The sequence below is a fragment of the Uloborus diversus genome, chromosome 9, assembly GCF_026930045.1.
Source record: "Uloborus diversus isolate 005 chromosome 9, Udiv.v.3.1, whole genome shotgun sequence".
Lineage (NCBI taxonomy): Eukaryota > Metazoa > Arthropoda > Arachnida > Araneae > Uloboridae > Uloborus > Uloborus diversus.
In genome coordinates, this window is record NC_072739.1 from 140648493 (window position 1) to 140720581 (window position 72089).

Here is a 72089-nt window from a genome sequence, read left to right on the forward strand (position 1 = left end):
TTCACGTCATAACTCTTCCCCCAAACTTCTCCATTTGCTAGATTTCCATGTTACAGCGGTGGGAGGAGGAGTAATGACGTCAATCTGAAGCGAAATAATACCAGAAAGTCAAGTTCAATAGAAAAACGGCGCCGTTCGGGCTTAACATAAGTCAGCACACAGTATCTTTTAATGTAATGAAAATTTTTAAAATCTGATTTTTTAGTAAAAACAATACAAAAGCGGACTAAACGGACCAAAATGTTAAAAAGCGGTCTAAAGCGGACTTTACCCTAAAAAACGGACTTTGGCGGGAAAAGCGGACCATTTGGGAGCCCTGTGTTGTGTATCAAAAATATACTAAAATAAAAATTATTATCAAAAAATTGTTGGCAGGTTTGAATAGATATATTTTTGATGAAATTAAAAAGCATTGTTAAATGAATTGTTCCTTAAAGTTTTTTCTGTAAAAGACCTGTGACAGAAAAGTTACACTTTTTGAAAAATGACCCTTATACATTATATATGAATCGGTTTGTGTTGAACGAGCAACTTTTTTTTACATTGACTTACAGCCCTTTCAACAAAAACTGATTTATATGCGCAGTACATGTGATGAATATGAGAATTTTGAAAAACAGAAAATTTAACTTCATTCTCACACATAATGTGATGCTACTTATAAAGTTCTAAACTGCTTGCTGTATATTTAATTGAAACTTTTAGGCACAAATATAACATAACTTATTTCTGACAGCTAGCTGCATTGATACATATTAAGATGCTCGTGAAACATATCATACAGGCTTTTTTCTATTAGTATAATATTTATAGAAATACTTTATGCATATTATATATGACTTTTCTAGCTTTACAAGAAAGAACATTGTAGAAATGGCAATATTTCATGTATAGGTACTAAATGTTAATAATAACGATTGTAATAAAACAGTTTTTTGAAACAGGTATCAAGATCATGTGCACTTAATGTTCAACTCTATAGACCAATACTCTGGCTTGCTGCCAGAAGGGTTAACACTGAATTTGATACATGCTCTGAAGTTCAAACAGTGCTTTGTGTTTTCTTTGATTGAGTAAAGTAGCAATGTTGAATAGTAGCATAACATCACCCAAATTTAGTATCTTAATATTAGAAATTGCACAGTCCACAAATTATACGAGTAGTTTCTCAAACTGCCGACATTGATTTTAAAAGGAACACATACACATAGTAGTTTTCAGTCTTAGTCCTCAGATTAATTGCATTGTATTCATCTTTCTCCGAGGCACATTAAATAAAGTGATTGTACAACAACTGAATAATTACAAGTTCTAGTAACAAATTTTATAAAAACATACTTAAGATTTAAAAAATTAAATAAGTTGCATACATTTTTTTTTTTTTTTTTTTTTTTTTTGACATTTTGGAGTGATAACAGAGTTATATACAAAAACAGTATATAGTATTTTTCACGGTTTTGATACTTCAAACTGAAGAGAAACTCTTTGAGGTCTTAAAAAACTGCATGCTGTTAATTTACACATATATGACCAAAATACTTTTAAATATTTAAAATATGGCAATGTTGCACTAGCGACAATTTTTCATTATGAGCTTTGCTCAAAGAGAGTCTTCATGTCGGCCAATGCCTGTTCGATATTCCTCCTGTAACGGTCAGAATCCTGAAACACAATACTATCATTAACTAAATGAACCTTTTAAATATTGAATTTGTTCACAAAATATGGAAAATTTTAATTACATTAAGTGATGTGAGTTTTTAATAAGTATTACACTAGTGGACTTAATTCTGAATACTTTAATTTTTTAGATTCCATCATTTAACATTGTATAATGAATTATTAGATTTATTTGTTTTTCCTAAATCATTTATTTATAACTTCTCTAATATGTATGGATTCATTTCATGTGAGTATTACCTTTATTTTATTCTATTTTTTAATACAAACTAAACAAAAATTGTTTTTAAATGATTTTTTTAAAGATAATTAGCTTTGGCAACAGTCAATATTCTGACATAGATTTTATAACACTAATTATTATTAATAATACTGATTATTAAATATTGTGAAATTGTACTACATCATTGTTATTGTAACAGTTGCTATTGTTTAATAATTAAAAATAAAAATATATATAATATTCACATGAAATGAATACATACATATTAGCGGTTATAAATAAATGATTTAATGAAATACAGTGAAACCTGTGTAAGTTGATCCCACTTGCGGTGCACTACTTAAGTGGTCAAGTTAAACAGGTGGTCAACTTATAGAAGTTGAGTTATATGGTATAGATCTAATTCTGTGCCCGAAAATAGAGGTCAATTTAGACAGGTGGTCCACTTACAAGGGTAGTCAAATTTACAGGTTTTACTGTAAATCTAATAATTCAGTATACAATGTTAAATGATGAAATCTTTTCAAAAAAAAATGAAAAGTGTCTAGAATTAAGTAAAAGAGACTCAAGATTTTTCCATACATCACAGCTGTTAACATTGATAGCAGAAAATAAGGGAGACTTGGTATGCATACATTTAAGTACAAAAATCGGAGTGTGAAAGGGATTTTTAAAATGCAAGGGAATTCTTAAATTAAGTATTTGTATAAGACCACAAATTCGTCCTTCTGAAATCCGGCTGTACCTGAAATTTGGAAATTGAGATAACTATGATGTAGACCACAATTTCGGAATTCCCTAACCTTTTCCCTTAAATATTTTTTTAAATAATTTTTTAAAACCAAAAAGAAAAAAGAATGCTCTTCTTTTTCTTTCAATTTTAAAAGTTCAAAATTGTTAATGTTTGGCAAAAATTGGTTGAAAGCACAGTACTGTCAATTCAGCTTTTTTTCAAATGTTCTTTCGTTGCCACGTGTTATGCGTAAAGAGGCGTTTTGCTGTTATTGTGCAGCAATCTTTTGACATCCACTTTGGGTTAACAATAATTCTTCCTTTCTTCTCAGTAGTATGCAATACAAAGCAAATTTAACAAAAGTACAAAATGATTTGCAGTAAAAAGATGATTTATTTATTGTATCGCTAGGCACATTGTATTAAAAAGCAACATATGCGAATCCATGCCGCTGCAAATTATCTCAGACTTTTGTTTTAGCATAATGATGTATACTTTCATTCAAATTCATTTTAAAAAAAAGAAAGAAATTTAGCGCAAACACTAGCGAAACAAGGAGAAAATGCCACATGACAGGAGAGTTTTCACTAATTTTTGAGTCAGAGTCTAAAATTCGGAAAATTACGAAATCCGGAAAGGTCCCGGTCCTGAGCATTCCAGATTTGGGATATTACTTTTTTGAAGCTAAAAAATTATAATATTTTAGTTTAAAAAAAATATTTTAAAAGAGACTTAAGTCTGTTTTCTCTTATAAATGATAATTCCTTGCAGCAGGTAAAGATTTAGGAAATTATGAGAAAAATCAGGAACCCCTTATGCAGCATTTTTCGGGAAATACAAATTTAAAAAGGAGGAAAAGGAAATGAACATGTATCAAAAGACTTTTTTTCCATACTAATATACATAAAGGTTTCGATTTTGCAATGGTGATCATTCTATTGTAGAGATTTGCCTTGAAATTCTAATTACCAAATAGGGAATTTTGTTGTTTTGATGAAAATGTGAGAGATATTTACTTTATTAGAGATTTTGGGGGAAGGCATCAAAATCAGGGAGTCTCTGGAAATAATTGGGAGAGTTAGCAGCTATAAGTTTTTTCAGCATTTTGGATTGAACATAAAACCAATAAATAAAATTTGGTAAAGATGAAAATGTAACAGCTGAGCATAGCATAGCTGTTATTTATTGTGCCTCATTAGGGAAGGAAAAGATATACATTATAGAGAAAGGTATAAAACCTTCTCTTTTTAGTAATGATTCAGGTATAATTTGAGTATTCTTTATTTGCTTCTCAAGGAATTTTGGCAGATAAAAAGAACACAAAGAATTTTATAATACAATATCAATAGATTCATTTTTCCCTTCAGTTTTTTAATACCATGTGAATCAGTGGTTCTCAACCTTTCCCTTCTGAGGACCACTTGGTACCCTTCCGAATCCTAAGTGTACTATGTGGGACAGAACTGATATTTTCACAACTATTGTATCAGCTGAATCGAGATAAATCCAAAAATTTTCTTTAATAAATTTTATAACTAGAAAAATGATATACATTAATTTTCACAAGCTGTTCCCATACCACACAAAAATTGCTTGCGATCACAGATTGAGAGAAACTGGTGTAAATGTATCACTTTGTAACATTGTGTAATAGTTATTTCCACAAAATGCTAATACAGTGGAAAGGAAAAAATATGCATAAAAAAAGATATTACAGTACCTCTACAAAAAGATTGTATTTTTGAAATTCAGCATATAAAGGAAAGAAAGTCTTACTGTTTCAGGGGATGAAACTTTACTAGATATATGAAAAAATATGATATCTTCTCCAGCAATGATGTATGAGACTCCGTAACCATCATCTGCAACCTACCAAAATAAGAATTTTAAGACAATGCTCTTCATTTGAAATTCTCAGTTTGAAAGTTAAAGGACAGTTTGATGTACTGAATACTAAAAGAATGAAAGTTCTTTATATCTTAATTAAAGAAACTAAAGCATAATAAAATAAAATTTTATTTGGGGAAATTAAAGTAATTAAATTTATTTCAGAAAAATTTAAGGGATTTGAAATATTTTCTCATTACAATTAGAGTATTATTAGCATTGATAAATTATTGATTGAAATACTTGAGCACATAGCCTTCTTAGTGAGTTCATATTTTCAATTTCAGTTCATCAGATTTGTTAATAATCTCACCATAAACAATTCGTTTGGAAAACATTTCGGTATTTATGTATTTATTCCCCCCCCCCTACATGAATAGATAAAATAGGTAGTAAGAGATAAGTGATGAAAATAAGCTACACCCCCCCCCCCCACTTGAAAAAATTTATCCTTACGCTTACAATAAACTTGAATTAGTCTTTTAAGAATTAATCAGTCTTTTAAATAATTACTTTTAAATAAAATTAACAATTCTAATTTTGATAGAAATTAAAGAAAGGTTTCTCATCAGAAAGAGCTTACTTACAGGTCCAAAACCTCCTCCTGCAGATATATGATCAGGATTTTTTCTTAAATCCAACAAATCTGTTTGACCATGTGGAGTCTAAAACATTATCAAAACTTAATAAAATTGAATATATATATATATATATATATATATATATATATATATATATATATATATATATATATATATATATATATATATATATATATATATATATATGTTGTACAAATTAAAAATACTAGATATAAAACAAAATTCAACTACAAAATAACATTTATTTACTTTGTGATATATTTCTATAAACAATATTTTTTAACTCATTCATTTATTGTACTTTTATTTTTAATGTTTAGGAGCTGAATTAAATTAGAATTTTGAGTTCTGTCTTCCCTACCTTCCACAAAGAAAATAACATGTTAAGATTCTTTGTTGTTCCAATTATTTCACTTTCTCCTTTTATTACAAAAAGTTGAACAAATTTTTACCAGAGCAAATTATTAAATTATTTAAGCAAAAATGAAAAATAGCATGGATCTGAGGATGTGATCCAATTACATAGTATATGCGTACTTATAATTTCAGAAACAAATATTTTTGCTTACTTCTGATTTCAGAAACAAATAAATGTTTTTGAGCCATAACTTAGATAAGTCTATCTGCATATAAGTTGCTTATGTTCCTTTATTTATGTGTCACAATTAATACAATAAAGGTTAATGAACTGCAGTGATTCTACAAAAACTAAAGTATTCTCATTTTTAGAATTTCATAACTACATTGTTTGAAAAAAAAATAAATAAATAAAATAAATAAATAACAAAAATAAGGTAAAAATGAAGCAACTTTTATACAATAGGAATGATTTGCAACTTGGCATGAGAAGTTAGAAAAGTAGTAAATTAAGTAATTTTAATGCATATTGAAGAAACTATGTTGAAAAACTTATTGTGCAGAAACTGAATCTAGATAAACGATGTTTTATTACATAAATTTACAAATTAATATTGCAAACATGGTACTGCATCAAAAAAATTCTTTTTCAAATGCATAAAAATGATGAAATGTGGAGCTACTCCTCCAGAGGCATCTTTATGCATACAAGATGGGGAATAGAAAAGGAAAAGTAAGCCCAAAACGTGTGCATGTAACTTCAATTTTTACAGTAAAATATTACTCATCATCTTCGGTGATGTATTTTTTACAACAGTAACGTACGGTGGACTCAATCAATTTAAACACTCCCTAATGTAAACACCCCAACATAGGGGGCTGGAGTAACAAAAAAAAGTGGGGGGAGGGCAGTGCTCCTACAGCTGACTTTTTTTATGAGTTGAAGTTTAACGTTTATTGTGATTAAATGAGCTTTAAAAAAAATTTGGGACATGACCTCAAAAATTGGAATGGGTGGCCACAGTAGACCCTTTCTTTTACATTTAAAGCTTCATTTTACTTTTTATAAAATAATAACTTGAGAAAAATATAAAACCCACACTTATAAAGTCAGTTCATCAGTCTGCAAACATGTGAATCGATCAATTTTATGTTTCTTTGATTGATTGTTAATTTTTAACTTAGAAAAATGAGGGGTAAAAAAGTTCACATTAAAAAGTGAGGGGGCAGTTGCTCCCCATACAAGCTGCCTCTGCACCCCAATATCATAAACAGGTTTTGATGGTCTGACAAATACAGTTTTATTCAATCTCCCTCTACAATAAATACCTTCACAATCTGAACAGGTTTGTTCGGTATCTCGAGTGTTCAGAATAGAGAAAATCTATTGTAATTGGTTTGATCCAAAAGTTTAATTCAATATCTGTCAATTCCTGGAGTACATTATGCTTGTAGCATTACAATATACTATTAAAGTTTAGGAATCAAAAAGATTACCTGGCTAGTAGAAAGCCTCCAGGGCTCGCTGAGAACTTCATTAAGGAATGGTGATTCTACATTCAAATACCTAGCAACAACGTACAGGCAAAATAAATGACGATCTATGCCTTGACCACACATGGCATCTTGGTAACCCTTCTGGTGACGATTGCAAGCAATACGAAGCAAATCAATCTTTTTTTCCCTCTGGTAGAAAAAAAAAAGCATTTCAATGGTAGCTAATAAAAATTCATTATCAATAAAGGAACATAATAACAATGGAAATTGTGAAATTTACTCCTAAAAACCTCATTTAAAATTTAATGCATTCTCTAGGTTCGCCAATACAAGGTGACGGACATCTGTAATCTGATCTTGAGGCAGATAAGAAATCGGTCAAAACAGTTGATTTTGAACAGATTTTCGTTGATTTCTTATTGTCCCAAGATTACGGGGAATTAATTGCTTTCGCCAAATGTGTGTCGGTAGCCTTTCAAGGAACATACCTCATCATTGTGCCTTTCTCAGGGTTTCCACTTGTTTCTTTCCAGAGAAATTTTCACACAATTCCAGATTACTTTGAATTTGTGGCTTTCTTTTTATAAATCTAAAATTATGATTTTCTTAATTAAAATACTCAATCCTTTGCAGTACCAAACTATTAAGTACTTGAACACAAGAATTACGGAGATTTTTTTACACCTAGAAATATGGTGGGGGTCATTTTGTCCCTTGACAAGAAATCTGCATAGTTCTCTACAGTATGTTGCATATTTGTAAAAATATGTTAAACATATTAAGAAAAAGAGCAATTTATTTAAAGGATGCACAGATTTTAAGGATGTATAATGAAGCATCTAAAAAAAGTTTAAAAATCCTTGAAATAACCAGCATTGTTTCATTTGCATTTCAGAAACTTGCAACTTATGCTCTCTTTTATGTACAAAAACATAATAAATGCTTCAAGTTCTTGCAATACTATGTTCTAATAGGCATTTTTTAGCTTCTCCTATGTTCCAGCATCAGTAAAAGTATTTCTTTTTTTCTCAAAAGGGTCAAAATGTCCCCTCCCCTAATTCTAGTATTTATATCAGAACTTTAATAATAATTTTTTTGATGCTTCAAAAATATTTCGGCAAAGGAATTTCTTTGTGAGTCCATTTCAAATTATAAAGTATTTTAAGAACTCAATTTGAGTAAATTTACACAAGTCTGATAACCTACTTACTGCAAAAATTTATGATGCAAAAGAATGTTTTTCTAGGTCTGTATTTACAATTTTCTAGGTTTTTGACAAAGCTACTGATTTTCTGACATTTTCGTGATTTTTTTTGGATGAAAATAAAACTCCCTGACAATTCCTGACCTGTAGGAACCCTGCTTTCCTTGGAGAATTGATAAGAATTCTTCTCTGCGCATTCTTCAGTACAATTGTTGAGTAAAAATTTGAGTGTGATTCCAAAGAGAATTCTTACTTCTCTTTCACCAGATTTAAACATACTATAATACAAAATGCTGGCTTCATTAATAGATTCATGTTTCACAAATATACTGAAGAAATTAATATTGCAACAAGGCATATCTAAATTAGAAAAATATTCAGCTATGTAACATACTCTGTAACTTATTATCTGCAAATGGAAACATATTTTGCAAATTTTGTTTGAGTTAATCGATCTCAAAATAAAAAAACAAATTAGGTTATTTAGGTTTAACTATATTTCCTCTAGTTATTTGAACATTTTTTATGCAATGAACACAACATACAGCATATCAATGATACATTGGAAGAAAAACAAACATAAATAATGGAACATTTTTTTTTTTTTTTGAAAGAAGAGAACTCACGGTGGCATTTGGATCCATCATAGACTTAACCCATTCACAAGACTCAATAGTGACTGGTCTGACCGTCTCAGTACGACCTTCTCTGTACAAGCGAGTCATTGATGCTTCGTAAGTCAAGCTAAATTTATTGGAATCCTGATTAAGTGAATAAAAATGTTAAAACTTTCAAAATTAAAAATATTTTTTCAAATATAAAATAATATTCAGTAAGAGAGCTGAAATACCATTCTTTTTGTTATTTATTAATACTTTAAAAAATTTTTTCATCATTTAAGCCTTTGAGGCACAGAACATATCAGGGGGATTGGAAAGTTTTTTTTTTTCAACAAATATACTTTTTAAAGCTTTTATTTTGATTCAACAATGTAATTACCTGCATTAATAAATGCTTTTTGCCATCTAGTATGCAAATTTTCTGTCCCGGATACATAAAAATCAATTGAATTTTGGAGCAAAATATCTGGAAATAGTGTCTTGAATACAAGCCAGATATTCAAGTTTTTGTCTCATAGAAAGTGTTTTAGAGACCGAAAGAAAGAGAAATCAGATGGTGCAATTTGTGGCAAGAATATTGTCACTATTATCAGCAAAAAAGGAGTGATCCTGAAATGTGATAAGACCACATTGCTCAAGGCAAACCCTTAAAACATTAATGAGCTGTGGTGGGCTGCTTCACCCACTCTGCTCACTGATATTTCACTATCTGATTCCCTTTATTCTGGATCTGTATGCAAGGACGGATACAAGGGAGAGGCGATTGTCCCTCCCTTGAGAGACCTTGTACTGCCAATGTTTTAAAATTGAAGTCCTAAAACACAAGTGTAGGCCATTTTTAAGGACGATAAGTAAAGGAATGTGGTTCAAATCTCCCTCCAAGAAACATTTCGGAACTTAAGTTTCAAAGAGGCAATTTTAGACTACTTTCAGTAATGTTATGGGTAGGGGGTTTTGACGTATTCAAAACCCCAATTGAAGTTGTAAAACAGTTTCAGAATATCTCTTTCAACGGAAAAGGAAAAGAATTAGTTCGGGGATCTCCTTGGCTAAATCTCCATATTTTAGTTGCTTTAGATAAAAATGCTGTGCCACCCCTTCCCTTTAAGCATGAAAAAATCGGATACGTAGTAAGAGGTAAGTTTAAAAAAAAATCAACCACCCCCTCCTTGAAGCATTTCTGGATCCTTCCTTGTCTATATATGACAAAAAAAACTTTAAAATTTGTCCAATATCCAAAATGCCATCTCCAAATATTTTGCTCAAAACCAATTTGGTTTGTTACGATTTGGCGCGACCATTTCGGCTCCACTCCTTTCGGCGCCAGATTTTTGCATTCTGAACTTTTTGAATGTCGAAAATATTAATTGAAAATAAAAGCTGGAGAGGAATAATAAAGATATGGAGCTCTAGAAACTTGTTAAAAAATATTTTAAAATTTACACTGTAGGGGAGCCGGGGACGATTGTGAAAGTGGCATGTTATACGATCATGATACACGCTACTATGATAACTAAAAGCAAAAATTCTTGAAACAATCTCGAGTGACTGAAAGTTCCACTTCTACGTCTTTGTCAAGCTTTTAGAGCAAAGCTGAGGTTTTTTTTTTTTTTTTTTTTTTGTGTTTCTGCGGTGATCATTTCTTTGTTTTAGCAGCCGTTGTATATAATATACTTCTCACTGCCTTCTTCATGTGAAAACATTTCTTAAACTCACTTAACAGCTAAACTGAATTATTGAAAACCAATGTGTGAACCGTCAGTTAAAAGTAAAGAAATGGCTGTTTCTTTTATTGAGTGAAGAATTATTTATTTTTTGAAAGTTATTTTTAAACATTAATAGTAATTATTTTTCTGCAAGAAATTTATAAATTTATTGTTAATCTCTTTTAAAAAATGTTTATTTATTTTAATGATATACGTACTATAATAATAACTATTTTTTGTGTTATTAAATAGTTTTTCAAAACTTTAGTATTATAGAACAGTTAAAGAAAATAAAAAGGGACAAAATATTTTTTTAAATCAAAAATACAAGTTTAAAATCATTTTTTAATGCATCATTTTCTTTTAAAGCTTAAAAACAATATACAATAAGAATAATCGTTACCAAAAAAAAATTTTTTGTACAAAACTATGTAGTCATATAAGTTCTTTTCTTTTCTCAAAATGGGTTTTGTGCCAAAATGATTGCGCCAAATAGTCCCATTCCGAAACCAATTTCTATCAATCCGGAATTGGGAATTTGCGCACTACACAGCAAAAAGTTACTGATAACAAGTGTAACATTGTTGATTAAAAATAAAAACTTCAAAAAAATATTTGCTGGAAAAAAATTTTCTGGTGCCCTTAACAAAAATATATTTTTTTTTAAACTGAGAACATGTGGATTCAGTTGAAGCCCTTGTGCAATAGGACTCAAATGAAGTCACTGGGCCATTCCATGGAAAGTAGTCACTTTGTCTTGCACGTGAGGCCTCATATATTTCATTAAAATTAATACTTTAAAATATTAATGATAAATTTTTTTCTGCTTAACAAATTACAAACTTATGTGTGATTTCTTAAGCAAAAAATGTCATCATTACATATTAAAATTATTACTTTTTAATGAAATATATGAACCATCACGTGCGAGACAAAGGGTTGACTTTTTCATAGAATGGCCCCACAATGCTTCAAAGGGAACAAACACACTGTAAGGTAAAACAGGTGTATATCATTATGACTTTGATAAATTCCCAATTGCTTTTAACTGAACTCACCTTTTAGAACTAGATAATTATCTAGTGCATTCACATAGACAGAATGTTAAAAAAATATTTATTGAATGGTGCTACCTTGATATCTTATAAAAATACAATAGACCTTTAATGAGCTCTGTTAACAAGAGAAAAACTATTTAAAATATTTTTTTAAATGTATGTTTATCAAATATCAATTAGGTTTATCAATCTAATAAATTATAAAAACTAACCCTGTAATAAGCTAACTGTAAGGCCATTTGAATATAAGCATCAGGACTGACTCGACATTTCTTCATGAATCCTTTACCATATGCCTTGTGCATGAGCAATCTAAGGTCAACATCAGCAATGGCAGTTTGGGATGATTGCATGCAATTATCTATTATTTCAACAATCTAAAAAAAAAATATTTCAGATTATTTCATATATTTATACTTTGACGTAATAACACCAAAATACAAATACTGCTTAAAAATAGTTGAATATTATTTCAACTAGCTGAATATCATTACATACCAAATTATTAAAGCACAAAACAATCAATGTTTTTTAAAAGAGCAGATTCACAAATACATACAATCCAATTTTAAGAACACAAATCATGTGTAAGGAAAAAAATCATAAAAATCAAAAACTGTTATTACTGAAAAGTGATGATTAGAATTTGAAACCTTATGGTAGGGGGAAAAAACAATAATTAAAGACAAGAATTAGGTCTGAATTTGATTTTAAATGCAATTTGGTCACTAATAAAATAAGCAACGATGACAACATTTTCTTTTTTCTTTTTTTAATTGTATGTATATTTTTTTGTTATTACTTCTTAATACAAAATAAGACAAAAAAAAGTTTTTAAATAATTTCTTTTATTTATCTTTTAAAGATTCTTTAATTATTTTATTACAAGACAAAAATATTTATTTGACTGCTTTACTGTGAGCAAACTTTATCTTTGACCATTTCTTTAAAATAAAAATAAAAAAGTAAAAACTGCTTTATTTCCATTTCACAAAAAAGTGGCCATTTTGTCCTGCACGTGACAGTTCATACATTTTATTAAAAAGTAATAACTTTAAAAGAAGCAATAAAATTTTGTTTAATGCACTTTTTAAAATATTATTTTAATGAAATATATGAAGCAACACATGCAAGACAAAATGATCGTTTTCGTGGAATGAACTTTTAGCTGATTCAGTGAATATTAAACCGCAATACAATAAGATTTTGATTAAAACAAACACTCATTTGTACTTAATTCGGAACTCCAGCGCTCGAATACGCTACCTTGCGGTGATTTACAAAACTGCAAATGAAACTTAAACATTGCCACGTTGCGTTCCACGTTTGTCAGTTGACGTAAACACAAGCAGTTTGTTCTGAGTATTTATTAACGCAATCAATGTGTCTTAGTTTGCTTTCAGCTACAGAAATTAATTCGTCCCTTAGTAGTATTCTCGAGCTTCTCAAAATAATGTTAGTTTTCATTATTTCCTTAATAATTGGTGAAAGCGAAAAATTCTGGATTAACAAACTTGGATAACGTTATACAAGGTAAAAAATTTTATTGTTTTGTATAAATTTGTAAGAATATGGGGTTTTTTTTAAATCTGAAATTAATTAAACTTACCATATTTTACAGCAGCATTTAGTTGGAATGGACAGTATGCAAAATATTTTCTTGAATATATTATCGTAGAGCAAAATGAATAACCGAGAAAGAATTTACTTTATTCCTTTTATTCTCAGCTGAAAGGTTTCGCCAAATTTGTTTAGGGTTATAGTATTAGTATAGTGCGAGCAAAGTAGCCTTGGCGAGATTTCGCGTTTTTAGTTAAACCATTTTTAATTTTTATCATGAGTGGAATAAAATGGTAGTAAGATTACAGAATTCGATAAGTGAAAGGAAATAATGGTCAATCAACTGAAAAGAAAACTATCACCATATATCCGTGAGAATTTTGTTGATGATTTGCATAACATGACACAATTAAATCGTAACTCAGAAATTAGAAAAATCGAAACAGAAAATTTTTAAATGAACCGATTCGGGAATTCGAGAGAAATAACTCAGCTACAAATGTAAAAAAAATAAGCGCTAGCCAAGCAAGGCAAAGAAGTATCATCTTCTTTCGATAACAATTTGTACTGTCACATTGAATTTTCTAGCATTCATTGTTGTTCTTGTCAGGCCACAATTATTATTTAGTTTTATCAAGAATGGATAAATATCGAATTCAACATCGTGGAAATAGCTGCTTAGAACTACGAACTACGTCGTTTGCATTAATCTTTGACGTTTAGTAATGCTTCTTGAATTCTCATTTCTTTCTACATGGGCCAGAATATCCACAAGACTTTGAAAATTAATTTAAAAAGAATAAAGCGAAAAAATTATACGTACAAACAAAAATCACAACACTTTTAGCATTTTTTTCGTTACCATGTGCGTTTGTTTTAGTTTTCAATTCCGCCATTAGACAGTGACTTCAGTGCCCCCTATAGTTCGTTGGAGTTGCGAATAAACAACATACTTGAATTATGTTTGACACTAATCATGTTCTTCAGACTAATTACATAAAAACTAATGGTAGCAAGAACTTCATATGGCATTTTTTTAATCAAAAATTATATGCAATGTTGAATTATAATACTATTTTAAAACAATACAGGGTGTCCGAAAAGTCCTTGACACATTTAAAAAATTCGTAGAAAACCGACAAATTGTCGTATGAATTTATGGTTTGCACCATAATACTTCACAGGTTCAAGAGTTTTTATGACATCGAAAAAAAGATGAAAAGGGGGAAAAAAAAGAAGAAAAAAGGCATTTTGCTTCCAGGGTGTCAGTATATGCTATGCTTATAATTAGTTACTTTTAAATCGTTTTTGTTGACATGGAAAAACGCAAAAAGGAATGAAAATTACTAACGTAGAATTACAAGCATAGCATATACTGAAACCCTGGCTGCGAAATGCCTTTTTTCTTATTTTTTTTTCGATGTCATAAAAACTCTTGAACCTCTGAAGTATTATGGTGCAAACTGCTAATTCATACCACAATTTGCTGGTTTTCTATGAATTTTTTTAATGTGTCAAGGACTTTTCAGACACCCTGTATAATGATTGTGTTAAGGTATTTAAAGAACAATAACTTTCTTACATGAGGGGAGAAGTCAAATTTCAAACGGCTTGGAGGGAATAAATTGTTTCTGGATTCTCCTTCGCAATTACCAAATTCATTGTACCTAAACATACAATACAAAATTAAAAATACTCCTTAAAAATAAATGAAAAATTATCATATAAGCTTTTTGCTACAATATGATTAAAGTGAAAAATCAACGTAAATAAAGCACAATTTTTTAAAGAAAATACAGCATATAGCTATTTTAAGGCCACACAAAATTTGTGCTTTATTTACCTTGGTTTTTTTCACTTTAATTATACTTAAAAATAGACAAACATTACTTCAAGATCAATAAAACATACCAATTTGATTTGGATTCCTGAGCTAAGCAGAATTCCCATGCATGTGACATGATAGGAGCATCAGCCCTATAAAAGAACAGATTCATGATTAATTGTTTGAACAAGTTATGATAGCAATTATTTAATCCTGTTACGCTCAACCTACGGCTGGGGGTCATATGAGGCCCATCGTCGTGTTCAATGTTATGAAACGAAAGATATGTTCTGAAACTTTACAAAACTACTGATCATCTTCATTTGGTGTTATGAATGATTGATGCAAATTAGAAGTTGAGTAGTCATAGATTGGTTTCTAAAAACGAAATACAAAGTTTGTATCAATAAAATAAGCATGCAGTAATGAGGACAGCAATTTTCGGCTTGTATTTGTCTTTCATTTTCCTTGTTTTCCCAAGCTATCTACAAAAAAATAGATTAAGATAATTAACCTTTTTATTTGTACTGGCACCCATGAGATTCCTCTTGATATGAGTTGTGGCCTGCAGGTAAATAAAGGTAGGGCAATTTGTCAGAATATTTGCTATACAATTGTATGTATTTACATTTTCAATCAATTAATTTGCCAAAGGTGAAAGATTTCTGTTTTGAAAGAAATTAATTCAAAAGATGTGTGATAAACGTTTGACATAAAAAAGAATAAACTACTTTACTTTTCAAATAGTTAAGCTTTGAAATTTTTAGAGAACTTATGTGGCTCCAAAAATAAGCAATCAATCAGTAACACATATAAGGCATTATAGATTTTAAAAAATAAAATCTCTTTAAATTCAGTTGCCATATTATCTGCTTTGGAATTAAAATATTTGTATAAACTAGCCTTTTACAGTATGATCACATTGCATCACATTTTAAAATTTTCTTTTCATTACTTCCAATCCAATATAGTTCAATTAAGTTACACACATTCAGTTTGTCATACATTTTGTTTACTAATCTTCATTTCTGTTAAGCTATGTTAATTGAGTTTTATGCACGCAGAAAGTTACTGAAACAAAGCCTGATGATTTAGCAAATTTTTTCCCAGTCCTTTTTAATAAACACAATTGATCCTCCATGAAGTCGAAGAAATTGTAAAAACATCATATTATTTATTTATTTATTTTTATTTATTTATTCTTTTTTTTTGAAGAAAAAAAAAAAAGAAACAACTTGTAACACCTGAACTTTCTCTTCCATTCCGGATCTTTTCAAAATACTTTGATTCTGCACCCCTTCCCCCTCCCTACCCAAATGATGCCAACACATGCAATTGTGTTCCAATCATTTCAAAAAAATTCCAGATTATGATAAGCAGAATGATTTCAATCGCATGTTAAAATCTCTCTCATAACTGAATCATTGAAAAGTTAGTTTTGATTTGGAAAACCTTGAGGGATAAGTTATTTATTTATTTATGGCAAAGAAAATTATTTTAGCAATTTTTCATTGCTAAGTTGTAGAGACAAATACAAAAAACATAGGGTGAAAGTTCTTTACATTTAATAATTTTTCAATTATTTATTAAATCATTTATATGAGTTATCACTCACCATGAATGTTCCGCATTCAGTCCAACCTATTTAAAAGTAAAAATTATAATGATAAGCAAATTGGCTAAATGTTTGTAATGACTATAAAATCAAATACAGTATCACATTTAACCAAGCCAACTGTATAGTTCTTTAATTCTCCTAAGTTTATTCTTTCAAAATAATTTTATCTAAGGAAATTGAAAAATAAATCTTCTACCTTGCATTTTCAAACATTTCTAAAATTATTTTAAAGTTGTTTTTATCAGCATTTGTCTCTTAAAATTTTGCTTTGCAGATTAAAATATTTGAAATATTACTTCTAATTAGTTAGCTTTTAATAGATGATATTCATGATCAAGAAGTAAAATAGAAAATCAAATCATTTCAGTATCAGAGAAACCTAACTACATTTTGATATTTTACAACTTGATGTACAGTGCCCGCCACTAATAAAATCACTGGATTATAAAAATCAGCCGCTTTATAGAATCAAATCTGGAAGAACAGAATCATTTCTATATCAAAACATGTTAGGTTTATCCTTTAATAAAATCATCCTCGCCGTTTTATAAAATCAAACTTTAGGAGAGCATATGTTAATTTTTCTCTGAATAGAACCAGGATTTTATTTATTTATTTTTTTTTTCAAGGATTTAAAACATTGCAGCATAAAATAACAAATTCTACAAAAACAAAAAAAAGGTGAAGGTTGTACGTTATATTTTTTTTTTTTGGGGGGGGGGGAGTTGAATTTAAAAAAAAAAAGAAGAAGAATGAAGCAGTCTCAAGAGAATTGTTTCAGAGCCATATATTTAGTTGGTGCTGCCTGTTTCCACTTCGCAGAACTGTTTCGACATGCAGCCACCTCACTCACGACTGAGTAAATCAGTTCATGCTCATTCAGCTATCTACAGGGGTTGACAGTTCATTTTTATAATTGAGTTAAAATTGTTAGCTAGCAAGTCGTGGCGACTTGGGTGTGAAAGAACTCGAAATTTTGAATTAGTATGACAAGCTTCCTAAATGTAGTTAGTGTGATGCTGCAATTAAATTAGGGATTTCTCAATCTTTACTTTCAAATTCTCTTATTCAAACAACAATAAGTCAATATTTTAAGACCCTTGAGAAATTTTAAAAACGTACCTCATGAAAGTTAAAATGTCAACTGTATTTTGCAACTGAACTAAAATAATACAATACAACTAGACTAAAAATAAAATACAACTAATCGTAATTTATTTCTTTTTTAGAGTGTTTATTCTTAAAAACTTTTGATTTTTTTCAGTGCATCAGTGCCGGTTTATAAAATCAGCCGCTTTATAAAATCAAATGTCCTCAGAACGAATGTGATTTTAATAAGCGGCGGGCACTGTAGCAACACAAGGAAGATTTACATCTTAGTAGTTTACTCAAGGAACACAAAAATCAGTATTGCTCAACCCAAGTCTATTCTAAATTTCCCTGCTGCCTCAACTTAAATCAGTTTTCTAGTGTCCTCTTGTGTCGCACAAGTTTACAGCTCGAATCAGCGGCATGTCTGCATGGAATGGTAGCCATAGCAAAAGTGTATTGCGGCATATCTGCTCCCCCCCCCCACACACATACAAATGAAATATAGAAAATTGGGATTTTTTTCATTTAAATTTGGCTTTAGAAACATTTTTATAAATGCATGTTAATCAATACATTAGTGAAAATCAACAGAATACCATTAACTCTGATTTACTGCAAAGTTTCAATTATACATTGAATAACTGATATTAATATTAGAATATTGATTAAATCAATATTTGATTTAACAAAATGGCAGACACTATGAGTACAACATAAAAGTAAGAAAATATTAATGATTCTGCTATAACTGGTTAGCTGAAACATTTAATATTCATAATGCATCGAAGGTAGTTGTGATATTGAATAAATATTTTTTTAAAAAGCAATTAATTTCAAAATGTACAATTCATACAAAATATTATTTTAACACTTTGACAGAATCTTTGTCTTTATATAAACTGAACTTAAAAATTCATATTTTACCTATAAATTATAGTTTGAACTTTTTCCTTGCAGATTTGTTTATTAGTAAGAAGATATGCATAATCAATATAGAATGAAAAGTTTAAAATACTTTTTTTTTTGCATTGTTGTTCTAAAATTTGACAAATAACTTCTGCTGATGGTGTTTAAAACTTCCTTTCCACTTTGTGAACATTAAAATTCAGCCTTTGTGCATAAATTAAAATGATTATATGTAGCATGGAGCATGCTTTATTGATAGAAATAACTGGCAAGGCTATTTTATGATGAAGATAAACTGATACAGTGCTAAAAAAATAATAAAAGAAGATTTAACCAAACATTATACATACCCTTCCATTTTTGGCCACAATTATGTTGAATGACTTGTCAAACCAGCGATCATAACCTTTGCCATGTAGCATGGCACAGCCAAATGCATTAAGTTTACTTGGATCATTCTGAAAGTTGACATATTTTTTCAGAAATGAGATGATTACACAATATGAAAAAGCATTCAGATTAAACAATTAACAAAGTACACAAACATATGTAGCATAGCAGCTTGTAAAAATTAATAGTAAAATTATATAAATCAAAACTCAAAATATCTTCAAAACACATACTTACAGCATCATATTCATATGTTTCTTCATCAAGCGTAACAAAAAATGCAGCCTGGAAAAAAGATGTTTCAATGTAAAGCAGTTAAAAAAGTACAGATTTTATACTTAATGTTGTTACATCAAACAAGAAAATATATATTTAAAAAAATAATAAAATCAAAATTACAAAAACCCCTATGTGGAGACAATTTCGATAGTACTAAGAATGTCTGTACCAAATTTCAAGTAAATCGGTGCATTAGAACTTGAGATATCTTGTCAACTGTATCGAAAAAACTAGTTTTGAGAAAAACGTGTTAGAAGTTTGCAGTCTCATTTCAACAAAAGTTTATTTTAACAAAATCAACTGTAACTCCAAAAATGATTTGAATTCCCATAAATCTTCTTAGAAACTTATTCTTAAAGATCTAAAATTTGAGAATAAGAAGGAAAATGAAATCGTACTTTTTGAATTTCTAGACTAGAATACCCCTTTAACTAGGGGGCTCTTTCCACTCTCACCAAATCCTGCTTGGCACCTGTGGTAGCTCAAAGTCGCCTGTGGCAAACGACAATTGATGTTTTTAATGCTTTTACCCAAGATGTCGGGTTCCTCAAGTTCAGAGGGCTGAGACAGAGCGAAATGGCTTATCCTGGATTTTCTGTATCTAACGGTATCAGTATTGACCAGGTAGGAACAATCCGGAAGAGATAGGGTTTCAGTCATACAGACAGACGCGCACAAGCTTTAACAGTACAGATTACATGAAAATAATTATATTTACATTGCTTTGTGACCCTCCAAAAAAACTTCTATTTTTTTACAGTTGCAAAGTTTTTATGCTCCATTTTTCAAGCAATGCTTTAATCAGAATATTACTTTTTTTTGAGCAATTACGATTGCTTATTGTTCTCATTTGACTGTTTTTGACGTTCCTATCATTTTATTTTCCCACCACCTTCCTCTGCAGCACCACCGTCGACCGGCTCCTCACGATGCTGCTCCTATAGCGAAAGCCGTCTCCAGGCTGCATCCATGTCCTACACCCACACGCATACATACACAACTACACACACACACAAACACACATACAAACACAAACACACATACAAACACATACACACATACATACACATACACACACATAAGCATACACACACACAGAAACACAACAGATACAAACACACATGCCTGCACACACATACACATACCCCCTACACACAAACACACATACCCCCAACACACAAACACACACGCCTACATGCACACACTCGTGATTGCGAAAAACATAATTGGAATTCAAGATGTCAAAATTCAAATTAATTTTTTTTATTTTTATAATTTGACGTATTACAATTTCAGAGCCGTGCTAATAGGAAGAAAAAACACATACTTTTATGACAGCAAGGATACTACATTAATAACAGTATTCAAGGCAGATTTTACCACGCAAATATTTGGATTATAAAACCAAAATAAAGAAAGATAAAAAGAATCACAATATACTTGACAATTGATAGAACTAATACCTTCTCTATTGTAGTCAAAGATGCCTTATTAATGCCTTTCGAAAAGTATTTTTCTCTAGCTTCAGCCCACAGGGTTCTGAAAATAATAACCACAGTTAGGCACTTTTTACAAACAGAAGCATGACAATGGAGAATGGGTCCAATGAGATATAATTGGAATATGAATTGATAAAATATAAAATTATAAATTTAAAAAAAAAAAAATCACAAAAAAAAGTATTATTTTCAGTAGCTGGTTTTGAAGACAAATTGCATATAGCACTTTAAAAACAAAAGTGAGCTTGCAGCAAAAACCAGTTCAAAAGAAGTTTTAATCTTAAAATATCATTTGTTATATTTTTTAAATTTAACATGAGTGTGTGAAATTGTTTTTTCTTTATGATGCATTTCTTTTCCTAAATTTTTGAGGTGTAAAAATTTAATTGCAGAAAATCTTTTACCAAAATATGCTATTTTATTTGAGGTATTTCCAGACTTACTAGGAATGAAGAAATAATCAAGAATGTTTAGACTGATACAGAGTAAAAGATTGAAAGAAAAAGAAAAAAATGATCTAACCTTTCCACTGCAGTTAAAGCTCCCAAATAAGCTTCTCCTGGTTGTGGTGGCGATTCATCTTGCAGAATTTTTTCTATTTGTCTGTAAATTAAAAATAAATAAAATTCCAGTACTGTCCGACCATCACGAGAAAAGCCACCGCGGAAGTGTCTGCGCCTGTCTACTGTTATAGTAACAAGGAGCGTCTCATTTTTCCAAGGGAAGCTTAATGTTGGAAAAACCCGTGCGACTGCACAAAGGTCAGCTGGTGGCGAAATAGCGCCAAAAAGCTTTCCTGCTAACAATTGCAGAAAATGAACAAAGTCTTTCTATGGCAGTAGACGGGCTCAGACTTGAAGGCGGGAGCTTTTCTCGTGAAAGCCAGACAGTAATACATTAACAAAAATATACCTCCCCCTCCCCTTCCTCCAAAACATCAATCACAGCAAAGCCCACATAATGAACAAATGCCATTAATAGAAATCTGTTATTAATTTGTAGCAGACATCTAATATCCATTTCTGTAACCCATCTATATTATTAAGATAAATGATACTAATTTCATTTCAATTTGGCATCAGAAAATGCTACATTTTCTAAAACTATTATTCAGCAAACTATGGAAAATAATGTGGTAAAACAATAATTTTTAAAAATATCATTTACTGCAGCAGACTCTCTTAGTTTTATCTCAATGAATGTAATTATATCTTATACCATTATAAAAAAAACAAGTACACATCTTTGCATTCAGTATGGATATTTATAAAACAGGAATTACCTTTGCAATTCCACAGGTCGAAGTAGGCGACCCATATAATACACAGGAAGCTTGAAATATCGTCCAGCATGATAAACCACAACGTGTTGGCTGTCATCATAATGAACCAGTTTATCTGTAAATTGCATTACTATTTAATTAGCTAACAAGGAAATTAAATTAATGTGTTAATATAGCTTATGAGTTGTAATTTAAATTACATACAGTCAGAACTCGATATAAGGTCACCCTGCATTATAAGGTCACTTTCCTAAAGTCCCAACTCATTGAATATTGATTCTGTGTAATGGATTATCGGATATATGGTCAGGTCTCAAATACTGCCATCGCTTATAAGATCATTTTTGTCTGACTTTCTTAGAGTGATTTCAGAGCCTCACTGTCCACGAATTTTCCCTGGTACAGGATCTTTTATCGACAAAATTCCATCTGCCCAACGAATGAAAGGAAAACTTTTCCACGAAACCCTTTATCCCCTCAAATTCTAGGAAAAAGACTTGTAGAGACACGGGAATGCTGTCGAGAGAAGACGACTGGAGTGAATAGGAGGGATCATTCACCCTCCTTAATGCAGGTAAAAAGAAAATTTTGTTTCCTCTGGCTGCTTAATGTTGGTCCCTATTCATGCTTTGGGGATTGAGGGTGATAGTTTTAGATAAGGGTCGAGATCAATAGAGATGGCTTTTAGCAATGTATACAAATTTTGAAGCAGGTCCCTCATAGTTCACGTGTCCGTCGTAAGCACATTTATGACGGATACATTTAATTTGTACAGAATTTTTTTCTGAATAAAAATTTTAACAAATAATTTCCTAATTTCTAATTTTAATTGACTCAACTTAATTAAAACATCGTTATTTAATCAAGTGATATAGTTTTGAAAACATTATATTTTAGAATTTGTTTTTCTGATAAAAGTTCATGAACCGGTTATAAGGTCACTCCGCTTATAAGGTCACATTCTCGAATTTCCAAAGGGTGACCTTATGTTGAAGTCTGACTGTATTAGCGTTAGGGGGGAAAATCTACAAGTAAAAAAGATGGAAAGTATGAAAATTTAGCCAATGCACGAAATCAGCAGAAGTGTGGCTGGAGATATAGGCACTTATTGCCAAGTAAACTTGCAGTGCCTACCCTACATTAAAAATTTTGATCATGTCTATATCTGCAACTAAATGTTTTATGTGATCCAAAAACTTGATCATTTTTTAACAACATAATAAAATGTAGTATGCAATATTAACAAAATGTAATACTAACAAAAATAAATAAATTTTCGATTGAAAGACAAACAATCAAAATCTAAATTATTGTACTTTTATATTGGCAAAACCATCAATATTTTTAAAACCCAACTTTGGTTTATATATCAAACTTTCTTGATAGTAGATTCAGTCCATTTAAGTCTCTCTTGCAGATACTCTCACACATAATCTTAAAATGATTGATTAATATTAATTTCATGATAAACAAATCCAAATTAACCATGATGTATGAGCTCAGACTAAATTATTTTTAATGCGAAGCGTGGTCATATCCACAATAGGGTTTCCAATTCGATGCTGAGTTTAATCCTGCGAGATTTTGGGATCGCAAGCAACTATTTCCTCCAGAATCAACTTTATTCTTCTGAAAGTTACATTTTGGTGTCAAATAGAAAATTTTGTGCTTTTTAGGGAAGACTGCTGTTACTTGAATTAGCAGTTTTCTTGAATTCCGTACACTAATTGAAGAACACAGCAAAATAACTTACCAATTACCATTAGTATGTAAGTGTGCCCTAAAGAAGTCCAACTAGGTAACTCCACTAATAACAAAACTTCCAGGTAGAATAATAATTCTATTTTTAAGAAATTTATTGGCTTCCCCTCCCCTAAATTATACAAAGAAGTTTTTTACAGGGTGATACTGACACCCTTATACACTTGCTCCAACATATTTCCCATGTAAAAATATAGGTAAGATAAAGTATGCTTAATATTTTTATAAGAGCATCTGTACTTTCAGGCAAGATTTTTAATTCAGAAATAAAAGAAATACTCAACTGCTCATGAAGATTTTGGACCATTGAAATAAATTATGTATATATTCTTTTCAACTTACCAGTTTCTTTCCCAGGAATACGAGTGGTATTAAAAACTCTTTCATATTGTGATGAACATAATGGTACTATTCCTTGGACCATAATCTAGTACAAAAAAAAAAGAAAATGAACATTTTAAATAACAATGAAATAATTCCAACAGAGATATATATTTGATGAAAGAATAATTGAAAAGTTCCTTTTTTTTTTTTTTTTTTTTTTTTAAAGCTTTGCCTGAAATTAAACCCAAAGGGGGGGGGGCTAAGCAGAACTACATGCATTTGTACATTTAATTCATTTCAATTTTAAAAGTGAGGGCATAAATGTTATGAAGAATAATCCTTTTATTTATCAAAAATGATAAAAAAAATAAAAAAATAAGATAGTTGACAAAAGATTAAAGAAATTTAAAAAAATAAAAGAAAGAAATACTACCACAAAGAAATAAATAAAATCTTGACGCTGTTATTACATTTTAAAAGCTTAAAAATTCTTACTGGTGTAAGAGTTTGCCTGTCTATACATCGCCTGAAAAGAAACGCAGCATGGATAAAACCTGCAGCTCGAGCAGCTTGAACACTTGTAGGGTGTATAAGTATGGCATCCTGTATGTATGTAAGAAAAAAAGATTAATAAATTGCATAAAAGAAAACCATTATGTGAGACCATATAAGATTATATTTACTTAATACTGTAGGTGCTGCTTAATGTGATTACCGTTGATGGTATTATTCGCTTAATGTTATCAAAATCATGAAGTTCTGGGTCATTCAAATATTAACATGTGTTAAAAAGTAGGATATTGTAATCAGGGTCTTTGTTTATTGTGTGTGTTGTTATCACTTTTTCACAAACTTTCAATTTTTTTCCCTTTTTTGTTTCTTAATCAAAAGAAATACAAAAGCAAACTTTGACAAGCAGCTTCCAGAAAAACAAGTGCCGTTCTTATCACCAAAGCAGAATTTTTCTCCCTGCTCAGTTACACTAAAAACTTCACTAGAAAAGGTCAAACATTTTAGCCATGGAGAGTTAGCACAATAATTTAATTGTCAAGAAAAAAATTCAACCGTGATGAGTCAAAGAAATGCCGTAGAACAAGTAAACATTTCTCAGCCATTACTTTGTTAAGTAATCAAAAAATGGTGACGAGATTGAAAACAAATTGAAAATTTAAACAACAAGTGCAACCGTGCAGGAGAAGATGGTGAAGTTGAATCTGCTGTGAAATTGTAGTTTACAAATGTCAGGGAAAAGGATACGCGAGTAAAGGGTTCGATAATGTGGCAAAAAGCAGATCTTACTTTTAACAATGTGTAAAAGACTGTAGCACCAGACGGATAGTTAAATCAATGGGGGGAAAAGAGCTATTCCATTCTGCGAACTTATTAATTTATAATTTAGAACTGCATTTAATTGAGTTATCGTAATTTTAATTTGCAGTTGTAGAATAAAATGCTTCTTAATTGAAAAAAATCATCATTTTGTGTGTCCTGGATTCTTTTCACCTATTGTTATCAATCGGTTATTGTTATCAAACTGTGTTTGTCCCAAAGTGATCACATTAAATGCCGCCTACTGTAAATATTTATTAATGTTATATTTTAAAAACCTCATGCAGATGAAACTTAGGAAATCACAGGTGATTTAACTTCAGCCATAGAATGTCCAGCTCACATTTTTAAATATGTTATAAAACACAATAGGATCATTTAAATAGACATAACTGCAGTTCTATTTGTTCAAATTAATGAAAGGGAAAAAAATACACATGCACAACTGTTGAGATACATGTCAGTAAATTTTCTTTTAAATTAAAAGGACTAATTTTTTCCTATAATTTATCTTTTTTCTCCCTCAGAATTATTCACGTTTTTGGAGCAGGAACATTATTATTTTAAAACAGAGAAACTAATATTCTAGAGCAATAACTAATAATTTATAAAGAAAAAAAATTGAGAGTAGAATTCATTGGTTTTGGAGCATCACGCAAGACAAATTTAAAAAAAAAGAAAGAAAAAAAAAAAGACAAGCAAAAAAATTTCAGCTTAACTCACTTTAGTTTATACTTATATATACAGTTAGGTTATACAATTTAGAGTTACTCAATTTAGAGATTTCAAACCCATGACTTTTCATGACTAACAAGATACATTTTCAACAAAATATCAAAATTTGTAGAGCACAAAAAGCATTAAAAAGTTAGACAGACAAGTAATTTCCTACAAACTATGTGTTTAATTCTTTAAAATACATTAGAGACATTAACTGACCTTTTTTGCAATCGTTTCATTCTTGAACAGCTTAAGAAATTGTAATAAACAGGTAAAGAGGTATGAGACAGATATTTGATAATTAACTTGCCTGATATGATGGTCAAAATTTTAGGAAAGGCTATAAAAAAAAATCAAAAAATTTCACGAATAAGTAATTTGCAAATTTTCAACTTTTTACCAAGAAAACTTGATGATTTTCCTAATTTATTGCCATCCCAAAAGTCCTTAACCTAACATTTTTGACCAATTTTACAGTCTAAATTCTTCATACATTTAGGATAAACACTGATGAAAATTAATTAAAATTTTTAAGTGAGCAAAGCAGAATGACGAGTGTGCAAGTCCTCAAGTACATAACATGAAATATAAAAAAGATTAAAAATAATGGTAAACACAAAATTGCTACTGTCAAATTGTTAGAATCATATAGTAAACAGAGATCAACAAGTTTTATAGAAGCAGATGCAATCAGATTTCAAAATAAGTATAAAATTGGGGCTGATGGGCAAAAGCATAAAAAAATTAAAAACCGTAAATTTTAAAATAAATGAATAAAATTTTTTAAATACCTATTTTCTTAACGACAAAATCCCCAAGGAATTGCCAGTTTTTGAGCATGTTTTGCCGCAATTTCCAAGACCAATTGTGATTATGGACAAATTCATGACTTTATGATTTTTCATGACTGTCCAGGTGTGCCGATACTCTGTTAAAAGCACACTTGACAAGATTCAGACTCGAATTACAAAAAAAATTTAACAAAAGAAACACTCCTCGAGTTTTCCAAATAAATTTCAAAACATAACAAAATGAATAGAACTTTTTTAAAAAATTATTTAGAAGACTTTTCAGTAAATAATAACCTTTTTAAAGCATTAAAATTTTCAGGAAATAAAATTTCCAGCTAAATTTTACTCTGTGTTGAAAATACTTAAAATACTTACAAGACCATAGAAATTACTGTTGATCATCAAAGGACCACGACCACGAAGATAAATAAACTCCTCCCACCAATCAGAAACCTATAAATATTTGAAGAGATATTACATAAGAGCTTATTTTTATTTCATCAACATAAAGTAAATTTCCCGCTACTCAGATGTAAGTTGTGCTGTCAGCACCAGGCTTGGATCTACATACCCACAAACAAACCCCACAGTGCTGGGGGACCCACATCCTAAAAAGGCCCAACGGCCCAAGAAATTAGGGGGGTGGGGGGTGGAATTGCAAAAAACTAACACTAAGTATTTTTAACGTCACAAACACACACTGCTGGCCTCTGCGGAGGGGCCCTACAGATTTTGTTGCAGGGGGCCTCCAAAATTTATATATCCGGGCCTGGTCAGCACACATTTCTTTTTACTGCTTAGTAAAAATCATTTACAGTAAATACATAATTGTAGAGGATTCAACATTGTTCTAATAAAAAATTTTAGCATGCAGATAAGGCATTTGTTTACTCAGTTGTGTTAAAATGTGTACTGTTGAAACTTGAAAGTAACGGACAATTACAGTGCTTGTTTCTAAAAGGTATTAAGACAACATTTTCAAAAATTGACTCCTTTATAAAAAAGATAGCAGGACATGCCTAACAAAACATTTACAATAAGTAGCAGTACCACGCAAAATTTAGTTATATTGAAAACAGAAGATGAAATTCATGTTTTGGGTTTTTTTAAATTTTCCGAGAAGTTTTTAAAAAATTAATTAATTTAAATACTTTCTCAATTTAAACTTCTTTTTTATTTGTTCTTCACCGCAGACATGGACATAAAAAATGAATTTTGAACTTTATTAGAATTTCTTATAACTCTTAACGGCATAAAAAAAAATACATCAAAGATTTTAAATAAATGTATTTAACTTTTTTTTTAACTGGTCAATAAATAACTCAAATTATCTTGACTAAGTCCTTTCGTGTCTGATTTTCTCAATATTTGTAGATTGTACAGAGAAAACTACTCTAGCTAAAAGGCTTTCATGTGAATTAGTTCCTGCAAACCAACACATCACAATTCTCGAATAAACAAGGTATATTTTTCAGAAATTAACAGATTTTTCAAACGGTCGACAGAAAACAGAACAGGATGAACAGTATTTTCATTATCTTACGAAAAAGTTTAATATTTCTTATTCTGTACACAGAAATAGAAAAACAGGCAACATAAAATTCAAAGACATGTCTTGATTAAACTGGAATTCAGTAAAATGGGATTTGAACTACTTGAGGTTCTACAGTAGTTTTGCATAACAAAATGAAATACAATAAAGTAAAATGCAAAAAAAAAAAAAAACGAACACTAGATTTTATCACTCAAGAAGTAACTTTGCCTTAACTGTTGGTAATAATGAAAACTAAAAAATCTGAAACTTCGCCATTCTTGGGTTTTCTCTTCTTTTATACTTTTCATCAGATAATGCTGAATTTCAACTAGTTTTCCAGCTTTTTTTACCTGAAGACAATTTTTGCGCTTTGTCCATATACTTACGCTACAATATGCTACTAGTACCCCACATTTTCCCTAAAAAAAAGACAAAAAGACAAAAAAAAAAAAAAACAGCTTTAGTTTTTTTTTTTCGTTCTACTGGGTCCATGGGCTTTTTTTTTTTTTTTAAAAACCCTTGGTTTTGCCAACCCTGGTTAGCCCTGATTGAAAATGTATCATATGTATCAAAACATTGGATGTTTCAAATTGGATAGTTAAGTTTTTACCTGAAGTTTGAAGAAAAATTTCTTATTGATGATTCTTGTGAAAACCTTGGTCCCCCTCTACCCCATGTCGGTAGCATTATTATCATACATAAATTATTGGGTAAAATGATCTTTTCCTTTTCAATATTAGATCTCACATAAAAAAATTATTTTTCCAAGAATGTAAAAAATTGCTATACTAATACTATTTAAAAGCAAGCTCTTCAATTAATAATGGAGAAGGGAAAAATATTTAATATGTAATGATTTATTTTAAATTAGATACAAACAAAGAGATTAGAACAGGCAATGCTGTTAATAGAGTTGTAAAAGGATTTTTTAATGACAGTTTTAAAGAAGAAAAAAGATAAATAATAACTTACATAATTTGTAGACCACCAAGATTTCAAAACCAAATATCTCTGTAATTTTTTACCAATGCCATTTTCAAAATCTACAGCAAGCTTTTGCATTCGTTTGTGCTTTTCATCATCAAGCAGTGGTTTTACAGACAAAAGGTACTGTAAGTATAATTGTTCCAAACTATTATTTTTAAATGGTAAAACACAAATATAATTTTTAAAAACTATACCAAATTTATTTTATGCTGCAAATACAAGTCTTCATTATTTAAATAAATTTCATTAAAATAACATTAATTTGAAAATAGTAGTTGATTTAAATGCAAGTGTTAATTTTTTTTATTTTTTTTTTACAAACGCAACCTGGCTGATGTGTGATGATAGTTTTTGCAATGATACAGAGGCACCACAGCAGCCATGAATTAATTTTAGTTCATTCAAATTCTAAGTATGCATAAAAGTATGAATAGATTCAGCATGTGCAAAAAAGATTTGTTACATTTTTGTGAAAGATTGATTAATTTTCAACTAGCTGCGTCGCAAGGCTTTACACGGTGTACCTCGAAAATAAAAGTTACGTCAAGTGACACATGTTCAACAAGTAGGCTTCAATTAGAGAGCAAAAAAAATTCTGTAAAATTTCCCGGTCTTAAAGAAAACAGCAAATCAAAAAATCCCAAATAAATTAAACTCATCCCTCGATATATACAGCAAAAATTCTCCTGGCAATACAAAAAAAAGAAGATAAATCGCCAAATGATAAATTAAAAGGGAAAATTTTTACCTGAAAGCAAAAATAAAATTTTACTTGGTCGCAGTCAAGATGGTTTTATTCACACTAATTTAAAATGAGTTTGTGCAAACGATAAATTTCCAGCCATTCCATTAGGCTTAGAAATGCTTATAACTGTTCTTTTGGTGATTTTACAGCATTGTTTTTTGTTTTCAAATCCGAAAAAAGTAAATATACTCTAGGGCTATTTTTTGCAGGCTTTCGAATGGCGTTAAAATTGAACTGTTCGAATAATTATTTCGGGTAGAAAGAGCCATTTAATGCAACTTTTGGGTACTTAAATCAAAATTCGAACCATTTTGGGTTTTTTCGGCATTTGAAAACCCCACTACATTTCTTCTCGGGTGTCCAAGTACCTCCCTGTCAAATTTGGTCGAGATCCAACATAAACTGTGGATTTGTTTAAGGAACATATAAACACACATACATACATATCTATTTTTTGTTTTATTTATATAGATTTAAAGGGGTTTTTTTTAAAGAAAAGAACACATTTTAAAATAAAACTTTCCAGTTTAACATAAATTATTCTAACGCTAATAAAACTCATAAAAAAAACCTACCCTTTTCATTGTTTCAGTCAATGGAGGAACAGGTAGATTTGGAAGAGATCCTTGAAAACTATACAGTTGGGGTTTACGCTTCACGATGAATTTGATGATACTCTAAAAATTAAATGCAATTATTTACTTTATTGATAACATCAAGCTTTGATTGAAATCATAAAATGTATAGAGGTTAATAAAAAACGCTAATGATACAAGTTGGACTTTGAATGTGGTTTATGTTCAAAGTACAATATTTTCATTTCATTATGTATTACAACTTTGGCTTTATTGTTGCTAACAAGTAGGAAATCTTTTTTTTTTTTTTTTTTTTTGCATCGGGATAGCTGTTAAAAGGTGGTAAAATGGAAAAAGTTTTGGCCATGGAGGCAGAATCTGTTACATGTAAAAAGCTCATTGTCTCACCCAAAGAACTCAGAGAACAATCGGGTATGTGAACGATACCTATACAGTGGAGCTATTTCCAAAAATAGTCATGTCCATTGGAAACTAAAATTAGCGGAAAAAATCTGCTGAGGAAGCTTCATTAGGACAGGCTATTGTAAAAAAAGGCTGGAACACGTGTGAAATCTAATAACACTGTTGACTGAAAAAGTTTGGTTTCATTCCCAATGGGAAAAAACACTTTTAATTCCAGTTTTATTCTCCCTTTTCATCGAAATTTTGGGTTTATTTTGCATCAATAAACTCAACTGATTTTGTATTTATAATGAGGAATCCTGCATGAACTTGATTTTAATTTTAAATTTCTTAGAAAAATATGATTTATATGGCTGTTGTTGTGATTAGGGAATGGTCAAATCCTACCTCTAATCAAAAAAAAAAGTTTCCAGACTAGAAAATTTTGGGGCATCCCCCCCCCCTCCCACCTAAAGGAGTTTATTTCCAATTCTAAAAAAATTGAATTTTTGACATTTCTAACACAAAATAATGTACAGAGGAAATAAAAATATGTCTGGAGAAAAGAAGCATAAAAATGAAATTATTAAGTTCAGTATCCCACAGGAAAACATTAACGTAGATAATGCAGGAAGCTGCGTAATGATTTGAAGCTCAAGTAGTGATGTGGATCGAGTAAATACCCAATGGGTAGGTAAATATTTTTTGGGTATTTACCCGGGTATTTACACAAGGCCTGGGTAAATACCCAAAAAACTGGGTATTTTACAAAAAAATGCAAAAAGTGAGTCAGAAGTTTTTTTAAAAATCTAAATACGAAATAATTGGTAAAACTGATACATACATATATATTACAAAGTTTGTGATATTTTTTATTGGAAGACTTGATGAAATTATGAAAGAAACATATCATGAACCAAAGAATCTTTCAGTAAATTACCGCTCATTTGCCAGGGCTAAAGCAGAAATACGTGAAATGTCATAATTGGACAAGTATAAGCAATTCAATGATGAACTTCAGGATTTCAAAATCACAATCTAGGTTAGTCATATCCAAAATGAAAAAAAAAGGAAGCATGAGGGATGCTTGGAAGAATTTACTGAGAAGTTATTAAAACTATGATGTTATTTATTTATTTATTTTATTGCTGTTTAAGTGATAACATGGCAAATATAGAAACAGTTTTCACATTAATAAGCAAAAAAAAAAAAATCAAAATATTGTTTTCTGTTGCCTTGCTCATTTGCATTTGCTCCTTGGAACTTCATGACGAAAATTTATTCGAACTATTTTTAATACACACAATTAGTGATGTCGGGTGGGAAGGTAAATATTTTTTTGGATATTTATCCGAAGGCAGGGAAAATCCTCTAGTAATTGCACATTTTGCCAAAAAAAACTTTAGGTGGTATCAAAAGGTGGTGATTTTCTTTTTAAAACCTAAACTGTAAAATGAAAGATTAAAAATATAAAAATTTATATATTATAATTTCTTTAATTTAAGGCGTACTGAAATCTTATTAAAAAAAACTGTCAGAATTTAGAATGAACTATTCTAAAACTTAAATAGGATGACAGGATAATTTAATTTTTTATGGGGTAAAGCAAAGGGATTTAAGTTTAATTTTGTCACATAGGTGGCGCTAGCACAACTTTTCATTTTTGATTTTTAATAATATCATGCTACTTTTCTCCGCACGCACCCCACCACTTAGCTGTAAGCCTTAGGTTCGACCGTCCGGGGGGGGGGTCCACGTAGCGGGCCCCCACACGGCTGGGTGCGACGGTCGATAGTCGTCTGGGCTACAGATGTTCTTTGTGCTTATTGCGCCGGGGAAGGTCCTCGTGCTGGGCGTCAACCCAGTTGGGAGTTTACCCCTTAATGTGTGAACCTTGCTTACCATGAGAAACGGGATATCTCCCCGTACCTCTTTGGTGTGCCATGGTTCCCTATAATATCATGCTACTAGTTAGTTTTGGCTTTGAGTTGCAATCAGTTTGTCCAAAGCCTCCTAAATACTAAATGCCTATCACATTTGCTTTAAAAGTGATTCTCCGCCAATACACGAACAATGATACTACCTGATGGCAATACATGGATGGTGTTGCTATGACGATGGATCCAAACAATTCAAATCAAATCGTTAATTGGTTAATTTTAAAGTTTAAATTTAGAAGTTAACCAATTGTTTTCTCCACTTTTAATTTCTAATGCTTTCGACCTTCGATAGTTGGCAGTAGTCAGAAGACCGAAATTATGCTTACTGGGATCATTTTGCTCTATGTTAAAAGGGAGAACGCGATAGACATTTAGTATTTAGGAGGTGTTAGTTTGTCACTCACTTTGTATTTGTACTGGTAAAACTTTAAATTTTGCTTTGAAAAGCGAAAAACAAAAAAGAAAGATGGGGACATTGATTAGGCATATCCAACACATTTAATGTCAATATCATATTAAATTGTTTCACACAATAATTCTTTAAATATGTGATCAAAATACAATTTTTGGGCAAAAATTTATTTTTTGTATATGGTTGGTTATATATATTCATAGTGGAATACAGACAGAAAAGTATTTTAGTTGAATATAAATTTTTGAAATAAATACCGGGTAAATACCCATTTTGGGTATTTACCCAGATATATATCCTGGGTATTTACTCCTAAAAATAAATACCCAGGTATTTTACATCACTAAGTTCAAGTGAATAAAATGAGATGGAAAAAACAAGAATAAAAATTTGTTTTGGTAGCATAAACAAACAGACTACTTACAAGCCATAGTTTAGTAGCAGTTGTTATTTTTCCAGTGCGTGTTTCATACATCCATCCTTTGTACATGAATAACATCTTTACACAGTATCGAACAATATTGACAAATATTAGCCACAGGACCACTGTATACACGGCATAAAATGCAGCAATACTGAATGTTGCTACTAATGGATTACTAGGGGAAAAAAGAGCCTTTTTTCAAAACAAGAAATAGATGTTGAATAAGCAATTAAATATTTATTATTTGAAATAAAATCTTACTCAGTAAAATAATATGAAAGGAAATCTATGAATCCATGTGAGACATCCCTTTCTTTCCATGTTAGAAATGCAAGTATCACAGCAATTATGAGAAGACTATATGGGGAGGCCGGATAAGCTCCTGTCCAAACGTTATTCTAGATGAAAAGAAAGGAGAGAACAAAAATATTACACATTCTAGTAACACAAAAGAACAGGAAAAAACGAAAAAAAAAAAATTATTTAAATTTTGACATCTGGAATTCAAATTATGTTTTTCCCAATCACGAGTGTGTGTGTGTATGTAGGCGTGTGTGTTTGTGTTTGTGTGCAGGTTTGAGTGTGTGGGTAGTTGTGTGTAGGTGCGTCTGTATGTATTTGTGTACGTATGTAGGTGTATGTGTGTGTATGTGTTTGTTTGTACGTGCGTGTATGTATGCGTGTAAATGTAGGATATTGGCGCAATCTGAAGATGGCTTTCACTATAGGAGCAGCATTGTGAGGAGCTGGTCGACGGTGATGCTGCAGAGGGTGCTGGCGGGAAAATAAAATCATAGCACATCAAAACAGTCAAATGAAGCAATTGTGATTGCTCAAAAAAAAAAAATAGTAGTTACTATTCCAGTAAAGGTATGTCTCTTGGTTTGGCGACTTAAATAATATTTTTCTGCTTTTTGTTGTTCAGCAGGGCTTATGCGTAAAAGAGGTGGAACAGCCGACTGCACAGGAGCAATCCAGAGGGTTTGGACTAATTCAATAGCAAAGTAAATTTCATGAAAGTTGATCAAAATAAATTGAAAAACAGATTTTGATTAATTTAACTATTACATAAATAAGTTCATTTTATACACTAATAAATTTTTATAGTTGTATACTACATGCTGTAAAAGATTTAAAAGTTGCAGAGCTTAAGTTTTGGATAGGAGCCCGGCTGCATGGATGAAACGAGGCAAAGAATCTAACTTATGCCCTACTGTTCAATAAAGTGTCCCTACTGTTCAGTACCTAAAGATTTTTTTTTTTTCGTTACAACTGCAAAGCTTAGGTTTTTGAATAGAAGCCCAGTAACATAGGTGAAAAGAGCTCAGAATCTCTAATTTAAGCCCTGTTGTTCAGTTCAGTGCCTACATTTTTTTTTTTTTTTAAGTTGCAAAGAGGCTAGGCAGCATGAGTGAAAAGGGGTCCAGAACCTCTCATTTGTGCCCTGTTGTTCAACCAAGTGCCTAGAGATACACTTGATTGTCTGTGGCTTTAATACTGTCCTAAACAAATAATGATTTCAACACTCACTTTAAATTAAAAACTGATCTTTAACACCAGAATGAGTGCAGGTATTGGAAGAAAATTTCATCAATTATCCTTCAAAATACAATTTTGTAGAAAAATGCATAATTGCTCATAAGCACTCTATTTTGTTCAAGACAGTAATTACATCTGTTTTAAAAATAATATTCATTTGATTTTTTATAACACTTTAATTTTTTATTAGTTCAGAGTCCAGAAAAATGATCTTTATTTTATTTTTAGAAGTTATCAAAAGCAAAATCAAAGATAAAAAAGCTGAACTCAATAGGGGAAAAAACATAATGAAAGCAGCCTCCATTTATTGTACATACTACACAAAAGTGTGGTGAATAAAAATTTTTGAAGTTATCAATTAAATTCTTTTATTTAAAAAATATATAATAGGACAAAAAAAAGGGGGGGGGGGGGTAGCATTGAAGCAACCCCAGACTGTTTTCCTTACATTTAGTCTAATCATTGGTGTAGTGAATATTACATGACATACAGTACATAACAAAAAAAAACTGAAAGAAATGGTTTTGTAATACATACCCAAAACTTAGTTAGCCTTCTTCTCCATGATCGTAAGCCGCTTTGCCATACAGCATAAATAATGTCATGGTCATAATTAATGTTGACACCATCATGCGTGATTGTAAAACTAAAAGCAACTGCAGAATGAGCTTCTGCCATAGTCAGAGAAGGCTATCTGAAAAGATAACAATAGTTTTGCTTTGAATTGTGACTCAAAGAACAGCCATACAAAGGGCAGTAAAACAAAACATTAAAATCATAAAACTTCTATTATTATTCCATTTCTAAAAAAATAAAACGTATATGTCACTGTTGAAGTTCAAAATCTGGAAAATGTCAACAAACTATACATATCAACATTCACATGGAAAAGATTGAACATTTCCGGCAAATCGGGTAAAAGTAAAAAAAACTACTAGACAGAAAATTTTCAAATATAAAAGGGTTGTGCCCTAGATTTAGTTTTTAAGTATGGAAAAAGATTGAAAACAGCATTTTATAAAGACTTTCTCTTTTTGAACCCTTTTCCTTCAAAAGAAGTTTTGACGTTTTTAAGTAAAACATACTGCATGTGACGATTTTTTAATCAAGAAATTAAAAAGAAATAATTTGCCATGATTTTAAGAATTTATTTTTCATCATTAGATAATGAGTAATAGTTTAATTTTTTCTCATGTATGATCATGAAATACAAATAAAATAACAAAGCAAAATTAACTCAACTTTTCAGATATTACTCATTCACTGATTATTTATTACTTTTTATCGTTTATCTTGTTCTATCTCACTCTGTTTCGATTTTAAAAACGATGGAAATCCATCAAAAGGCGAAAAACTTTCAGCCCTGTTGTGAATTACCAATGAAAGTCAACATTTTCACGATGTTCTCTGATTGTATGATACATACCTAAATTTCAATGAAAAATAGATCAAAGTAGTAATTAAGGCAACAAACATCAACTGGTCTTCTTAATCTTTTTAAAACTTGCAGATATGGTTTGCACATAAAAAACCTGGAATTACAAACTAAAAGATAAAACACTAACAGTCAAAGCTTACTTACACTTCAGTATGAACCTTGTATGTTTTTTTTTTTAATTTTATTTCATGTTTTACATAAGAGTATAAAAGTGATTTCATCAATAAAACAATTATTTTTCTATGTCGAGAAAAATAGATAACTTTGAAATATCAATTAAAGACAGGGAAAAAAAACCATTTTGATAGTGTGAAATATCTTCTTTTGGTCTTATCTTATTTACTAGTAAACAATCTCTACAAGTAACTTCCAGTTTGAATCGATTGATGATAATAATTTTTGATAAAATTCATTTTTCATTTATAAGCAAGTCGTTTGTTTCTGATTTCAAGAAATTTGTAAATTGCATTGATTTAAAAGGGGGGGGGGGGGAACGAAAAAATTTTGAAAAAAAAAAAAAATCTGACAACATGTCAAATTTAAAATTTTGGATTCACTAAAGACACCGGATTTATGTTTGCAATGTACCAGAAAGAACCAAGCTTAGTTGATGCTTTTTGCCTTGCTCCTGCACTTTTTGCCACGTCAAACTGCTTCATTAACAAAGACAAAGTATATGCAGCAGTTTTTGCTAGCATCCATGCTTAGCTGAATGTTCAATAAAAAAAAGAAAGTAAACTGAAAAAAATTAGATAAAATAAAGCAACGAAAAAGTAAAATAGCTCGGGTCTGCTTTTCTACTTTTCACTTTTATCTCATCAAAAAAATTAAATGAACAGTTTGATTTTTCACTATGATTTTCATTAAATATTTCTCACCATACCAGATTTTTTTGAAAACGTTGAAGCAGACCAACGTGCCTCACGCACGGGATACATGGGTTTGCATTACGAAAACAACCTTCTATAATAATTTTAATAATAAATATTATCCAATATTGTAACTAAGCTATGTTCTTCTGTGTTTAGCATGAAAAATAAAGTTTAATGATCAATATAACATATTAAATTGATCAACTCTTACTTTTCACTATTTATGCTGGGGTGATATTTTGCTGCTCCTGAGATAAGTGATTTTTTACTGTAATTGTTTATTTTGCAGCTTTAATTTCAGTATTTTTATTGTATTTTATCATATAATTAAGTATTTTTGTGCTTTTAAGTAATATTTTTGATTTACTTGCTTTCTTAAAGTGTTTTTCTATTCTTTGTAGCTAAGCCTAAAATGTGCTGATTTCTTGTTGTTAAGCTTGAGTGCTCTGTTAACTGTGTAACTTGTTTATTTTAATTTACTGCTTGTCTTAGGATTTTGTAATTTTTGTACCTTTTTCTTCCAATGCTTTCTAATTCTAATAATTAGTTTTATTTCTTCAATTTTGCATTTTTATATTGACTTTTAAGTGTATCATTTTGAGCTAGAATAAGGGTTATATGCATAATGAAGGAGGTTAAAAGTGGTAAAGGGACAAGTGGATTTCTTGTGAGCTATGTCAGATGTTCTGCTTGTTTAAGGGGAAGGATGAGTCTGAGAAGGATTTCATTTGCACTAACTGTGTTGAACTCTCAGAAATCAGAGTTAGGATGCTTACTTTGGAGGGTGAGTTAGCATTAGGCTGTAGGAGTGTAGATGGGGTAAACACCCCAGAGGTAAAGGAGGAAGTTAGTAAAAAGGAGGTGGGCATTAGCTGTGTGTTAGATAGTGGGAATATTCCAGAAGTAAAGGAGGAAGTTAGTAAAAAGGAGGTGGGCATTAGCTGTGTGTTAGATAGTGGGAAAATTCCAGAGGTAAAGGGGAAAGCTATTGCTGAGGTGACAGACTGGGAAACTAAGGGTATAATTTTGGGAGATTCAATGGTGCGTGAGGTGGGAAACTCAATAGGCAGAGTTAGACGTAAGGTGGCTAGATGTTGTTTGTCAGGGGCTCGGGTGAGAGATGTAAATAGGGTTGCTGAAAAGAAGGGGGTATTTAATAAAGAGGATGAAATTACTTTGTGGGTGGGAACTAACGATGTAGGCCATAGTAACAACGATGAGTTTACAAAGGAATGGGATTCCCTGTTGGACAAAGCAACCAACTGTTCGGCAAATGTCCAAGTGGTTGGTTTGCTTCCCAGGTATGGAGTGCATAGGAGTTGGTTAAACCAATGGGCTAGGTGTATGAACCTGATACTCAAGGAAATTTGCGTTAAGCGTAGTATCAGGTTTATTGATGTGTGGAGTAAATGTAAACGCGATTGGATTGCTAGGGATGGCCTGCATCTGAGCTCTACAGGGGTCAAAATGGTTAGTGGTTTGGTTTTAGAGGCTTCAGAATCAAAAAACTAAGTTGGAATGGGGGGCATGGTTTAAGGAGCAGAATTCGAAAGGGTATTAACTATTTGGATTTTAGTAGGGAACGGAAATAGGGTGGCTAATAAGAGAAAAGATTTTAACAGTTGGGATTCAAATAATCGTGCAGCATTAAATTAAAGTAAGATGGGCTTACTTAAGGTTTTTTATACAAATGCTCGTTGTATTAGGAATAAGATGGAAGAATTGAAAAGCATAATTATAGATGAGAGGTTGGATATTATTGGAGTTACTGAGACATGGGCCACCAAAAGTGATGATGATTTATTATCTATTGCTGGGTATAATTTGTTTAGACAAGATAGAGTAGGTAAAAGAGGTGGTGGGGTTTTAATTTATGTCAGAGACACTTTACCTTGCAATGAATTGGTAACTAATGATAAACCTAATGAGATTGATATGATTTGGCTGGAGTTGATGAGCAATAAGGAAAATAAACTACGTTTAGGGAACATTTATAGGCCACCCAACTTAAGCCAGGGTCAAGATGAACAGATGTTTAGTATTATTAATGACATTTCAAGCAAGGGGTCAGTCATAATGGGAGATTTTAATTTTCCAGGAATTGATTGGAACAATTTTTACCATAGTAATAGCAGAGAAGAGGAATTTTTGAAAGTAATTGGTGACTGTTTTTTAGATCAAATTGTAACTCAGGGTACTTGACAGGACGTGATTTTGGATCTAGTTTTCTGTGATATGGAAGGTTCTGTTCAGGGGTTATGAGTAGGGGAACACATTGGAGAGAGTGACCACAACAGTATTAGGTTTGGGATTAAATTTGACACGCACAAAGTAGAGAATTTTAGGTTTGTGCCCAATTTCAGAAATACTGATTTTGTGGCACTTAGGCAGAGTTTGAAAGCAGTTTTTTCTTCTGGATTGGACAATAGCGATGTGAATCTTCAGTGGGCAGAGTTTAAGGAAAAGCTAGCGAAAACAGTTGGGGATCATGTTCCTTTTAGGAGAAAGGGTGTCAACACTAAAATTTGGCCAATGTGGTTCTCCAGGGAAACTAAAGACGCTCTAAATTACAAGCAAGCTGCTTTTCATAGGTTTAGAGAAACTGGTCACAGTGCAGATAGGCTCCAATATTGTAAGGCAAGGCGTAAATTTAAGTATTTGGTGCGGATTCAGAAAAGAGAGTTCAAGCAAAGACTGGCAGATAACATAAACAGGAATCCCAAGAGGTTTTTTGCATACGCTAATTCGGGGAAAGTTCGAAATAGTCATATTGGGCCACTGGTTGATGAGCACGGAATTTTAATTCAGGACGATAGTGATATTGCTAATGTTCTTAATAACTTTTTTTCGAGTGTTTTTAACGATAACTGTATCTCAACAGTTGACACCAACAAGACACAAGCTATAGTACAGGTTGAGGACTTTGTATTTTCCGGGGATGACGTTTTACTTCATTTGAAAAAAATTAAAGAAACTAAGGCTCCGGGACCTGATAATATTTATCCAAAAATTTTAGTTGAATGTGCAGAGGAATTAGCAGATGTAATCGTAAATATTTTCAATGCTTCTTATAACTCGGAGACAGTGCCAGAGGACTGGAAGCTGGCTAACATTACACCGCTCTTCAAGAAAGGGGCTAAAGGGAGTGTGGGAAATTATAGACCTGTGAGTCTAACTTCGGTGGTTTGCAAAATTTTTGAAACATTGATAAAAATTAAGATAGTAAATTTTCTAGAGACTAATAATCTATTGACTAGTAAAGTCAGAACAAACAACGTAAGTAGAAGCACAAATTTGTAAATTACAGCAGACACGTGTTTCGGCGTTACAGGGAACGCCTTTTTCAATGCAAAAAATAATGAGCTTATGGATGAAAAGACATCCGACAAAAGCCAAGAGCAGATAAGCATGCAGCTTAAAAGATAAAAACAGCGGATTAGCCAAACACCAATGACAAAGTTATAAACCGATCAGGAACCAATAGGAATGCAAGCAAAGGCCAGAAGCTTTCTCTTAGGTACGAACCCAGAAAGAAAGAATTCAATTGGACAAGGATTAAGCCGAAGCTTAAACAAAAAGAAAAGAAATTGTCAGTAACCGTGAACCGCAAGAAAGGAAAAGCAAATGGAAAACCATGAAATAAAATGAACAGAAACAAAAAATATTCGAAAAAAGGAAAAATAAAGATAAATAGAAGAAAATTGGGGGGGGGGGGTGTCAATCAAGACAAAAAGGTAAAATTAAACAAAGGAAGATAGATAAAAATGAGTGGGAAAAAAGGGGAGTATTAAAGATATGGGAGCCAAATGTTAGAAAAATAAGGAACTGAACTAAGATCGTTAACTAAGTTAGAACTGTTCCTCAAAATATGAAAGGATTCCCAAAAGTCAAGATCTGATGAATTGGGGCATTTTTGGATAATCTGATAAGAGTTAAAATCAAAAGAGTGATTCGAATCCCAACAATGTTGAGCAATACTAGACTTATTTAATTGTTGTTTTTTCACCAATTCATCAGATCTTGACTTTTGGGAATCCTTTCATATTTTGAGGAACAGTTCTAACTTAGTTAACGATCTTAGTTCAGTTCCTTATTTTTCTAACATTTGGCTCCCATATCTTTAATACTCCCCTTTTTTCCCACTCATTTTTATCTATCTTCCTTTGTTTAATTTTACCTTTTTGTCTTGATTGACACACCCCCCCCCCCCAATTTTCTTCTATTTATCTTTATTTTTCCTTTTTTCGAATATTTTTTGTTTCTGTTCATTTTATTTCATGGTTTTCCATTTGCTTTTCCTTTCTTGCGGTTCACGGTTACTGACAATTTCTTTTCTTTTTGTTTAAGCTTCGGCTTAATCCTTGTCCAATTGAATTCTTTCTTTCTGGGTTCGTACCTAAGAGAAAGCTTCTGGCCTTTGCTTGCATTCCTATTGGTTCCTGATCGGTTTATAACTTTGTCATTGGTGTTTGGCTAATCCGCTGTTTTTATCTTTTAAGCTGCATGCTTATCTGCTCTTGGCTTTTGTCGGATGTCTTTTCATCCATAAGCTCATTATTTTTTGCATTGAAAAAGGCGTTCCCTGTAACGCCGAAACACGTGTCTGCTGTAATTTACAAATTTGTGCTTCTACTTACGTTGTTTGTTCTGACTTTACTATTCAGCACAAAGGTATTTATTTATCTTAATCTATTGACTAGTTTTCAGTACGGTTTCAGGAAAGGCAAATCTTGTGCAACTAATTTATTACATTTCTATGACAAAGTTATCATGGCTTTGGACAATAGGAAGCCTGTAGATATTGTTTACATTGATTTTCAAAAAGCTTTCCATAAGGTACCGCATGTTGCTCTACTTAGCAAATTAGCTGATATAGGAATAGGAGGGAAAACTTTCATTTGGGTAAAAAACTGGCTGACCGGAAGGAAACAAAGGGTAGTTGTAAGGGGAAATTACTCTAATTGGAGTGAGGTTTTAAGCGTGGTTCCTCAAGGATCAGTGTTAGGGCCTGTTTTGTTCATTGTTTTTATGAACGATATTCACAAAAATATTTCTGGGAACATGAATTGTTTTGCTGATGATGTCAAAGTTATGGGAACTATAGAAAATGAAGAGCAAGCAAAACAGCTGCAAGAGGATCTAGATCATATTACGGAGTGGGCTGATAAATGGGGTATGGCTGTTAATGTTGGGAAATGTCAAGTGCTACATTTAGGGCATGGAAATAAGTGTACAAATTATTATTTGTAAGGTTCAGTCATTAGTCAGGCAGACAAAGTTACTGATCTGGGGGTCTTAATAAGTCAGGATTTAAAGTTTAGCCAACAGTGCAGCATTGCTAGTAACAAGGCCAATAAGATGCTTGGGTTTATCAATAGATCTATTTCAAACAAATCTAAAGAGGTTCTTCTGCCCTTATATAGAAGTTTGGTAAGACCTCATTTGGAGTATGCTGTTCAGTTTTGGTCTCCTTATCTTAAGAAAGACATTAATGTATTGGAAAGGGTTCAAAGGCGAGCTACAAGGCTAATAAATGGACTTTCTCACTTAGACTATGATTCCAGGCTTAGAAGGTTAAAAATGTACAGTCTTGAGCAAAGAAGAGACCGAGGGGACATGATTCAGTTGTTTAAATTTATTAAAATGAAAGATGTTACGGGGCTGAAGTTTAGCACTGAAAACAGGACAAGGGGTCATTGTTTTAAGCTATTTAAATCTCAGGCTAACATGGATATTAGGAAAAATTATTATTATAGCAGGGTAGTGGAACCTTGGAACAGTTTACCGGAAGAGGTGGTAATGAGCAAGGGAGTCTATAGTTTTAAGAGGGCCATTGATCTTCACTGGGGATTTTAAATTGACTAGGACCAGTCTAGCTGGGCACAGAGCCTGTTGCTGGTCGTCACTTTTGTACTTGTATTTGTATTTGTATTAACTTCACTGATGCTAATTTCTCCTCTAATTTTTCTGAAAGTTTTCATTTTTTGTAGGTTTTCTAAAAATAGACCACTGCATGGTGTATCACACATTCTTGGTTTGAAGAAATGCTGTCATGTTTTTCTTTCAGGGTTGGCAAGGTTTTTCCCACCCCCGGTATAAACACCATGGTAAAAACCGGTATTTACAGTCTTGGGAAATACTATGTTTTTTTTCCCACACGGGAAAAACTGATTTTTAAATATAAATTTAAAACAATCTTTGAAAATATCAAAATTGAGTTCTAAGTAAATAATAGTTTGAAAGATTGAAAAAAAAAAAGGAAATTGACAAAAATAGTGAAGTGCATTTATTTTTATAAATATTTACACAGATTACAAATTATAATCCTATTCATATTCTTTGTCTTTTACTTCCACATTGGGTTTTAGCGTCATGTAATAAAACACATTAGAGGCTTTTTGCAAACCCAGTTTGTTTCTAATGCTGTTTTGGATGAATGAAAAATTAGAAAAAATATGTTCTGGAGATGCTAATGATGCAGGACGGACATTCCTTAAGTGTTCCATTAATTCCAGAAATTTTACTTAAATTCTTCCAGCATAGGGCTGATGTGAAATATTGTTTTTAATGGATTCACAGAAAAATGTTTTTGACTGATTTTTCAAACATTCCAATTGAGTGGACAAGAATATAGCAACAACTGTTACTGATGATGAAGAACATTTTGTGTAAATATCACACCAAACCAAATTAAAAAAAAAAAAAAGGTTTTAATAGGTCTACTTAAAAATGTAATAAAAATTTTATTTAAATACAACACAAATTATTTATTGCTTGTCTTGATGCCCTTGTTTTTTTTAAGTTTAATTTTATTTTATTGTGTTCTAAAATATTTATATAGCAAATTAATTTTTGTTAACTTTTGTGAGCAAATTTTATGTTTCATGCAATAATTCTTATTTATTTATGTTCCTTTCCTACAGAATAATTTTAAATCCAAGGGGATTTTGTAAAAACTATTTATTTCTTACTTCCATTTTACACATGAGATCCAGAAAGCCAAAATATTTCTTACTTATTGTTATTTTTTGGAAGTTTTTTCCGGTGTTTACCACTTTTTCCCAGTTTTTCCCGGCGGGATGGGGAAAAACAAGTTTTGGACGGGAAAAAGCCAACCCTGTATTTCTTTATGACGAAAAACAAAGGAACTGCAACTAATAATGAATTAACTTATTTCATTAGAGAAGTTGAATTCATTTCTCTATTTTACATTAAAACCACATAAAAAATAAAGTTGCAAACTCCTAAAAATTACTCAGCGCTGAAAAAGTTGCAATGAAATTAGTTTCTGTAATTTGTCGGACTATAGGTGCTATTTGTCGATCATAAATTAAAATAAAAAATATTAATAGTATTAAAAGTATTGAGACTGGTTCAGCATGGCATGCCCTGCAGTCCAACAAATCTCTTCTCCCCTTATGTGGTTCAGCATTGAAAAATATCAAATAGGGTCAGTTGGAGTAGATGAAAACAAATTTTATAACCACATTTATGGGGAATTTTGAGACTAAACTATTTGTGAGTGGAGACCATGCAACATAAAAAAGACATTCCAAGAGTTAAAGGCATTTCCAGACAATTGTGTCAGCATCAACATTGTTTGAATATGACACTGAAAGAAGTTGATTTTTAAAGTTTACTAATCTTATATTTTCCGCTCCAACAGGTCTATTAGTGCAAACTAATTGGTTTAATCTAGGAATGCAAATGCACTGAATATTCGGTTGGTATTTGGTGCACTGACTTTTGTATTCAACAGACAAATCAAATATTCAGTGCAATTTAGGGTTTCTGCTACGGTCGCATTTTTCGTGAATAAAGCAATGCATTTTCGCTTTTGCTCAAATAAATAATTAATTAAAAAAAAAAAAGAAAAAATGTATTATCCTAGAGAGGAAGCATACATGGCGATAATCAACTTAATCTTTTTTAAATCTTAGCTAAGATGTTTAAACTACAATTACGTTCAATAACTATTAGTCTTATCCAGCATTGGAGGAGGGAACTGCAACATCCTAAACACCAATCGTGTTTCTTTTTTATTTTATGTTTAAAAAAAATAGCTGTTGTACTTATTTCTTCAAAGATGTCACAGATGAAATATGAATTTTATTTTCAACTGGAGATGAAACACACTGAGGCATATATAAATATATGAGAATGTGTAATATTTTAGCATTTTGCTAACATTTTCCCCCTCAATTGTAGCTTTATGCTAAAGAACTTTTGAACCCAGCTGAAACCCTCGTGCAATTGAATACTTTAATGTTCGGCAACCAAATTGCAAAAACAAATTTAAATATTCAAGAATCAGTATACAAATAATTTTTTTCATACAATGACTGAAAGTTATAGTATAGTACCATAGAACAAAATTAATTCAAACTGTTAATTACAGTACCCACCACTAATAAAATCATTGGATTATAAAATCAGCCGCTTTTCAAAATCAAAGCTGGAAGAACAGAATCAGTGCAATACTAAAAGATGTTAAAAGTATCCTTTAATAAAATCACTACACCGCCATTTTAAAAAATTAAACTTTTGGACATCATAGGTAAAAAACTAATAAAGAAGCAGCAAGAAGTGAAGTAATTGGTCTCAGAAGATAAGGAAATCTCAGCGCCAAATTTGCCTCTTCAATGGATGTTGAAAAGCGCTTGATGATATACGATGCACTTAAGAGCAAAGAAGAAAATATAATGTTGAAAGTTACAAAACATTTAGTGAACTGTCAAACGATGTTGAATCTGTACTCTCCAATTCGATTAACCAAACTGCAACAGACCAATATTTTAAGACCCTTGTTTAAAAAAAAAAAAACCCTCGGGCTTAGTTAAAACAACAACTGTATTTTGAAAAAATAAATAAATAAATGACGTAATTCACTTCATTTTTTAAAGTATTTAAACTTGAAAACCTTTCATGTTTTTAAATGTAGGTCTGCCGGTTTATAAAATCAGCCACTTCATAAAATCAAATATCTTGAGAACAAATGTGATTTTAATAAGTGGCGGTCACTCTACTAATATTATCACATACAACAAAGGGTTCTCAAACTGGGTGCTGTAGGTGGAGGTGGGGTGCCAAAAGGTGTCCAGGGTATCAATATATTGCTCGTTTGGAAGAAGAGGGCCACATTGAGGGGTTTTTTTTCGCTTAAAGGGCTTCAAATGACGTTCTATTTTCTTTCGAAAATTATAGATTTCTTGTTCTAATATTAACCACATGATAGCACACCAAATTTACTTTTCTTACAGCAAATTTCCTGAAGAGATAAACTTCAAAACTTCAAACACTCTGATGACACTCCAAACAAGCGATATATGTATATAACAGGGTAGGTTTCTGTGAGAAAATTAATTCTTCAAAGGGTGCCATGAATTGGAAAAGCTTGAGAACCCCTGCCATACAAAGTAAGAATTGTCACTCAGATGTTGAATACAAATTTTGCTGCTTTCCAAACTTATTAAAAATCTTATGACACATTACCAGGAGTGATTGTGAATTCATGAAAAAATACCTGATGTTTTAAAGAGAAAACAGGGGGGAGGGGGCATTTTTTTTAAACCGAGGCCTTTAATATTGAAATGTACCATAATTTTGTACACAAGATATGCATTTTTTGCTTTTGATTAACAAACAAGACACATTTCTTACATTCAAATAGTTTCCTCAGTCAACATGTTGTGTATATTGTCTTTGAGTTATAAATTTACTTTTGAGCTGATATTATACAAATTACCTGAAAAAATTATTTTAAGGAGAAAACAAAACCCTTACATTCTGTTTGTTTCTAAATCTAGTAAATGTATTTTTAAAATACTCAAAATTGCACTTGCTATTGAAAAGAGTCTAACTAGATTTGCAATACATAAATCTCCTTATCAATGAAATATGAACTGAGAGATTTAATACAGAAGCAAAATATTAACTCAAGGTGTTATAAATTTTTTTTTTAAGTAATTGAAACGAAAATAAAAATCAGGAGCCAGCAGCGATTCAACATTAAACTTTTGACTTTTGCCCCCCCCCCCCCCTTTTTTTCACTGGTAGCATTTTTACAGTAAAAAGTTAGCTCATTTCCTTTGATCTTTGCTTGCTTTTTATGGGAATCTAGGCAAATATTTTAACTTAACTGACAGATAATAAAAAGAATATCACAATTTCCTACAGATCAGATAAGAACAAGAATGCATGTCATGCCTCCAAATATTAAAAAGTAATTACAGAACTGATATTGAATATCAGTCATCAGCAAGAGGACAAAGTTCATTTTTTGATGCAGAAAAAGAACTTTGATACCTTTCTTACAACCCTTTGCTTCAAAGGTTAAGTTCAACAATATTTGTCTGAGGCATAATTTTATTTTCATCTTTCAGTGGGAGATTAGATAAGAATGCTAAAGCAAATGGGTTGTAAAATTGTTTATTTTACTTAAAAATTAATGTAAAAGAATCTAAATTTCCCTTATTCATAAGCAGAGCTTCCAAATAACTAGAAAATTCAAAAGGCTAAGAAAAAAAAATCTCAGCTTAAAATTAAAAAGAAAAGAACTAAAAATAATTTTGTACATGAAAAACATTTTACTTATTTCAAATTGATACTTCACTTCATTTCTCTTTTTTTTCCCATTGTTTGAAAATGAATTCACTTTTTTATGGAATTTAATTGAAAGTTTCTCAATAAAAAATACAATGTAGTGTACATACTGCAAATTTAATTGACTATGAGCATTTTAGAAGAATTCTACTACATAAAATGTGCACACAACTTGAAGATGCTAATAGCAACATTTCCTCTAGAATTGTAATCAACATAAATTTAAACACTATACATTAACAATACACTACTTGTAAACTATGTCCCAAAATTAACACAAGATTTGAATTTACCGCCATTTATGCAGTAAATTGTTGCCAATCTCTTTGACATCAAATAACCCCATAATCAAGAAATCTAAAATGATGTTAAATCACCCAATCTAGGGTGCCAATTCTGGTCATAGAAACGAGAGAGTACACAACTAGGAAATGCCTCACGCAGTAATTGAATTGTTTCACTGGCTGTATGGTAGAAAAATACTCCATTTTTACAAACCCTAAACTCTCGGCTGTCAAACTGATCTTTTTTCATGGCTGCCAACAATTTACGGAAAAAATGGTGGCAAATTCAAAATTTACATTAATTTTGGGAAACCCTTTAATAATATAAAATATTAAAGATTAATAGAACTTTTTAAAGATTTTTTTTTTTTTTTTTTTTTGAGTTATAAGCATTGAAAATAACACAAGCTTCAACAAGTTAAAATCATTTATTTGTTTAAAAATAATAGTGGGAGTGATTCCCCTCCCTTCCCCCTTTACTACTCACATTTGAAGTGTATTGCTGCAAAATAGGGATCTCTAAATTAATTTAACTAACACCAATTCAGATTATGTCTGTTACCACAAAAAAATTATCAGGCACAATAACTTTTCCTATTTTGCTCAAGCCATTTGGGGATCATTTTTAAACTCTCTGATTAATTTTTTTGGGTTGTTAACTTAAGTATTGCAATAAAAAACTGAAAAAAAAAAGCATTTTTTCAAAAAAAATTTGTATTGGAGAAACCTACTTTCAGACTACATGGTTCATATATAATAATGTGCTGTGTGGAAATTCCCTTATGTTGAACAATTAAGTACCTGAGTACCATATGTGCAAAACAATCAAGATTTTCTCTTTTCATTTTATTTCAACTAACTCAAAGGCTCTTTATAAAACTCGATCCATAAGCTCTTTTTTTTTTGCATTGAAAAAGGCGTTCCCTGTAACACCGAAACACTGGTCTGCAGTAATCTGCAATTTATGCTTTTTGACATTGTTATTTCTTACTTTAATTGTATTTGTGTTTGAATAAAAATACTCAATAATTTTAAAAATTTTGTTTTCAATCGATAACAAATTTAGATAACAATATTTCACAAATACGAACTTTAGGCACATATTAATATTCAAAGTAAATTATAAAACTATTCAATCTATCAAAAGAGGACTGAGGCTTTACTTATATTTTTATTTATAAACTAAAAATCTGCGGTAATGATATTTAAATAGAAAAATGAACATGAGGATTGAAGTTTAAAAATTGTTTTATTTCTACAAGCAACGTATCAAATTAAAGGTAATAACATGAGGGTTTTTTTTTTGAGTCAAAAGTTATCATAATATAACAAACTTCCATTTTGGAAAAACAGAGTCTCACTCACCCAGGATTGTATTATTCAAAGCTGCAACATTTTTAATGTGTATAACATTAACATTTGTAAAATTCGTTTATTTTTCGGAACACCTAATTTTTAAAAGCAAAATAGTTAACAGGATAGTTAATATAAATAAAGTTATAAGGTCTCGTTGTCACACCCGCACAAAAAACACGCTTAAGTTACCATGTTGTAGCAAATGCATTCTTCAATGGAAAAACATGAAACTTTCCGAAGTTCTAATGCTTGCAGATCTGAATAAGAGTAATGTTTAAATTTGATCAAATTTTGATTCTTTGGGAAAATTTTGGTGTAACGGGTAGAGTGTGACAAAAGTTCGTGAAGGGATGACAGCATTTAAAATAGCTTTTTAAAACTTCCAAAATGACATAGAAGATAAAACTATTTTATTTATTTACTAATTAGCAATGTGGTTAAAAAGAATTCACTTAAAATCTTATAACATGATCTAAAAAGTCATTTTATTATTAACGGTCGCACATTTGTAATAACATATATAAACGAAAACGGAATAAAATTTAACGAAGTTGACAAACTATTTTTATATGAAACTTACTATCATAAAATAAATGCTGAAAATGCAGAGTTCAGGATTAAAGGGACACCAGTTCTCAATGCAAAATCACATGAGGTTCATTGATGCATGGCCCGAATGAAGTCTTTTGGATCTGATACAAGCTTATTTCTTTCTGCATTGAAAAAAGGGCTCCTTGAAACTCCAAAACACGTCTGCAGTTTGAAAATTTAAGCATCAATAATGTTTATATTTTGAAAATTTCAGCATAAAAGGTATTAATTTCAAAGCTTAAATTCTTTCAGCAAATATTTCGTTTTTGCTTTTTTAGAGATATTGATTAAAGATAGAATTTCTTAATGAAATTCATAAAATGGCATAAAGAAAATTTACTCTTTTCCACTTGAAAAATTTCTGAAGCAAAAAAAAGAAGATTTATTTTCTATATACTTTTAAGATGGCAACATGCGACACAAATGTGTGAAAAAACAAAAAAGAATCAGACATAGCTATTATACACCAGCATACAGAAATTCACTTTCACAAGCTTTCTGTATAAGGTCGGATTCAGGGGAGGGTCAAAGAATCAGCCCTGTGACAAGAATTATTTAAAACTTCAGTTTTTTAGATTAAAAAAAAAATATTAGGAACCAATATTAAATTTTTTTCCCCTTTGTTTGGCTCTATAAGGTATTTCTTCTAACCGTGTCATTTAATCCAAAGGGTTGACTGTGTTTGTTTTATCTGCTAATGCAATTTTGACTTTTTTGTTCATTTTCAAAAGAACAATCATCTGTAATGAGCTTAAAACGTATTAGACCACTCTTTCATCTCAAGTCCCATGTTGTGTGTGCTTTTCCCAGCTATTTTGACTTTTGACGCATCCCCTGTTGAACTGATAGTTTTACGTAGGAGGTATAATGCTAGACATTGAAAATTGACCCCCTTATAAAATTTCTGTATTCGCCCCTGTCTCTGTGACTGAAAGCGCTGTCTTAACTTTCAAAATTGGTCCAAGAACTTATCACAACAGAACAAAAATAATAAGAATGAAACATGTTATGAAATAACTCCGTTGTTCAATCGTTATTCCCAGCAAAATTCTTTAAAACGTTTTTAACGTGTCAAATAAAGTATTCCTTCATCTTAAACAAAAAAGATTTTGAAAAACCCCCAACATCAAATGCACTCGAATTGATTTACATTAATAATTCAGCAAATGGCGATTCTTTAACAATAAAAACCTGCAAGTAAATATGCAATGAATTTGTGCATTAAAATTCTATATAAAACAAAATAAAAGGTCATTTTTCGATCATTTAGATTCGTTTCAGATCACATTCAGGAGCAGTTCCAACACTCAACAATGCAATTCAAACGAAGATAAGACAGATTTTCCTTTGTCCCATTATTCGGTACAATTACTTAGATAATTTCAATGCAAAAACTTACCGGGAAAAATACAACAGCTAAATAAGAGGAAAAACACAGAGTTTTAGTTTTCACGGTCACGTGCAGCTATGAACTTGGAAGACTCGAATTCGAGAATGCGTAGAGGTATCCAACATATCACATAATTTGGATCGAATAACTTGTAAAAATCCAATCGAAAATACCGGCCATTGTAGTTTTAATCCATGCACTGTTTTGTAAAAATATACTACAAGCTTTGTTTACTTAGTGCGATGATGTGGAAATGTTGAAAAATTCCAGCTGTTCTATCCCTCTTCCCGAGCCGAAATCAAATTGAAGAATCAAACTTGCACAACACGGCGCATGCCTGGAGGCGAGCCCACCTTTTCATCCCTTGGTAAACAGCTGTGTCGCAATCGTTTGCCCGTTGAGTCGTGAACTTTGATTGGTTTAGGAAAGAAAGAATTTGGAGGCACGTCCAGTGAGATAACATAAAACACTGGCAAACATTTATCTCGCTTTTACCACACTGAGAACAATCAACATCTATCGTATTTCAACTCGGCTTGATCGTGTTTTAACGCGGAACTTCTGAATTTCTCCAAGGATGTATTTGTTGGGGAGTATGTGCGTATCCAGAGGGGGGGGGGGGCAAGGTAGGGCAGCTACCCCACCTTCCAAAATAGAAAGATTTAAATTATAAACTTCAAAAAAATTGAATAAATTGTTGCTTTAATTTCTGAACTGACCGATAAGTTTTGTTCTGAGAACTAAACTTTGATCCTAATTTTGAAAGTGCGTATTTCCTAATAGGGTTGTTTCCGAAATTTTAAAAATATTTTTTTCTGAAAGAGCATGTTTAAAAAAATGGGAATCAAACATCAAAATATAATTTGACAAAGTTCAGCAATTTTTTTAATTGGTGCGCAAGTTGAAATTCTTTTTTTTTTACATTTCGCGCAGCCAAGGGGTAGCGTGCCAAAGTACATCAATTGTGACGTCAAAAAGACCAGGTATTTTTTCCAAAATTGGAAATGAAAAAAATAAATAAATCAAAAATAACTGTTGGGAAAATAAAAGATTTTTCTGCCTCCATGTTTGTCTTTTTTTTTTCCTTATTCTATCAATTTCAGACTAAAAGTAGTACTTGTGACTGAAGGAAACAACCCCATCATTGGGAGCTCATCGAAAATAATAAGTTATTTGTGTTTAGTTGGCTTAACGTTTGCAATAATGAAGACAACTCAAGGTAAATACAGCGACAAAAAAACCCACTTTTCCCCACAAAAAAAAAAGGTGTTCTTTCTTTCTTTTTCAATAGTGTGTTATTACCGCAACCCCCTCCACATACACATAGAAAAAGTAAAAATTTAGAAACGTGCTTCCCCCAGACCCGTCATTTCACAATTTTTCGAAGGGGGAGGGGCAAGCTCCCAAAAATAAACTGAAAACAACTCATTATTCTGAATAAGGAAAAATACTTTTTCACTTTAATTTGGAAACTTCATTTGGCTTGAGCCTTGCTCAAAATAAATTTATAATTTCGCTGTTGGAAGTGCTATTTCCAGGGGCTCTCCAAAATTAAACATTAGCGACGAGGGAAGTTCTCAATTAATTGAATACTAGCGGTACCCGCACGGCTTTGTCCGTTGTAGAAAATTTAAAAAATTACTCGTTCACGTTATGATAATTTGCTCGGCAAAATGTTCTTAAAATTGGAGTAGATAAAGAACAAAATCGAATTTTCTAAAAATCGCTTCGCGGTGCACACCCCCATGCTACAAACTAGTTTTGTCCCAAATTTCATGAAAATCGGCAGAACGGTCTAGGCGCTACGCGCGCCAACGAGATAATGACAGACAGAGATCCAGACATACGGAGAGACTTTCAGTTTTATTATTAGTAAAGATGAAGAAAACTCTGAATTTTTTACCTTATGATAAAATACGAATGTGTCATCCCTGCATAAGAAGAGAAAAATTGTGATTAGGCCTCATTAAAATTGAAAAAACTTAGAAGCATGAAAAACCAAAACATTATTTAAAATAGTGCAGCTTATAAATTTACAGAATCGTCCAAAACTTTTCCAGGTAAAGAAATTTTTCGGACCTTTTTCCCCAGGACCCCAGGCATGGACGGCTGGTGCCACAAAAAAAGGGGGAGGGGGGATCAGGGGCGGCATTTTAGCATTTCGTTTGGGGGGTCGAGTTTCTTGAACATGAATTTCCTCAGTATGGTATAAAATACATATTGATTAACAAGAAGTGAATAGTGATAATAAAATGGTTTTAATGTTAAGAATTAAAAATAATTAGGTGTGTTAAGAACAATTAAATTTTTTACGGCGGAAGCTTTAAATTTATTTTGTAATAAGTTATCTCACAGAACATCTCGGTACTAGTTTTTATTTTTAGTAAAGTTTTAATCTGCTAGTTTTGGAGTCAGGAAGAAAAGAAAATTTTGTAACTATATTTAATCAATATCCAGTGCATTTTTATTTTTAGCAAGTTACCGCCCTATAGCCAGGGCTAAGGCAGAAATACATGAAATGCACCGCCAGCTCAGTCATTCCAGCCGAGGACTGCAGTTTCGTGCTTATTAGCACTCTTCAGCCCGGCATAGGAAGTGACTGAACTGGAGGTGGAAAATTTCTTAAGGAAGCCAAGAGTGGCAAACAAACTGGTAGCTAATATAGAATTAGCACAGACCAGACTTACTCTTGGCTTCCTTAAGAGGTTTTCCACTTCCAGTTCAGTCACTTCCTATGCCGGGCTGAAGAGTGCTAATAGGCACGAAACTACAGTCCTCGGCTGGAATGTTGGCGGTGTATTTCATGTATTTCTGCCTTAACCCTGGCTATAAGGTGGTAACTTACTAAAAATACCATGCCTTGCCTTCAATCTTCGAGTTGAACAGAACCATTGTTTCGGTCACTCGTCTGGTCTGTGCTAATTCTATATTAGTTACCAGTTTGCTTGCCACTCTTGGCTTCCTTAAGAGGTTTTCCACCTCCAGTTCAATCACTTCCTATGCCGAGCTGAAGAATGCTAATAAGCTCGAAACTGCAGTCCTATTCTGGAATGACTGAGCTGGCGGTGTATTTCATGTATCTAGTGTTTTGCTTTATTGCCAGTATAGCTTAAAGATGAAGGTCTTGCTTGCCTCATTGCGCTTCGAACCTCCTGATATACAAAAGTCAAAATTGGTTGACGTTTAATTCTCCCACAACTTTCTGGTTGTGTGTTGAGTTTTTTTACACTGATGAAGAGGCTCCATTGTATCCTTAAAATAGCTATATAATGTATTTTCGTGTTAATTTGTGCTTTATCTACGTTGGTTTTTCAATTTAATCACAAAAGTCATCTTTCAAATGACTGACCTGATTGTAACAGTCAAAAAACAATGGAAGCAAAACAGTTATGTCAAAAAACACATGTCCTTCAGATTCCTCTCTCTAGTATTTATTTTTCGTCATTAAAAAGTGTAGTCGATATTCACAAAACAATTCCTCTCCACTCATGCTATTACTTATAAGTGTATTATTTTCTTTTTTGTTTTCTATAACCGAGCTACATAATATTGAACTTAAGACCAATGATAAATATATCTCATTAAATCCTGTCTCGATTTCTTGAGAAACTGAATTGATCATTTTATTCAAAATATTGATTTAATATTTTGGCTAAAACATCATGAGGGTTTTGTCACCTCTTCTACATTGGCATACAGTAAAAACTGCTGTGGAAAGTTCTGTCGCAAAGTTCCACACTTGGTTCAAATATGAATTAGTGCGAAAATTATTAAGAGTTTCACTTGTCAATCCAAGAATTAAGAATAGCGGATTGAAATTTTTATGATAGTGTGTAGCATTGTTCAAAAAAAAAAAAAAAAAAAAAAAAAAAAAACGCTCCGCAGTATAAATAAAGTAAACAAAAATTGAAACAAAGTCATACATATCAAAATGATATGTATGACTTTGTTCAGATATTCTATCAATGAAAAGGTCGATTTCCAGTAATTCTTCCAGGGGGCTTTTATTGGTTCAACTTTTGAATAACATCTTGTGCCACTCAGAGATTGTCAAGTAAAGAGCCTCAAGATATATTTGTTGATATGAAAGTTTTTTTTTTTTTTTTTTTTGATGTGGGATGTTTTTCAAAAATAGCATATCTTTACAAAAAGTTTCCGTGAAAGCATATAATGCATCGACGCAATCGACGTCGCAAAAACGTGTTTCCAGTACAAGGCATCAATGAACACTTACTAGCTAAACATTAAATTATAATATGAATATAAAAATTTATGTAAAATGACATGGAGTTTACGCCTAAAAAAATACGCAGTCTCAACACTGCACGGGCATCCCATACAATATGCACCATCATAACATAAAGGACAAAATCATGAAATATTTAACCCACATGAAGAGATTACTTCTTTAATAGTTAAGGCAAACAATTATTCTCCATCAGTCTCTCACATCATTATTAATTAAATAATTTTCCCTAAAACATTCGAAACACCATCACAAAAATCGTGGGCCACGGTTTCCGTGGGGGTTGTCACAGCCGTTTGAACTTTGAAAAGTGGAGGGGCTCCTTCTCTTTTGAAAGTGAGGAGGCGGTTGCCCTTCTAGCCCCCCCCTCCCCCTCGAGCTGCCCCAGGCACTGAGTATGCCTTTGAAATATTTAGAGAGGTTAGGGCTAGCATAGATTTTCATAAAATAGAATCTTAGCATAATCAATTTATAACTACAAAACGTTGCAATACATACATATAAGTAGAATATTCAATTCGAATTAAAAAAAAATTGTTTGAAAATCCCAAGAAAGGAAACATTTTTGAAAGGGAAAAATATCAACTCATATGAGTATGAAAAGCTCCACATTCGTAAGGAAAAATCCCAGGTGTGTGGGTAATGATTCATACATTTCGCCACCATAAAGAGAAAAAAAACTGCATAAAAACTAAGTCTGGATTACCCTTGTATTTACACTCACTCGAAGAGGTATATTGAAGCAGCGTGTTTGCTTTTTTATGGGCGTAACGTTCAACCAATGTTCATGACTGAGCAATGTTTATGAAGAAAAAAGACAGAACAGAAAATTATTTCAAGCTCATGTTTTTTCACTAAACGCTGTGGACGGTTCGTTTACTTTTGAACTTTTACAACACTGCACTTTTATATAAAAAGGTAGGTTTCACTTGTGGGGCGAAGTGAAATGGTGAAATATTTACTCCTCTTTAAGTGTCACTTACCTAGTAATATTTTAACTACTAGAAAATCGCCCATCAAGGTATGATGGGTTAGAATGCTTCCACATTTGAATGAAGCAATTGCCTGTTTGGTGATATTTTTGTAGTTGACATTTCAACCCTAACTCCAGTGAATGAACCCTAAACTCCAGTAGATAGAGCTCATGGTTGACCACTTTTTCATTTCTTTTTCGTGTGTATTTCTGTCAAGCAGAAAAAGAAGATGTGTAGATTGCATATATTTTTTAATGCTTAAACTCTTTATATGTTCCAAGAAAGACAGAGCTATTAAGAAACCCTATTTTTATTCATTAAAAAAATCAATTTATTCATTTTTTCCCATTTTTCCCGAGAAAAAAAGGTAAAAAACCGGTTTTTTTTCCACCACTACAAAATTTCCAGAAATTTTACATCTCTAATCACGGCAAAAAGGGAAAGCTAAAAAAATCTAAATCTAATCTATTTTGCATTTCACTTTCATAACTTAGCGCAAGACAGACTAATTAGTTCCAAGGAAAAAGCCCAGGTCCTGGGCTTTCCTGTTTTGTCTTCAAAAAACATTGTTTTGTCCACAAATTTCTCCAAGCTGCAAGCTTGATTCTTTTCTTTCTTTTGTCGACAAGCCTTGAATGTAATCTTCATTTATATACAGTGAAACCTATGTATAACAATTACTGTCCTGTCTGTAACAAATTAAAGCTATCCATTAGTTTAGAGTTCATCCACTGGAGTTGTATTAAAATTTCAACTATCAAAGTACCACCAAGCAGGCAATGGCTTCATTCAAATGTCGCAGTAATTTTCACCCGTTATACATTGACGGGCAATTTTCTAGTTCTTAAATAATAATAATAAATTAAAAAAAAAAAACACTTAATGGGGTCTTTTCCAAAATTTTAAAAGTATTTTTTTTTTCTGAAAGAGCATGCTTAAAAACATAGGATCTGACCATTTTTAAAATAATTTGTTTAAGTTTAATATTTTAAAAAAATTACTTAAACTGATGCGCTTTCGTATTTTACGCTTCCGCCGATGACATCACAAATGATGAAATGCCATTCAGTGTTTCTATTCACAGAACGAAATATTTAATTTGCATCTTTACTCACGTGTATTGGCAACGATATAGTTGATAGCAAGCGTAGAGCGCAATTTTAATTCGCTTCTTGATTATCATAACGTGGAAACGTAGTAGAAAGATGCGGTAAAGTGCATCATTTGTGACGTCATAAGGACCACGCCTTGTTTGAAGAATCGGACATTTAAAAAAGATAATTAAAAAATAACTGTTGGGAAAATTAAAGTATTTTCTGGGTCCATGTTATTTTTTTTGCTCATTCTATCTATTTCAGTGACTAAAAGTACTACTTTTGACTGAAGGAAACCTCATTCTGTAAAAGTGCTTTCCGTGCTAGCATAGTATGATAGCAAGAAAAACAACTTCCTTCGCAACACATTTGGTTGAACAATTTATATTTATACTAGCCGCCTGCGGCGACCAGCTGGTTCGCCTTCTTACGCCAGTCGCTTTTCTGTGCAAGCAGCCACCTACGGCGGCTGTTTGGCTAACTTGTCATTTACCTTTTTACTTCAAGTTTGGCGCCTTCAGCGGCTGTTTAAACAAATTTGGCTGAAGTATTAGTCAATCCATCTCTATCTTTTTTTGTACCATTCACAATTTTACGCCATCTACCTTTACGATCTATCTCTAAATTTTCTTATGCATCTCTATTTATTTTAACCTCCCCGTCTATTTCCTAATAAAAACGAAGATCACTCAAAAAACCACTTTTTTTTATTTAAGTAGAGCAAAAAAAAAAAAAAGCTCAAATTCCCCGTAGTGTGCAATAAGTGGCGTTTGACAAGAAAAAAAAATCTCGCTGTTTTTTTTTTTTTTTTGAATTAAATGAGCACAACTATGAAATGTAACGTAATATCGAAACAGCAAAACGTCCAGCTTGGGGGGGGAGGGGGAGGGGAGATGGAAAATGAAATAAATGCATTCCCTAAATTAAACAAAAAAAAAAAAAAAGAAAGAAAGAAAGAAAGAAAGCAAGCGCTGCTGGAAAAACACGTGGTCATCACGTCATAAAATGTAGAAGTAAGCTATATAGTAAAAAAAAAAAGATTAACATTGTTTGCGATTAAGATTCCGTCGTAAATATCGAATCGAAATCCAAGTAGTGACGTCAGAGGCATAGAAGATTGAAGAATGCTTTTTTCGACCGATACGTAGAAAGATATAATGTGTTTAGCATTAAAAAAATTGTAAAAAAAAAACTATTGCGTATTTTTAAGAACTTTTTTCATCTGAAGAGGGCGCAATGTTCTTACTATTACCAACTTAAATTTTAGAAATGAGGTTTTGATACTTCTCGCAGGATGATATTAGAAAAATGTAAAACCCAAGAAAAAATGCAAATTGAAGGTTTTTTCAAAAATTCATAAAAAATACAAAAATTGCTCTATCTTCAAAATTTTTTCATTCATCATGTTTGAAATTAAATTTTCTACACTATAATACAAAAAATATTCGTGTGGTGCAATTGGTTCGGGGTCTGTGAGGTAAAAAGTGCAAAAAACCACATAAAACATTAAATAACTTTTTTTCTAATTAAAATATCAAAAATCGAAGCCCGAGGTGCACATCTTCGGCAAAAACAGCACCTGTATACCAAATTTCATCTTTCTAGGCCTTACCGTTTTTCCGGGAAGCGCGCCACACACACACACACACAAACATCTTATTTTATTATATGTATAGAAGATAAATTTGTTTTAATTGCTTTTTTTTATATTGTTGCCCGGTAATTGGATTCTTTCTGTAGTGTGCAATGCTTTTAATGAATAAATAATAATAAATAATGAACGAAATTATTCAAGTTGAGTACAGAATGTACTCATACAAATTGCAAAATGGTGCTTTATGGTTTGTGTGATTCCCGCTCAGTATCAAATCGACGGACGCCAAGATGATTTCTGAGTTAACGCGACTCAAGAGGCCTGCAAAATCTGGCAAATCTGCGATGGGAAGGTAAAGCGCAGTATCTGCAAAAATGAGCGTCTGATATATTTGAAGATATGTGTTTTGGAGTCCATACGGATGATTGGGGAAATTTTGGAATTTGACGCTTTTTTCGTGCTTCATTTTCAGAGGAAACCGGACAAGAAAGCTTGTACAATAAAGACAAAATTGAAGACGATAGATGACAAAAATTGCAAAAAAAATGAAAAGGAAAAATTTGCGCTTTACTTTCAGAGTAACAGTTAAAACAGAAAGTTTTTTTGCTTGTCTACGCAAGATCTAAGGGGGAGCAAGCCCTGGGTTTTTGCCCTGGCTTCGACGACAAGTGTCTCGGCTGTGGCGTGTTCTTGCGGTAACAGCTTCTGTGGGACGACAAAATCATCCCATTTCTGTGTGTATATATGTGTGTGTGTGTGTGTGTGTGTGCGTGCGTGCGTGTGTGTGCGTGCGCGTGTGTGTGTGTGTGCGTGCGTGTGTGTGTGTGCGTGTGTATGTGTATGTGTGTGTGTACGTGCGTGTGTATGTGTGTGTGTGCGCGCGCGTGTGTGTGTGTGTGTTTTTTTGAGCAATTTAGAATTGCTAATTGTTTTCATTTGACCGTCCTTGATGTTCCGGTTCCTTTTTCAGAATGGATCAGGGGCCTCTGCAGGCACAACTGTCCCCCAGAATCCGCTTCTCCTGGTCGGTGGCGTACACACACGCACGCTCATACACATACACACTCACACACACACGCACGCCTTTACACACATACACGCCAACGTGCTTCACACAGGTATACGCACACACACAAGCCTACATATACACGCGTAACCGCCCAAGAGGAGGGGCTGGCTTGGGGGACAGGAGCCGTTTCTAGAAACAATAACTCCAATGAGTAGGGTCCTGTCGCAGCTCGTGATTGTAAAAGTCATAATTTGGATTCAAAGTTTCAGAATTCAAATTAATTTTACTTATAGATGACATTTTCTTTTTTTTTCGTGTTTTTTATTTATTTATTTATTTATTTTACTATTTATTTTTATTTTTTGAAAATAGATACAAGCTCTTGAAGGAAGAGGGGCATAAGAGGAAGTTTAAGTTTTTGCCCCGGTTCGGAAAAATCTAGATCCGATTCGGATGCTTGCTATTGTATTCCCCATATATTCGGGGTGTAGCTACAAATAGGTTCAGTTGCAGTAAACTAAATTCACTTGTTTAATTTAACGAAGCATTTGTTTAAAAATGTATAGTTTGTTTAGTAACTATGTACTTTAATAACTAAAAGCATGATTTGAAAACAAACTAACATTTATCGAAAAGCTTTGATTTGAAAATAGACTTTTTTTTCACACCTTGAACGACATAAATTAGATACTGTAAAAACAATCGTGGTGGCCAGCTTTAGAACATTATGGATATTTATTTATTTCTCTATATAGAATGTGCTAAACAGAACTTATTGACTAACCAAGATGGGCACAAATAGCAGAGGTTAACCGAAAGAAAGAAAGAATATTTCAATTAAAACTGCTCTGCGTTGCATAAGTTTTAAGAGTGCATTCAAACTGAATGTTTTGTTTGTAATTAAATATTACGGAGAGAAAGAGAGAACACAATGATTGCAACATCCAAAGTTGTTCAAACCACTTGTTAACTTCAGGTTCTGATGGCTGGAATAGAGAGAGAGACAGAGGCGATTTTATTCTACCCGCACGGCTTCGCCCGTAATAGAAAAATTAAAAGGTCTTTTGGTTCGCCTGTATATTTACAAATGTATGGTGAATTTTCTCGCCAATTGGCTTGTATCCATGTTACGGTTCCACGTTATGATAATTTCGTAAATTACTCGTTCATTTTATAATAGTTTTGTTCTTAAAATTGGAATAGAAAAAGAACCACATCGAATTTTCGAAAAATCGCTTCGAAGTGCACACCACCATGCTACAAACTAACTTTGCCAAATTTCATGAAAATGGGCCGAACGATCTAGGCGCTATGCGCGTCATAGACATCCTACAGACATCCTCCGGACAGAGAGACTTTCAGCATTATTATTAGTAAAGAATAGTAAAGAATGAAAAGGAAAATTATTATATAGGGGAAAAGGGGGCATATGTGAACAATTTTTTCAATTCTTTATTTTTTAAAAGATATTATCAATTTCTCAACGCAAAAGTGCCCTATGACTTAATAAACTTTTTCTTTTTGTCATGGATTTTTTTTTGGAGTTTTTTAAAAAATATTTCTATACTTTATGATATTTTAAAGAAACGTCTTCAGTTGTTCACATGCGCCCCTATAGAGGGGCACATGTAAACAGGCTTGGGGCACATATGAACACGGGTAAAAAATGCAGGAGAAACATAACATTTTAAAGGAAAATTCTTCAATATGAAACATATACTTAAATAACAAATATGTTGAAGAGTTTGTAACCTATACTGCGTAAGTTTCAATTATACAGTAATTGCTCCACTTAGAAAAAAAAAAAAAAATTCGAATATATAACTGCTCACTGTCGAATTCTAAAGCCTCGTAGCCTGATCACTGAATAGACTAGAAACAAACTAATATGACTACATAATACAAAAAAACTTATTATTATGTAAGGGTTATTCTATACATATTTTGCTTTTAACCTTCATACATTGTTTGATAATATATTTTAAAATGATTTTGAACTTAATTTTTTAATTAAATGAAAATATTTTGTGTCTTTTTATTTCCTGTAAGTATAACACTAAATTATTGACTTAATTAAAAATTAAATTAATTAATTAATTTAGCAACAAAAAATTTTAAAAATAAAAATAATAAACATAAATAATAAATACTTAATAATATTAATAACAATTAACAATTATTTTGCAAACTAATTATAGGCGAATAATAATTATAAATATTTACACATTTAACAATTACAATATCCTGCACTTATAATAATATTACAGAGAGCGGTTATGAGAACTGTTCACTTGTGCCCCTAGATGTTTTGTTCACAAGTGCGCCATCGTCTACGTTAGACGTAACCTCGCAAAAATAAAGAATTTTTAATTTAATAAAAAATTTATACATTGTCAGAAATTTACTTGAATGTTCATACAATGGTTCGTAATATTTAGGTTTAGCATTGCAGTTAGTTTTGAAAATGTTTTCACGTGAAGAAAAGTGAAAAAAAAATTTGAACACCTGCTAAAACAAAGAATTTTCCAGCACAGACACATAAAATGGTTCATTGCTCTAAATATTTGTACAAGACCTGGTACTGTCCTTATTTGAGAATTTTTCCAGATTTTTTGCTTGAAGCGATCTTAGTAAAACGCATCATGTTCACATGTGCCCCTTGTTCACATGAGCCCCTTTTCCCCTACTAAATTCAATTAATCAAGCCGTGTAATTTGTGCATGACACTTTCACGTGGGTACAAAAGATATTGTTACAAATTCTGTAAGTAGTAATTATTTTTGTGATTAATTTGTCTAAATTTAGCGTTTATTAAATTATCTTACATCTAAAATTATTGTAGTAACGTAACCTGTAAATAGTTTCTTGTAATGAATATACAGCCCCCGTACATTCGGCTGAAGTATACGGGCCCCTCATTTCTGAATGATAAAATTTGTGAATGGAAAGAAATAAGATAACGGTCTACGATTTTCGAGAAGCATTTCGAATATTGTGGAAACTTTTCGATGTTTATAAATAGCGTTCCGCATGATAAAAAGTCAGTCTCGAGTTAGTTTTTGCTTGTGAATCGTTGTAGAGGTACGCTGGAGGACATGTATTGCTCTGTCTTGTGAAGCCTTTCGAACTGTATTTTTGCGTATTTCGATGTAAATACGTGTGTAACCGTTGAGTTTACGGTGTTGATTGATATTTGCTTAATTGCTGATGATTAATTTAGCAGTTGTTAACGATCTTTGCTGTACATAGTGTAAATAAACCTCCTGTGTTTTTCTCAAGAACTGTGTCGTCCTTTCAAGAAAGTTGGAAGTCGCACCGGATCCGTTACAATATATTATTAAACAGCAAACATCAAGTTTAAAGACAATATTTACATTATACACTATCCAGTGGCGCCGCGACGAGGGAAGAAGGCGGAAGGGGCGGTCCGCTCGGTTGATACCCGTATAGGGGGTGACACCCACAATGGTATTGCAAGTTTTTAAAAAATATAAAGACTGTAATTCACAGAAAATTTCCCCCAATATATTTGAAACATGGGTCGCGGCATAGCTCGCGGGCTGATGGGCCGGCGGGCCAGTCCGTCCCTGTCTAGTTAGATATAAAATTTTAAACTTAAGCAGTTTTAAATCATTGCTTCTAATTTTGAGAATCACGAGGCAGGCAACCGGACGATCTGTAATTACCAATTACTTTGAGCGAACACGATTTTCTTTTTCCAATGCTAATTAATGAATTTATGGTTTTCTGATGATAATGAAGAATACAGCGATGAGGGAAAAAAAGATACAGTAAAACTAAATTACTACCGGAAGTCATTTTGTAGAGTTGGCGATAATAAATCACCCCCAGTTCCTCATTTCAAGATGACGAAAAGATAATAGTCGTTGTTGTAGAATATCAATTCAGAAAAAGAAAATTAAGACTCAAGACACACTTACATACGACGTAGATCTCAATGAAGTTATTCGAATTTTGTGTAGTATAAAACGATTTTTACTTAATCGAAATGGATAAACAAAACTCATAAAGCGTTTAAATCACTAAATAAATATACAATAACTGAAAATTGACATCGATGACGAAACATCAGAGTCATTTCCAAGTAAAAGTAATTTTAATTTAAAAAAGAATACAATTTTATTGCTTCAATTCCCTTTTTTTATTACTAATATAATTATCCATGTCTGTTTTTATGAAAAAAAAAAAAGAAGAAGAAGAGACATTTGCCGTAAAGACTCACGATAGAAGTGAAACTTTTGTAGGACAGAGAAACATTTTAATTATTCATCAATTACTTTTGTCAAATCATACTGTGCTTATCATTCCTTTATTCACTAACTATTTTTTATTGTTTGCACCACTGTGTACTGAGTAGAGTACTGCTTCAATTTTGTGTAGTACCCATAACGCATGCAGAAAGTTTACGATTAAGCTTTCGTCGCTGTCGCAATGGATGTCATTTCAGTCTCTATTTCGCTTGTTTGCGAGGTAAAAATAAGACTTTAGACAACTAAATCTTGGAAAAAAAATCTTTTAAAACTTATTTTCAAGCTACTCAAGTATCATATGATATTCTAGCTCATGATGTTTTTCTCATTCTTCATTATTTTTCATACACTTTAGCAATTTTAACATGATAGGAAGGATGCTTTCCAGAACTTCAATGCGGGGAAATACTCGAACAAGGGCTTAGCCAGGAAGTGATTGCAGGGCTAGAAGAGAACCTCTGACTCCCACGCTCTTTCCAAGCGTCACACCAACGGTAATTTAAAATTACCATTTTAGAACTTCAATTTCGAAAAACTTCCGGAGCCACTTAACAGCTTTTTCTACACGCACCTGACCGAAAATATCAGAAAATATTTTTTAGGGGGAAAGAAGGATTATAATTACAAACCATTTCCGTGGTCCGTACATTGGGGCGGGGGGGGGGGGAGCAACTAAAAACCACTATCTTGTTGCGCCGTTGCGCCTATGGTTGCCCCTCCCTAACAAGAATCCTGGCTACTCCCATGAACCTGAAATTATCACATTTCAAAATGGGAGCCCACTCAAGACTCAAAGCTTGAGGTTTCCTCCTCGATTTTGGGGGTTTCAATAGAAATCTTGGGTTTTTAGGATTTTTGTTTAAAAATCTTGGAGTTTTCGGGCTTTATTGATGAGAAAGATACAATATTAAGCATTTAGACGACAAAACATGGTTTTCTGAAAATATATTTTTTTGACTAAGTCATCGAGAATGGATGTTTGTTTCATGTGCATTCTGGCACTACAAAAAAAAAAAAAAAAAGAAGCTGATGTTAGGTAGAAATAAAATAAAATACCAGTTAAAAAAATAAAAAAAACTTCCTGCTCGCTCTATCCCTGTATGTAATTTTTCTCTTTATGTTGTAAATCTTCCCTACCCATCTATCTTGTACTATCTACATAACTGCAGGAAGATAAAAAAAAAATTATGAAAAGTTTTTTTTTTCTTTTATCAGAAACTTTTTACACCACTTTTTCAGAAACTGTTCCAAAGAAATAATTATTGAGAGATCAATTTTATTGCAGTACAGCCTCGTTTATCCAGACTAACTGGGACGAAAATCAATCCGGATAATCGAAAATCCGGGTAGTTTGGATAACAAACGAAACAAAACCTTGAATTTGAAAAGTTACTGTTACAAAAAAAAAAAAAAAACATATTTTGTAACAACAGAACTGTTTACATGGCATTAAAAAATATAAAAATAACTTTAGCATCATTCCTTAACAAAGCATTGGTCCACCATTGTCGTATGGAGCTTTCTCCGATATTCAAACACGTGTGACATAGGTGCGCTCCGAAGTTAAATTTTTGGGAGGGCAGAAACTCTCAATTTTGCTGAATGGAACTCCAAATTTTGCCAAATCGTCAGACGAAATTTGACGAATGATGATAATTCTACCGAAAGGAACTCTAAAATTTGCCGAATGATGAAAATTTCAACGAATCGTCAGACAAAATCAGCCGAATGATGATAATTTTGCCGAAGGGAACTCTAAAATTTCTCTAATGATTGTAATTTTGCCGAAGGGAGCTCTAAAATTTCCTGAATGATGATAATTTTGCCGAATGATTATAATTTTGCTGAATCGCCAGACAAAATTTGCCGAATAAAGGAATTTTTGAGAGGTCACAGTTAAATCCCGTGACCTCCCATCGAAGGGCCCCTGGTGTGTCATTTGAATGAGGCACGGTCAGGTAAACGTTTTAGCTTTGATAGATCAAACTAAAAACCAAATGTTACGTGGACAAGAAGTTAGTTCTTGCTATTATAATTTAAAATTAACTATGTCAATATAATTTTTTTAACTCTACAAATTTGATCCGGATAATCCGGGGATCCGGGTGAAAGAGATCCTACCGGATTTGTTTTTCCAATTTTCTTTTTTGGGCCAGCACGAATTGCTCATTTAGCTTACTTAACTTTGGTTGCCGTTGCTCTGATTTTTCAGATTACCATGACGACGAGAATAAGTCTAGCTCGTTTTTTAAATATTTATTGAGAGAACAAATTTTCGTCACCATGGTTACAAATCGTTTGCGTTCATGCAAGGCTTAACTAAAGCAGATTTTACTTTTAAAAGGGGGAGGAGTAAAAATTACGTTTTTTTTTTTTTCAGGAAAAACGTCAGCATAGATGAACATAAAAATCAAAATTTCATCTAAATACAAAATTTTCATATCAGAAAGAATGATAACAAACAAAAGTACTACAAAGGTATATACTGTATATTTAATCTTTATGATGACTATACGGGTGCAAATTTGATCAAATAACCAGATTTTTAATACCGCATTCTGATCACCATTTCTTTTTCGTGGATATGTTTCGTATTACCTAATCTAGAAAATCACCAGTTCTAATGTGACGGCCGCGAATTTCTCCTCCACTTCCATTCCAATCATTTCTTCTCCACTTCCATTCCAATCCATTTGTAGAAACAAGAAATTTAACAAGTAGGGTCCTATCACAATCCATAGCGAAAAACATAGTTAGAAATTCAAAACGTCAAAATTAAATGATTTTTTTCTTTTTTCATTTTTAGCCTACTTTCCTAGTAAAAGTCAGAGAAAGACGAAAAAAGCATGAAAAAAGGCTTAATGTATCTTGAAAATATTAAAAAAAAAAAAAAAAAAAGTCAAAAATTAAAAAAAAAAAAAAAAATTAAATAAATATCAAAAAATTAAAAATTGGAAAGTAGGGTATTGAGATGGGGAAAAATGTCTGTCTGACTGTCGGTCTGTCTGTCTGTCCCCCCCCCCCCTAATAACTTTTGAGTGATTTGTTCGATTAAACAATTTTTTTTTGTTCGAAAGATCTCAGTGAGGAGACCTCATTCCTATATTTCATTTTTTGATTTGAACAATTTTTTGTTCAATTTTGAACAGTTCAAAAAAAACCTAACATTAGCGCCTACGGGGTAATTCAAGGCAATTCCGAACTGTGAGGCGAATTTGCTTCAAACTTCGTAGGAAAAAGCTTTCGATGAAAAACTTGTATATAAAATATCTTTTTGATTTGAACAATTTTCCGTTCAATTTTGCTGCTTTGTTTTGTTTAACAGGTGCTGCTATTTTATTTGTTCGCTTATGTATTTATTTTTTTTTTTTTTTTTACGCATCTAATTTTTTAGATGAGTAAGGAATATTTTATTCCTAGAAATCAGCTTAAAATATTAAAAAAATATGTTTGAAACAATTTGCGATTTTAGCTATTTTTGAGAATATTGATCAGGTACTAGAAAGCTAGTATGGGTATACAGGAAAGTAGGCTCGTTTAGTTCTAGACGAACTTCTTGTTTACTTTATCGTTTGAAGAGTGAAAACAAATCAACTACAACGGAAGTAATTGCAGAAACAAGTGAATAAATGCTGATAATACGTAATTGGTCACATGATCTTTTGTTTTTTCCCATCTTGAGAATTTTTTGAACTCAATCTTGGATTTTGAGAAAAATGCCATTGACAGCCCTATGTCCAAAGCTGAAAAAATCCAGAGAAATAAGAAATACTCGAGCGCAATTTCTTTTGACCGAAGACAGCAAAAACGAAAGTCAACAAAGAGACAAAGAACTGCAGGCATTAATTAAAAAGGTCATGTTTTGGAAGGAGAGAAAGCAGTTACTGTTGTTTGACCGGTTATTATTTTTTTTTATTGCCCAAATTAATACAATTGACCTTGAAACTATGACGCCCTCTACCTAAACAGTGCAAGTACGTTTGCTAATAAGTGGAACAATGACAAGGAAGTAAAGTGGCCGAAATCTCTTTTGGCGGGATTGACGTAAATATTATGAAATATCTACCACTGATAAGGAGCATTATCAAATAGGCGGTTGATATAAATTGCATAACAGTTAGCTTATTTATGACTTTATTTCTAAACGTAATGTACCTTTAAACTTTTTCGCTTTTGTTTCTAGTGTAAAAAAATGTAGGAATAAAGTTTTGTTCAATTTGAAATTCGAAATAAATTTCAATATTTTATAAAGAATGCCTCCCAACATTAAAAGAACGAAAGAAGTTTTTGGGGGGAGGGGCTACCTGAGGGGGGATCCCTGGCGCAGACTGCGCTATTCAAATTTTTAGGGACGGGAGAGCAATTTTACAGGGATTTCGGTTTTTTTTTTGGGGGGGGGGGGATTCTTGTTCTGAGAAGGGAGGGATACTCTGCAGCATTTAAAGGGGTGTGCCATTGAACTTGAAGGGGGGGGGGATGGGTACCTTGAATCCCCTGGTTCCCCAACGGAGCAACGTTTGCAGCAAAAACATAGTTTTTTAGTTGTAAAATTAAAAACAATACGTAAAATATGACCATTTAATTTTTTTAACCGACTTTAAAAAGGAGGCGGTTGTCAGTTCATACCGTATGTATGTTTTTTTTTTTTTGTCCACTCACAGCGTCTCACCTAGTGAACCGATTTGATGATTTTTTTTTTAATGGATAGGGGATGGCTCAACTTAGGTCCCATTACTTTGTTTGACCATATTTGTCCTTTAGAAAAAAAGTTATGGGCAAAAAACAATAAATTTCATGCAATTTCCATAGTAAATGATTAAATCTAAAACCCATTGTTATGAAAGTTTGGTACCATATACGACAGTAACATTAATACTAATTGTAATGATAATTTTGAATGAAGGCTTCTCTGAAGCAAGCATCAAGTTTCTTCAGGAGGGATATTTCGATCATGGCCCCACTGAATACTTAACGGCCGTGGCAATCGCTGAAACTCATGGCAACAAAGAGGGCGCCACTGGCTACCCCTGTTTTTGTTTCCACTTGGCGTGATTGTGAGCGTTGGCGCTTTGGCATCTGTGAATACGTGATTTCTCGACTTATTATCGGGCGTACGTCATTTGACGAAAATTTTAATTTCAAAAGAAGGAATGAAAAGAAAAAGTGCTGAATAAACATTGTATTACAAAGGTGAAGAGCATTTCTTATTGTTATTTTAATATCATATCAAAAATTACGTGTAATAAAAAATTTTAACTAAACACAGAAAACATATGATTTTTTTTTAAATATTAATGCGTAATTCTTAATATATTTTTTCAAACTTTTTTTTTTTTTTTTTTTGAAAGCTTTGCAAATAATTTTCAAATTTTTTATTGAAAATCCCCTGGGGTTTCCTTTTTGGATACAACAGTTCTAAGATTGATGATATATGGCAGGCAGCCCTCATTTCTAATTTTACATGCTCATTTACATGCGAATTTTTTCTGCTCAATAAATTACATCGAAAAAAAAAAAAAACACGCTCCGCAATCTAAATACATTCATTTTTCAAAACTTGAGAGGGTCATTCATTGCCCCTTTTGACCCTGATGGGGATTAGAGGGGGGGGTATAGGAATTTACTTTAACAATTGCCATTCTTTTCGCTCGTAATGTAGTGTATATTTTACAACGAATAGAATCTAATTAAAAACGTACGAACAGGCCCGACATTTAAAAATTCGCGGGGGGGGGGGGGGGGGGCAAAGGTTTTGTGTAGGGAAAAAACAACAAAATACGAGCAAAATGAATAATTTTAGTATGTTTGTAAAATTTAGGGGTGTCATAATTGCCTCCTCCCCACCGTGATATCCCCACTTGACAGGCCTGGTTAGGAATATTCTTTTTCAAACGAAGAAGAACAATAGAAAAGTTAAAAATATAATGGCAATTTAAGAAAATGAACCATTAATATAATTTTAAAAACATTTAAAATCAGAGTGTGACTAATACATGGTTCTACGACGGGTCCGTGGTTCTCGCACCAATATTGTACGGACACCACAATAATGTCATTTATCTATTTCCCCTTCCATTTTTAGCACATCTTATGTTATAATAACTTTAGTGTAGATTTTAGTAGTATATTAGTACACAATACGCATAGAGATGCACAAACGCTTAGTGCACAAGAGCTATTTCGAAAAAGTGCAGATTTTTTTCTTACAAAAGGAAATTCATAGCATAATCAAAAAATAAATAAAAATAACATGGAGCTAGAAAAAACTTTCATTTTCCCGAAGCTTAGTTTTTAATTAATTTTTTTAAATGTCAGGTTTTGAAAATAAGGCGTGGTCTTTATGACGTCACAAATGATGTACTTTGGCGCATCTGTCTACCGCGTTTCTACGTTATGATGATCAAGAAGCGAATTACATATTGCACTCTACGCTTACTATCAATCATATAGTTGCCAACACTTGTGAGTAAAGAAACTGATTGATTCATCATTTGTGATGTCATCGGCAGAAGCGTAAACAATGAAAGCGCACCGATTAATGCATTTTTTTTTAAATATTAAACTTAGTCAAGTTACTTTAAAAAATGATCAGATCCTATAATTTTAAAAATGTTCTTTCAAAAAAAAAAAAAAAAAAAAAAAACCTTAAAACTTCGGAAACGACCCTGTTGCTTCACACGCTTTGAGCATTAAAAAAATGTATATATATACACCCAATCCTCTTTTTATGCGGTGAATAGGGACCGCATAAAAAAATCGTGTAAAAAAAATGCTTGAAACTTCACCAGTAGCTTTAAAAAGTTTTCGCGACTGAGTTAAAAAATATTTTTTTATGCGGTGGATAGGGATTGCATAAAAAAAGTCTCA

The 72089-nt window shown here is 31.9% G+C and overlaps 1 protein-coding gene across 1 annotated transcript; it reads right to left on the reverse strand.

Moving 5' to 3' along the window:
* Positions 1-1408: 1408 nt before the first annotated feature.
* On the reverse strand, positions 1409-36182 carry LOC129229264 (carnitine O-palmitoyltransferase 1, liver isoform-like). Its single transcript, XM_054863534.1, has 22 exons — positions 36039-36182; positions 34224-34360; positions 33963-34137; positions 30785-30886; positions 29450-29587; positions 27319-27396; positions 24599-24706; positions 24122-24206; positions 22019-22133; positions 21259-21339; positions 20701-20776; positions 19196-19243; positions 18919-19026; positions 16568-16593; positions 15039-15104; positions 14710-14794; positions 11780-11944; positions 8810-8944; positions 6980-7168; positions 5111-5188; positions 4413-4505; positions 1409-1662 (listed from the first exon to the last, which is right to left on the reverse strand). Exons 1-22 carry the CDS (start codon positions 36177-36179, stop codon positions 1588-1590), a joined length of 2304 nt encoding a protein of 767 aa, XP_054719509.1. The 5' UTR covers positions 36180-36182; the 3' UTR covers positions 1409-1587.
* Positions 36183-72089: the final 35907 nt, after the last annotated feature.

Excerpts from the sequence above, each read along its gene's own strand:
- LOC129229264 (XM_054863534.1), bottom strand. The coding sequence starts at position 36,179 with ATGGCAGAAGCTCATTCTGCAGTTGCTTTTAGTTTTACAATCACGCAT. Across the intron at positions 8,945-11,779 it reads TACAGTTAGCTTATTACAGG|GATTCCAATAAATTTAGCTT; the intron begins GTTAGTTTTTAT and ends TCACTTAATCAG. Across the intron at positions 5,189-6,979 it reads GGAGGCTTTCTACTAGCCAG|ACTCCACATGGTCAAACAGA; the intron begins GTAATCTTTTTG and ends ATAATGTTTTAG.